The sequence below is a fragment of the Neurospora tetraspora genome (genome assembly GCF_033439725.1).
Source record: "Neurospora tetraspora strain CBS 560.94 chromosome Unknown B0H65scaffold_6, whole genome shotgun sequence".
Lineage (NCBI taxonomy): Eukaryota > Fungi > Ascomycota > Sordariomycetes > Sordariales > Sordariaceae > Neurospora > Neurospora tetraspora.
In genome coordinates, this window is record NW_026944388.1 from 1349873 (window position 1) to 1411503 (window position 61631).

General features: G+C 47.7%; 12 protein-coding genes across 12 annotated transcripts; 7 read left to right on the forward strand and 5 right to left on the reverse strand.

Moving 5' to 3' along the window:
• Positions 1–1924: 1924 nt before the first annotated feature.
• On the reverse strand, positions 1925–5398 carry B0H65DRAFT_430167 (P-loop containing nucleoside triphosphate hydrolase protein; the record flags this gene model as incomplete). The annotated part of the gene is made up of 4 exons (XM_062824864.1): positions 1925–2307; positions 2371–5152; positions 5232–5252; positions 5336–5398. 4 exons carry the CDS (start codon positions 5396–5398, stop codon positions 1925–1927), a joined length of 3249 nt encoding a protein of 1082 aa, XP_062679301.1.
• Positions 5399–6405: 1007 nt separating this feature from the next.
• On the forward strand, positions 6406–8009 carry B0H65DRAFT_431049 (translation initiation factor 3 complex subunit L; the record flags this gene model as incomplete). Its single annotated transcript, XM_062824923.1, has 3 exons — positions 6406–6708; positions 6807–7844; positions 7926–8009. 3 exons carry the CDS (start codon positions 6406–6408, stop codon positions 8007–8009), a joined length of 1425 nt encoding a protein of 474 aa, XP_062679302.1.
• Positions 8010–12350: 4341 nt separating this feature from the next.
• B0H65DRAFT_431582 (uncharacterized protein) lies at positions 12351–13126 on the forward strand (the record flags this gene model as incomplete). The annotated part of the gene is made up of 2 exons (XM_062824950.1): positions 12351–12799; positions 13036–13126. The coding sequence occupies 2 exons, from the start codon at positions 12351–12353 to the stop codon at positions 13124–13126; spliced, it is 540 nt and encodes a 179-aa protein (XP_062679303.1).
• A 793-nt stretch (positions 13127–13919) lies between these two features.
• B0H65DRAFT_510510 (uncharacterized protein) lies at positions 13920–15084 on the forward strand (the record flags this gene model as incomplete). The annotated part of the gene is made up of 2 exons (XM_062828405.1): positions 13920–14333; positions 14401–15084. The coding sequence occupies 2 exons, from the start codon at positions 13920–13922 to the stop codon at positions 15082–15084; spliced, it is 1098 nt and encodes a 365-aa protein (XP_062679304.1).
• An 815-nt stretch (positions 15085–15899) lies between these two features.
• B0H65DRAFT_472110 (Abscisic acid G-protein coupled receptor-domain-containing protein) lies at positions 15900–18427 on the forward strand. The gene has a single exon (XM_062827132.1). The coding sequence runs from the start codon at positions 16285–16287 to the stop codon at positions 18142–18144; it is 1860 nt and encodes a 619-aa protein (XP_062679305.1). The 5' UTR covers positions 15900–16284; the 3' UTR covers positions 18145–18427.
• Positions 18428–18736: 309 nt separating this feature from the next.
• On the reverse strand, positions 18737–20221 carry B0H65DRAFT_256769 (uncharacterized protein). Its single transcript, XM_062822562.1, has 2 exons — positions 20164–20221; positions 18737–20069 (listed from the first exon to the last, which is right to left on the reverse strand). Exon 2 carries the CDS (start codon positions 19813–19815, stop codon positions 19006–19008), a length of 810 nt encoding a protein of 269 aa, XP_062679306.1. The 5' UTR covers positions 19816–20069; positions 20164–20221; the 3' UTR covers positions 18737–19005.
• A 1235-nt stretch (positions 20222–21456) lies between these two features.
• On the reverse strand, positions 21457–24775 carry B0H65DRAFT_510513 (uncharacterized protein; the record flags this gene model as incomplete). The annotated part of the gene is made up of 6 exons (XM_062828406.1): positions 21457–21519; positions 21584–23194; positions 23253–23326; positions 23391–23796; positions 23842–24563; positions 24748–24775. The coding sequence occupies 6 exons, from the start codon at positions 24773–24775 to the stop codon at positions 21457–21459; spliced, it is 2904 nt and encodes a 967-aa protein (XP_062679307.1).
• A 7378-nt stretch (positions 24776–32153) lies between these two features.
• B0H65DRAFT_444374 (uncharacterized protein) lies at positions 32154–33673 on the forward strand (the record flags this gene model as incomplete). Its single annotated transcript, XM_062825681.1, has 4 exons — positions 32154–32213; positions 32495–32573; positions 32758–32811; positions 33201–33673. 4 exons carry the CDS (start codon positions 32154–32156, stop codon positions 33671–33673), a joined length of 666 nt encoding a protein of 221 aa, XP_062679308.1.
• A 32-nt stretch (positions 33674–33705) lies between these two features.
• On the forward strand, positions 33706–36350 carry B0H65DRAFT_256926 (pH-response regulator protein palH/rim-21). Its single transcript, XM_062822563.1, has one exon. The coding sequence runs from the start codon at positions 33962–33964 to the stop codon at positions 36224–36226; it is 2265 nt and encodes a 754-aa protein (XP_062679309.1). The 5' UTR covers positions 33706–33961; the 3' UTR covers positions 36227–36350.
• A 1585-nt stretch (positions 36351–37935) lies between these two features.
• B0H65DRAFT_431640 (TLC domain-containing protein) lies at positions 37936–39390 on the forward strand (the record flags this gene model as incomplete). The annotated part of the gene is made up of 3 exons (XM_062824955.1): positions 37936–38115; positions 38204–38935; positions 39007–39390. 3 exons carry the CDS (start codon positions 37936–37938, stop codon positions 39388–39390), a joined length of 1296 nt encoding a protein of 431 aa, XP_062679310.1.
• A 2168-nt stretch (positions 39391–41558) lies between these two features.
• On the reverse strand, positions 41559–42070 carry B0H65DRAFT_430835 (uncharacterized protein; the record flags this gene model as incomplete). The annotated part of the gene is made up of 2 exons (XM_062824903.1): positions 41559–41832; positions 42006–42070. The coding sequence occupies 2 exons, from the start codon at positions 42068–42070 to the stop codon at positions 41559–41561; spliced, it is 339 nt and encodes a 112-aa protein (XP_062679311.1).
• Positions 42071–43914: 1844 nt separating this feature from the next.
• B0H65DRAFT_256968 (uncharacterized protein) lies at positions 43915–47897 on the reverse strand. The gene is made up of 3 exons (XM_062822564.1): positions 47180–47897; positions 44924–47097; positions 43915–44867 (listed from the first exon to the last, which is right to left on the reverse strand). The coding sequence occupies exons 1-3, from the start codon at positions 47579–47581 to the stop codon at positions 44279–44281; spliced, it is 3165 nt and encodes a 1054-aa protein (XP_062679312.1). The 5' UTR covers positions 47582–47897; the 3' UTR covers positions 43915–44278.
• Between the last annotated feature and the right edge of the window lie 13734 nt (positions 47898–61631).

Consider the following 61631-nt stretch of genomic DNA (forward strand, 5'->3'; position numbering starts at 1 on the left):
CGCCTACATCTCAGCCGTCCATGCAATTCTGCAATTTCAGGTCTCCCATCTTACGCCGCACCTGTCTACAATATGCTACCTCGAGTCTACCTACCCCTCCAAGCGCTTCCCCTCCAACCAAAACACCCGTTGTGCCGTTCTGTCTTCCTCCAGCCTCCTCGATTCTTCAAACAAACCCCTCCCACCGAATCAGAGCTCATGAAACGCCATGTTGCATTTGTCCCGTCGTCCGCAAGCGTATCAAGCCACCAAAGTCATGCCCACCATCATGCCTGCATGTCATGCCATGCCATGCCAATGCCAATACCATGGCGAACCCAGGCAGACAGAAAGAAAGAAAGAAAGGGAAAAAGAAAAGAACAATGTTAGACCGAGCCGAGAGCCTTCTCATCGCCTTGTGAACCTCTTCGATAAGATGAAACAGCGCAGTCAGGTAGCAAGCCCTTTCATCTAACAGTTCAGTTTGTGGGAAAATTCGCCTATATAGGATTAGCGTATATGGTAAGTGGGTACCAATGTGCAATTTGGCTTATTAGCTGAGTGGCTCCTACCTTGGGTTCACAACCGCAACGTCATCTGTTCGATTCTGGTCGAGGGCAACTTTTCGGGGTTTTTCCCCAACTCTATGGGAGAGCTGTCCGGGCAGGTCCTGGGCACTCTCCCATGGTGAGTTCACCATAGCGTACCTATCCATAGCGAATATACTTATCCCCAGCGATCCTTATCCTCAGCGAACATTCTAACCTCTAGCGAACATTCTAACCTCTAGCGAATATACTAACCCATAGCGAGCATATCTATCCCAAGCGGGCATCTGGGTTTTCACCAAGCGGTTTCCCAGCGTAGTAAGTATTTTTTTTTTTTCGTTTTCGGTTTTGTTTTTGTTATTTTCAGGTTTGCCTGGGCACCCTCCCGCGGTTAACTTATCAGCTTATATTGGTGTGGCCATGCTGCGCCTTACCTTGCCAGACGGTTCCCAAAAAAAACAGTACACACTAGACCACTCTTTTTGGCTGAGCCTGTGTGTACTTTATTTTGGTCATTGTCTGCTTGCCTTGCCTTTTGCCCGGCTGCTCGGCTGCCCAGATGTTTGTTTGGTGAATGGTGTCTCGATCATGCATGCACTATAAAAGGAGACTAATGTAGAGAAAGCATGCAATGAGCTAGTGTAGTGAAATTTGCTTGGCTGACGTCGTCGACAACAACCATCCATTGCGCGGGGAAATATTCCATGAGAAAACCTAGGAATATTGTTCGATTGTCTCGAGAGGTAATTGAAAATTTGAACGTGAGACTTCTCGGGCCGAGTGTATGGATACCTAAAGTTACACATGCCAACTCATAGCTCGGCGAGCGGGCAAGATCGGGTTCAGGATGTTCTAGAACCTTTTTCCCCAAGTGGAAATGGAAGGCGAACGAGCATTCTCCTCGTGTTCTTTTCCCAGGCGATCGGCCGTTGTGGGAAAAGAAAGAAAAGATCAGAATTACTTGGTTTTCGAAGCAAGGAAGGAAAAGAAGGATCACTGGATTCCACTGATCAGCAGATTTGACAAAAGGAATGTTACATGGACCACAGTACACGTTTGTGTTCGAAGAGTCTCGCTCATTGATAGAGCTACCCATGCGCCAAATCGACCGTACTAAGGAATAAGAAGATATCCACCACGTCCTTGAAGATGCCACGAAAAGCTCATGGATTTGGAAGCTTCCTACAACTGAAATATGCCTATCACGAAGTAAGCCATGGATGGTCACACCAAGCAAGAAAGACGAAGAAACAATGCCCCTTCCGGCTTGTAAATAAACCAATGATGAATGACACATACATAGCCTTTACAACTCAAACATCCTTTCATACGCCATAGAGATGCCAACAACCTCCCTATCATTCGAGGCATGAACCTAAACACACAACAGCAACCCTCTACCGCTTCAAAGTCTTCTGCTTCTCCGCATTAGTAGCCACATTCCTTCCCTCCACCAACAATCCCTTCCTCCTGCGCACACTATCCATATACCTCTTGGCCACATTCTCCCTGTCGCCAAACTCGCCCAGATCTTCCAAGTCGTCCTCGGTGAAGGGCACCCAGAAGGGATCCTCGTCCAGAATCTCGTACCCGGTGAAAATCAGCTGCGGCTGCGCGGCGCCCGAGGTGCGCTTGCGCATGTCGTCGGCGAACCCGAACGACTCGGCCACGGGCAGTAGGGCCTGAATCGTGAAAAAGGGCGTGCCCTCGTTCATGGCTTCGGATTGCACGCGCCCCCGGCGGCGGGTGAGCACGTCGTAGACGCGGCCTAGGACTTCGGCTTTTGGGGGTTAGTATGAGTACATAGGGTGTGGAGGACTAAATGATGAAACAAAAGACTTACTGCTTGCTTGAATTTCGCACGAGTACATGGCCAACATCAACCTTGGCGACCAGTCCAAGAAACCCTTGTGGATCGACTGCTGCACCGTCTTGATGACCTCGCCCGTCAAGCGACCGATCCTGTCGCGGGCCGAGGAGGCCTCGTCGTCCTCCGTCTGCGCCACAAGGACCTCCTCCACGAAGACGGCGATGCCCTGCACGGGCTCGTTGCAGAGCGGCCCTTGCTGCGTGGCCAGCTGGAAGCCGTACATGATCTTATCGCTGAAGTGGGCTGGGTGCAGCTTCTCGTCGCCCGTGGGCGCCTGGTTGCGGATCTTGTCGGCCGAGAAGGCCTTGCTGAAGAGCTGGTCCTTGGTGGCGTCGACGAGGATGTTGGCGCCCGTTCTCTTGGGTCCGAAGGAGGCGATGCGGTCGATCACGTCCTTCCAGACCTCCTTGTCTTTGATGCCCTCGAGCTGAGCCTCGAGCTGCTTCTTGAGTTCCTCGGGCGTGAGGGTGGTGGTGGCTTGGGAGACTTCCTCGTCTTCTTCGATCTTGACGTCCGACGGGGTGCCGTTCTCCAAGGTGGCTTCCACAGAGGGCGACTCGGCGCCGTCCTCGACACCAGCCGCCTTACTATCTGTGTACAGCCGCTTGATGCCGGCGGCGTTCTTCAGGAGGAATTCAGTCACGGGGGCCGGAAGGGGCCTGACGCGCAGGGTTACCGTAACTTGCTTAGAGCTCGTGACGCCAACCACTACGCCGCGACCGAGCTCCTTGTTGACAGGAGGCCGCATCTCTTCGGCACGGACAATCGTCTCCCGGTACGGCACAATGGGCGCACCGGTCTGGATCTCGCACCGCGCAAACCGCTCACGCAGATCCGTCAGGCAGCGTTCAAGATGCAACTCACCGGCGGTGGAGAGGACGTGCTCGCCGCTGGAGAAGTGCTCATACTCAGCGCAGGGATCGCTCTGGACAAGGAGGTGAAGACCCTGAATCATCTTGTCCAGGTCATAGGGGTTGACAGGCTCAAGAGCGACACGGACAATGGGACGGCCAGCCAGGTTGGCGATACCAGCCAAGTTGACCGAGCCCTCGAGCTGGCTGCAGAGGGTTCCGGACTTGAGAAGGCCGCTGCCTTCCAGACCACGAATACCGAACACAACACCAGCTGGTACGGAGGGAAGCGCCTCGAGATTGCGACCCATGAGCATGTAGAGGGCGGTAACCGTCACCTTCTTCGGGACTGGTTGAGCGTAGGGGTCCGCGGGGGAGAACTTGGGAGGTAGGACGTAGATCTCGTCGCCAACGGACAGAGTGCCCGAGTAGATGCGGGCGAAACCGATGAGATGTTCCGCTTCGACCGGCTTCTCCTCGAGTTCCGGCACGGCGTTGTCGATCAGGGAAGTGCTGGTGAAGGCGTTGGCAAGATCGTTCATGTCGGGGTCACCATCAGCACCTCCTTGAGCACGGATGACTTCGGCACGCTTCTTTCTCGCCAGCTCGCGAGCCTCTTCGGGGCTGAGCGGTCCGCGGCGCTTGTTCTCCGGCAGTTCGCTCTCAGGTACGGATACCATCTTGCTGACGTATGCAACCATTGGCTCAGATGGACCCTTTTTGAATGAGACCATGGCATCTTTGACTTTGGGATCGATGTGGTCCGCACCAGGTACGCTTGCGAGAAGATCTGGGAGACGGTCTGCTTGAGCTGCTTTGGGCGAGGGCAATGACTCCACCACTGAGACGAGCAAAGCCGTAGAGAGAGGCAACCAGGAAGCAAATACCGTGTTAAGGAGGAGCTTGGGATCCCTGGAGCGGAGAATGTGAGGCGGAACAGTGAGGTTCAAAGACTTGGTGATCTTCTCCAGAAGAGCGGGATCGCCCTTGCCAGAGTCACCGCCAACGGTAGCTTGGTAAACAGCCCAAATAGGCTCCAACACCAACTGAACGAAGATGGGCTTCAGAGGCCTGCCCTTGAGATGCTTAGGTCCAAGTACCTTTTTGGTCTTGGGATCCATGTAGAAGTTGCCCCAGAGAACCTTTTCCAGCAAGCCGCGCTTGATACCGAGCTTCTTCTCGTACATGCCGGCAAACTGACGAACAGTAAAAGCCCAGCCATCGATGGCACTGCCGAAAATAACGTTGTTCTTCTCTGGTGCAAAGTAGAGCTCCTCGTCGTCCTTTTCCTGGAACTGAAGCTCACCGGAGTCGGGCTGGCCGGCAGCTATTTGAGCCTCCTTGGCCGCAGCAGCAGCCACTCTTTCCTCCATTCGGTCACGCCAGTTTAGATCCTCTTCCATGCGCTCACCTTGGAAGAAGCTTCCAAGAACAGCGTTAACTTGCTCGAGAATTTTGCTGAGGTGGATATAAGCCTCGCCCGGGGTCATCTTCAACTCGGTAACTAAACGGTCGATCTTGTTGATAACAAGAAGGGGCTTGAGCTTCTCGGTCCATGCTTGGCGCAAAACGGTTACTGTCTGACTGCAGACGCCTTCGACAGCATCAACCAAAACAACGGCACCATCACAAAGACGAGAAGCCGTGGACACTTCGCTGCTGAAATCGATATGTCCGGGAGAGTCGATCAGGTTGATTAGGTACTCCTTGGCCTCGGGAGTAGCATCAGGAGCCGACCTCCTCAGCATGGAGAAGTATAGTGAGATGGCCGAAGACTCCATGGTGATGCCTCTTTGCTGTTCATCTGGTCGGGAATCGAGATATCGAATCTTGCCGGCGAGTTTTGGCGAGATGATGCCATTGGTGGCGAGAAGGGCATCTGTGAGTGATGTTTTTCCATGGTCCTAGAAGATGAAGTGTAAGTCTTTGCAACGACAGAAACACGGACGCCAAATTTGTTGTCTGGGTAAAAGGAATACTTACAACGTGGGCCAGGATACAAATCTGTATATTATTTGGTTAGCTTGATGTCCTCGAAGTCTTGCTGGATCTTACATGGGATGCATATCACATGCAGCTTAACTTACATTCCTCACGTCGTCAGCATTTTGCTGGAGCTTGGCCAGCTTTTCTGGCTGGACGACAGGCATGATGATAATTCACAGTCGATAAACTTCTTTCGGGTGGATGGTATTTCTGTTTGGTGTCGGGCCTGCCGTGAAGTGCAGTCAGTGGTTTAGGTGTTGTGGTTTTATTGGGTGAGTCTGATAGAGGTGGTTGAAGTTATCGCTGATTAATATGGGTATGGGTAAAAAGATGGAGGCGTCTTGGAAGTCGATCTAGGCAACTTTTTTGGCGGGGCAACTTTGAGAAGTCAAGGGAAGAAAAAGCTGGAGCCGGACAACCTGGGAAGAGAACCTGAGCCAAGATGCACTTGTATTGAAGGAGGAGCATATATATTTTCTGCAAGGTTTGAAGCTACGCTTAACTCATGTCCGTAGTCCTTCAGCATGGGATGAAGCCGAGAAGTACATGACCATCCTTCTTCACGCCGATAATGCCCGTTGCGCGGTGCTTGACTTTAAAAGTTGACTTTGAAATGATTCATTCTGAATGCGAAGAAGGCAATTTGATGGCATCGGATTGGACATCAACCTTGATGGACTGGTTCCAGTTGCCCCTCAGTGCCTGCCACCTGTCTGACCTGCTATTCCACTTTGAGCTTGATAGTTGAATGAGATATTCCTCCACTCGAACGTCTATCATACAAGGCGAGTACTACCCCGATAAAAGCATGAGATTGGCGCTTCTTTGTTCGCCAGACAGCACCAGGCCAAACCCTAAAAGTGCATACACTCCGCTTTTGTGTCAAAAATCCCAACGGAAAAGGAAACAACCTAGCGCGGGCCCGCCCCTCACAATGCTAGCAAACTGGGTGAAAGAAGCCCACGGCGGGCCACACTGCAAAAAATTGAGCCCCGCCAAGCAAAGTCCTGTCGATTCGCTTCGGGCCACTCTTCGCGACCACAGACACCACCGACCTCACCCACACCACCAACCACTCCGGACCCCCGACCCCGTAGTGATCTCTTCTCGACCCGGACGCGACGTCGGATTATCCTTTCCCGAGTCCTCCTCTCTTCCATTATAGCCCATCATGAGCGCCTTCCAGCAAGCGCAAGCGCCCGCCCGCGCCATCGACCCCGATTCGGACGTCGAGGAGGAGGCCCTCGTCAACGACTACAAGGAGCAGGTCCAGTATGAGGAGGATGATGCCGAGTCCACCCAGCTCTCCCTCGCCGCCCAGACCGACGACATCCAGTCGCGCCTCGCCGCTGCCGCCCAGCCCCTCGACTACTCTGCCGGTCTTGAGGTCAAGTTCTCGAGCTACGATTCCTACTGCAGCTTGTTCCACTTCATTTTGAACTCCGAGGGCCCCGTCGACCTCGAGCCCCCCTCTGTTAGTCTACCTCCGCTTGCGTCATGATAATTGATACCCTGGGGTCATGGTTTCATGGGATAGCCATGTGCTGACACATGTTTTCTTCCTCTTATTAGTACTACTGGGCTTGGGATGTCATCGATGAGTTCATCTACCAGTTCAACTCGTTCTCTTCGTACAGAGCTCGTATCGCCCGCCAAGGTAACAATGAGGAGGAGATCACCATGCTCCGCGAGAACCCCAACACCTGGGGCTGCTACAGCGTCCTCAACGTCCTCTACTCCCTGATCCAGAAGTCGCAGATCACCGAGCAGTTGGCCGCCATGAAGCGCAACGAGGATCCCGCGGCCGTCGCCGGCGAGTATGGTTCCAAGAACCTCTACAAGATGCTTGGATACTTCTCCATCATCGGTCTGCTCCGCGTCCACACCCTTCTCGGTGACTTCAGCCTCGCCCTCAAGACCCTCGACGACATCGAGCTCAACAAGAAGGCCATGTTCGCCCGCGTCATGGCTGCCCATTTCACCACCTACTACTATGTCGGTTTCTCCTACATGATGATGCGCCGCTATGCCGATGCCATCCGCATGTTCAGCCACATCCTGGTCTACGTTTCTCGCACCAAGAACTTCCAGAAGAACGCCCAGTACGACTCCATCACCAAGAAGAACGACCAGATGTACGCCCTCATCGCCATCTGCGTTGCCTTCCAGCCCACCCGTCTGGATGACACCATCCACACCGCCCTCCGCGAGAAGTACGGCGACCAGCTCCTCAAGCTCCAGCGCGGTGGCCCCGAGGCCCTCCCCATCTACGAGGAGCTCTTCCGCACCGCCTGCCCCAAGTTCATCTCCCCCGTCCCCCCCAACTTCGACGAGCCCGAGGCCAACATCGACCCCATCGAGCACCACCTTTCCGTCTTCATGGACGAGGTCAAGACCAACATGTTCAACCCCACCATCAAGTCTTACCTCCGCCTCTACACCACCATGGACCTCAAGAAGCTCGCCGGTTTCCTCGAGGTCAAGCCTGAGGAGCTCCGTGGCTGGCTCATGGTCAACAAACAGCGCACCAAGCAGCTGCGCTGGACCGACGGTGGCCTTCTGGAGGGTGAGCTTGTTAACGTCAGCGATCTCGACTATGCTCTCCAGGGTGTAAGTAATCCCCGTGCTGGCGCGGTGAAAACCGTGTCAGAGACTGGCAAGTGTGAATTCAGTGCTAACAGTATTCTGCAGGACCTCATTCACATCTCCGAGGCCAAGGTCGGCCGTAAGTTGGTTGACTGGTACCTCCGCAACCTTTCGCGCACCTATGCTTGAATGGGTTTCTAAGCGCTGCTGGGACGGGAATGCGCTGCTGGGGCGGAGATTCGTCTCTTTCTCATCGTCTTTGTCATTTTTGTAATTGGCGGGAGTATCAGGGGCTACGCAGGTCTTTGTCAGCAGCATTTGCATTAGGCGTCAATGGGATTGGTCTATTCCAAGGAGAATCTCAGGGAGGGTGGGAGGTCGGCAAACACAAAAGCAATCCATCTGGCAACAAGAGGAGAGAATCAGGAACTGCCCATGGTAATGGGAGGGTGCTGTGCTGGGACCTGGCCCCAGGAAAAGGTACCGGTCCTGCCAAAAAGTCGAGACGGTATTTCCCCCAACATCGAACCAGGCTCTGTCCCCTAGGTTAGGGCCTGTGGAGAGTCAAAGATGGAACCGCATAGATACCGCAATCACCGCCGCGGCTGGCACGCCGCGTAGGTTAGCTCCTCTTGTTGCACCCACATCGGTCTATTGGGGGTGTTGATACGCAGTTTGGAAATGCGTACTTTACTACACTACCAGTTAGTACGTACGTTAACACAATGGGGTAGGAAAAACAAAGCGATATTTAGAAAGGGTTCACTTTTTTTTTTGCCAAGCGCGAGAGTTGTTCATGGCTGTTTTCTATACCATCTAGAGAGGTACCTTAGCTACAAAAGACCAGGAGAAGCGTCCGTTTGATCAGTTGTAACCTTACCATCTTTACATCTAACGTTGGATTGAAACATCCGGAGGAGAAAAACGTTCGTTTGACCAGTGCCGGAGGCCTCCGAGTAGAGTCCATGGTTGAGGGATCAAGAGGCTCTTTCAATGGCCAAGACAAGACCAAGAACAAGAAGACAGCCAAGTGATACGACATTGACAGCAGGGCTGAGATCGATAGTATGTATCTGCATATCCAAGACGGCAACCACGGCACCATTTGACAAGACGTAGGAAAAAAGATATCGCCAAGGCCGCAAAACCCGATGACACACCCACTGACCCGCCCAAGCTAACGCAACTTGACAGCCTCCGACGACACCCTTAACCGTCCATCGTACATTACAGCACATATCATGATCCATGGATGCTTGGCTTGCGTTTTGAACGACGGGAGGCCTCCCGGAGCCTCTCTGTTCGACTTTAATGAAGACGAGGTGGATACCTACTGGATCACAACTCTCGGTCCGACGTCTGGAAATTTTTACGATGATGAAGACGAAGAAGAAGAGGTCAACGTTGGGGTATAATACGAAGGTAGGTGAATGGTGTAGGTCGACTTTCTTAGGTTCGCTGTTCTGGCCAATTTTTACATGAATATACCCAGGCAGTCAAGAACTTGAAGAGCAGGAGTGTAGGCACTCTTGGTACTACTCTACCTCTAGGTGTGTATGTGATATATCATTGTCTGCCTTCTTGCTCGGCAGTTGTGGTGACAACGAGATATGGAAAGCGAGGAAGACTAAGCGTGCACGAAATCTTTGTGTAGGACCTCTTTGGGGCTGTTTATGGTGTTGCCCTATGTATGTGTCTCTTCTTCTTATGGGATAGGCTTAATGTGAGTACTCGGACGAGTGAGTAATCGATTTCTTTACATATGAGGAGTGTATTGAGTGTGTGTGGTTGGACTTTCTTCTGCGATCTTAATCTTGTACCGGTAGGAAACGTCCAGGCATCTATCGTGTAACATATCGATAGCCAAGCCAACTTGGCCGTGGTCTTTCTATCTGCATGTGAAATGGACCTTCTACGGTGAGATAGGTCAATTCTGTTGTACCACTTTCATCATCCAACTTCCCTGTATATCGAATACTTACTCATCTTCTCGGAATGAGACGTATGTACATAGTAGTTCAACTCAAAATGTAACATTCAATGCAGGACTCACCTTTTGATCTGCGGCGTTTGGTAGGATTCCGGCAGCGGCCGTCTTTGACAATCTTCACTGGACAATCCCCCTCCCATCTCCCATCGGGCACATCCTTCCGTGACATTCCTTCAGCATCCCAAAGCGTCGTTCCAGGTTCCAGGCCCCCCAATCACTCTATTGACAGGGCTTCCCCAGGCAAGGCTCCCTAATAAAGCCGGCCGGTGCATTGCTGCGGTTGACCGCTCGCTCAGCTTACTCACAGCAGACGGGCAGGACGGGCAGGGCGGGCAGCGATACCCCACTGATTAGCGACTTGGCGGACAGGTGTCAAAACCTCGTCGTTGCCCCTGTTGTAAGGGCTCTCAAGGGCCGTGCCAGGGTTTTTCTTTGTGACCATCTTGGGCCTGAACGACATTCGATGGGCTCGTGGAGGAGCGAGGAAGCCTGCTTGTAGGAGGGAAGAATGCTGTGTGTCACGATCCTATGTGAAATGTGTCTGTTGCTGTTGGCGAAGGGGTGTTCAGTCGGAATACAACCCACTCATGTTCCATGCGCATTTAGTGACCCTGTAGCCTAGGCGCCTGCCGGAGGAGGGTCGATAGCCTGGGGCCCTGGGCGAAGTGAATGAATACCTAAACCTTCCCTCGACCGTAAGACGGCCACCCATCTTGAGGTCACCGGTAACACCAGGGCGAGGCGGGCTATCACAGGTTCATGCCGTGGTTGGCAATGCCAAGCACTAGTTTCTTGAATCACAGAGAAAGCTTGACCTGTCGTGTCTCGCCGTACAAGCACACGGTAGCATTGGTTCTCTGTGAGTAAGCCGACGTCGTCGTTAAGACGTTCCCCGGACGGTAGAGCGAGCAGGGGGAGGAGTAAGAAAAAAGCTGTATGTCTGGACCGTGAGATCTGGGGAAAAAAGACCTCTTGTAAGTGAATCTCTTCGCTACAATGGTCGGCAATCGAAGCAAGTCAACACCCGACATCGAGACCACTGGCGGAAAGGAGAAAAAGACGGACTAAGAATTCCAGAAATCGTTAGCTTGGTAGGGCAGTGGGGAGGTTGCAATCGTACTGCTCAATACCGAGCACGAGGAAGCAATTTGGCGCAGACCGACTAAAAAAGGGAGCTATTCGGTAGTAGGAGTAGCGTAGGACCGGCCGTAGCCCGTAGGAAGCTGTCACCAGTCAACAGTCCACGGGCAGTCCATCCACAGGGCAGTTTGCTCCAGTCCGACAAAGCAGAGGATCCGTCATTCGTCATTCGCATTCGGTCAGTGTCCGCCGCCGGCTCGTTCCCCTGCAGAGTGGACGGTACCTGCCAGTCTTTACCCACCAAAGCCCACTCGAAAGGGTCGCCAAGACAAAAGGAGAAAAATCGAAGCATGTTAGCATGAGACAGCCGAACGGACTCCAGTCGCTCCAGTCACAAGGAGTCTGGGCCACTGGGGAAGCTCGACTCCAGCTTGGGCGGTGATATTTAAATCACTGGCGTTGCCAACCACGCTCGGGCTTGTCTCGCCCAAAGGCACGCTTCCGTTCCAGGTTTTCTCCCAGGGGCATTTTGCATAGAGAGAGGTAGCCTGACGTGTGTTGGTTTCTGAATCCGTCTCTGCCACAGTCTCGGGCCAGCAACAGAGCAACGCCAAGCAGCGGAATGCAGAGCCCTTGGTTCCCTTGAAAGCTTGGATTCGACAGATGACGCTATAGCCAGACACGCTCACACGGTACCTAATACATACATACACGCACGCATTCACACACATACCTACCTCTACATCTACCTACTTCTACACTTAACACCCCCCCGGCCGGCACTGGCACCTTCCACCTCCCATCCCGCCTTCGTCCCGTCTTTCACCTCTACCTCGAATCACCTCGACATCCAGGGAGCTATCTTTACTACTTATCAAGATAGCCGCAATCTACCTTACCACATACCTCATTACGGGCAGAGCTGGTCTGCTCGTACTACCTACCCCTGCGCATTCCATACCTAAAATCAGGCGAGATTCCATCCGATATCAGGACCTCCTCCGATCACCCACGTGGACGTGGGCACTTCGACTCATCTCCTCCTGCCGCGACGACTCTTCACATCTTTACAGCAACAGCCTTCAGCCTTGCCAACCATCCCCGCGCGCCACCCAGTCCAGGCAAACATTATCGTCAACACTTCCAGCACTTGCGGGTTTCACCTCAAATCCCAACCTTTCAGCTTCTCTCCCTTGTTCACGACACGGCCGTATATACTCGCTAGACCCAACGCTGACGGCGTTGTTTCCGACCCCTATCGCCTGGAAGCTGCGTGAACGGACCTTTCACGCCAGCTTCTCCCGAGCATCTCGCGATCCCCAATCCACCTCCGATGCTGGTTGAAGCCAGATAACCCTTGCTGGCCTCCCCCTCGAGGCCGATCAGTCGCCCGGATAATAGGCTTTGGACTCGTTATCCCTTGACCCATCATCGTGCCCCCAATCACCACCATCACCGCGATGGCAAAGAGCCTCCCCGACATGGTGGAGCTGATATCATCACCCTCGGCCGTGAAGAGCCCCGACTCGGATGTGTCACCTAGGACCCAGAACTCTTCGAAGCCCAGGGACTATTTCTCGCCGCAAGCAAAGGCGCATTCCAGCGACTCGGAAAACCAGACCCCCGCGGTCGATTACCGAGCAGCAACCACTTCTCCTACCAGCGGAACCAGCGCCTCCAGGCGCGCCAGCATCGTCTCCCCTCTTTCCCTGGCCGATAGCTTTCAGGATGAGTCTCGGCGGACGTCACAGAGCGGCGGAAGCAGCAGCGACCGCCCTCCTGTCGGATCTAGAAAATCCTCCGCCGTTTCCATATCCTTCCAGGCTCCGCGCCATCCCGCACTGCCGCAGGGCAAGCCCCGAAAGACCGACAACAGACGGCTGCGAGCGTCATCACCTTCCCCCGTGAGGTAAGTTCTTTCTCGGAAAGTTGTTTGTCTCTGGCCTTATATCCATCTGTATCACCCGCCCCGCCCAAACCCGTTCGATGTGCGGCCCCAGTGGTGCCTTTTTCTAACGGGGATAGCCTGTGCTTGACTCGTTCTCCATCCCTGGCGTGGTTTTAAGCTTTTTTCCCACGGTCCGTCGTGACGTCGTGGGCTTCCCCCATCTCGCGGACCCTGTCATGTCCTGCTCCCATTTTCAGCCATGATCAATCGGCACTCCAGCTGGCTGTGCTTCGCAAAGAGTCATATGTCGTGGCAGCATTGGATTATGTCACAAGCGCAACATGGTGAAGTCTCATGCGGTCGACATGTTTGCGCCGCATTTGGGATCGTCGTCTTGTTTGCGTCTGGGCTGAGGGAAACAGTGAGACCTCGAATCATGACGAGTGTGGTGCCACTGGAGAGCGCAGTGCGGGATTACATCAACCGCCCAGACAGCTGAGCAATGAACATCTCGCGGGAACTGGACCCGCATCACGCCAAAAAAAAGCTCAGGCTCAGGCCCGGCGGCCGTTCTGGCCTCCCTCCATCAGAAGACCCCATTCGCCCGCGGTCCGCTTAGCTTGCACCCCGCTACCCCACCGGGTTCTGCTCGGGCGCCGGTCGAGGTTACCGTTTCCAGCACCTCTACGGGTGCCAAGGGCAGCCAAAGGGGGCTCCCTCCGTGACCCCTCCTCTGGGCTCTTTGGGGGAGCTAGGGAGCTCTGGGCCGGGCGATGGGCGGTGTCTCGTGGGAATTTTGCGCTCATGCAGTACTCTGGTGGGGGATGACGGGCAAGTCGAGACCCTTCAAATCTGCACATCCACATGCGCATCCCGTCATGATGCTCTGTTCCCCTTTCGATCATCCACGCATTGCTCCCCGGCATCATTTTTGAACTTTTGATACCTCTATCTCAAGAAGTTCGGGATTTGTCCCAGCACATGGCCAAGCTGCTACATTACCCATCTGCAGTCGTTACTTCTTCTTCTCTGCTTCTTTTAATGCCATCACGCACAATTTGCTTCTAATTCCACTCGCAACACATCTCATCCCCTTACACTTCAGCTTGCCACCTGCAGAGTTGCCGTCGCTTTTGGTGTCATGTCGTCGCTAACAAAGAATTCCAATGCGGCCCCCAGGTTCCGACAACACGTTGGTTTTGACAACCTACCCGCCGGCGATTCGACCAAGAACAACACGTCCTCCTTCACACTCCATGTTAAACATCAGGGGTACCAGCCATCTCGAAGGTCTCGTACCTTTATGGTGGGCGTGGACGAGCATGCCTATTCCGATTATGCGCTGGTCTGGCTGCTAAACAACATGGTCGACGATGGAGACCAGGTAGTATGTGTGCGCGTCATTGAGAATCCAATCCGCCCAGGGGAGAAATCCTACCAGGAGGAAGCGAGGAAGCTGTTGCAAACCATTCAATCCAAGAACGAGCAGAATAGGGCTATCAGCATTATTCTCGAGTGGGCCGTTGGAAAACTGCATTCTACTTTCCAGAAATTGGTACGTCTTCTTTCTGACCACTGGCCCGGTCCGTCTTTCTTTTACTGACAGACGAGCATCAATGTAGCTTCATCTCCACCAACCCTCGATGCTCGTTGTCGGCACAAAGGGCAGGTCTCTTGGCGGAATCCAGGGCCTGATGAACACGCGCAACTCCTTCTCAAAATACTGCCTCCAGTACAGCCCTGTCCCCGTGGTCGTTGTTCGACCAGACGACAAGCGACTTAAAAAGAAGGAGAAACGTACCCACGATCCGAACCGACAGAGCTATGCTGCCATGCTGGCGTACAACGACGGAAAACACGAAGCCGACGGTGACGCAAGCAGTCTTTACGAGATGGAAAAGAATATTTCTCCGGACGAGGAGGCACACCGAGTGGCTGCCGCGATTGGGTTACCAGCAGCGTTCGATCCCACCATCAAACCGTACGAGCCTAACAAGCCTCGCTACCGACGAACATCTCCGCCCTCTGCTCCTTCTCCCACAGCAGCCGGGACAACCTTCGTTTCTCCGTCACAGACGGCGCAAGCGAACGAAAGTGGCGACGAAGATACGGGCGAGGAGGAAGATGAGTACGAGATTGAGGCGGTTTCGGGCGGCCAACTTCTAGCTGCAGATGAACGGAAGAAATTGGCACTTGAGAGAGAACAAAAGAAGCGACTCCACGCTATGGAAGTAGGAGAAGCCGCTGCCCTGCTCAAGTCAGGGCAGTCAGGGAAATCAAGGGATTCGGACGACGAGGATGAATGAGGAGGACGATACCCAGGGGCGAACAGGCGACAAGACCAAACAATGAGGACGGGTCTTTCGAACTGTGAAGGAAGCGACGGAGGATAACTGAGACACGAACAAGGGGAATCTTCCCAGATGATACCAGCCTAGTTTGCAGCGCTGCTGGATTTCGACCACGGTATTATTTCGGCGCCTGTCAGGCATTCAGCATAAATCAGCCAGTATCGTTATCATAGGCACTCGAGGTGCTCAGATGGCCCCTTTCACGGAGGTTTACAACAACAGTGAGCATGTGAAAAGGTCCTCTTTTCTATACCGGACCGTTAAGAGTCAGAGATATGTCCTTAGACTGCATGGAGCCGGAGTATAAGGAAAACGATAATGTCGAACTCTCGACCTGCTATTATTTTGGACCTGGAACAAGGTGTCTTTGGAATCGCAGTAGTTGTAATGGGCAGAGGCCACAGAGCTTTTGCCGAGTAATCATCAGCTTAGCCAAAATAAATCTCCACACAATATTCACCACTTGTTCCCTTCCGTGTAAAGAAACCTCTTACTCTTTGACCGTGATGATCTCCAACATGAAACTTGGATCCAATGTTAAGGAAAATGAGATCTGATCTTGATGTGGGGGCGGGCGCACCGCTCGTGGAGAGACTCCAATTGCCGTTCAACGGTGGGGGTGTGGGGAAAGATACAAGCTGTAAGCGGTGCCGTTTGCGGGCGTGCAAAGAACCGGCAAATAGGGGGTGCACCCCGCTGTCTCATTTTGAAGCCGGGGAAAACTGGGGTGGTGCCTGGCTGCGTTTTAGCGCATGTACCTTTCTGTAGGTAATTCGTCATCTATGGATCCCTTTTCAAACGTCACAGTAACTATCGACCAACCTCAACACAGCTGAGGCAACTGCTTATCCTAAACCAACCCGACGAGTAGCGAGACTCGAGGGACAAAACACCTATTCAACTCCGGCTTGGACCTCGACGACTAAATTGCAAAACAAGCTGAAACACACAAACACACGATGCCGACCGAGCCTGGCATCGACCTCTGGATCCGCTTTGCGACTACGGCTACTTACTCATAAAGGCGATCGAGAAACATCTGGCGACCGCAAGAGAGGAGGAAAATAACGAGAGGAAGTTTGCGACAAGCTCCAGGTTACATATCGGAGTTTAGCATCCCAACATCACCATCTATACATACCGACCGCAGTTCCAATGTCCTGCGGCGTCGACTCCTGCGGAGCGCCCATTCCGGCCTCGCCCATCAGCACCCTATTCTCCCTTTCGCCATTCATCGCTACCTTTGCCATTGTCAGCTCGGTAGTAGCCGGCAAGGTATTCCCGAAGCTCTCCCGCGTACAAGACGACCGTGATGATGGCGAAGGCCACTACCTGCCCCCGTCAGCACCTCCAAGTCTCCAACAAGCGCACGCCGAGCGCGGGGCCCGATCGATGCGCCGCCGAGTAGCCGCCATGACCTTCTCCGCTACCATAGGCCTGGCCGCCGTGCTCGGAGAGCTCATCCTGGCCGAGATCTCGGACCTCGTCAGTGCTCACGCCCGCGCTGTTGCCCTGCGGTTCACGGTGCCGACACTCCTCTTCATGCTCGTGGTCCTCATACCGTTCCTTGAGCTACAGTCTGTCGTTTCTAGCCTGGCAACCTTCCAGCGCACAGCAAAGGGGCGTGTACCACGTATCGCCTGGACCCTACAACTCCTCGGCTTCAGCGCCTGGCTCTTCCTCTTCTGGTCTCTAGGCAAGGCGGTGCCCCGTCCCGACGGGACCGAGTACCTGTGGGGGATAGCCAGCAGCGACGGGGCCGGGTTCGACAGCACCGCGCTGACCATCGGACGGGCCGAGGCCAAAGCCGAGTCGGTAGGCGACGTTCTCGTAGGCGGTAGGCTCGCCCGCGCGTGCCTGGAGCGCATCGGCGTGATCGGCATCCTGCTCATGGCTTTGCTCTCCGGCTTCGCCAGCGTCTCGAGCCCATGGCACACCTTCGCCGACAACCGGGCCTTCCGCAAGCGGCCCATCACCGACACAGACATTACGCGAAAACAAGCTGGGCTCGATGCCACGAGCGAGATGCTAGCCACCAAGCGACATCGTCTGCGCTCTCTCCAGGACAAACTAGCCCGGCGGGCCGAAGCTTCCAGCCACAACACTATGGGCAACGGCAACAGCAACAGCACTCTAGTCGGCAAAATGATCGGCTCCCTCAAGGGCATAGCCACCGGCTCCTCAGCAGAAGCAGCCGAGATCAAGTCCCTTCAAATGGAAATCTCCGGGCTCGAAACAATGGAATCCAACCTCTCCTCCTCGCTCTCCATTTTACGGTCTCGCCAAGCCGCCCACGCCCGCGACGGCACCCCTCTCGGCCGTCTTTTATCGCTACCCTCCTACATCTTCAGCCTCTACTGCATCTACCGCGTGCTAGCCACCACTCTCACCACTCTCCGCCGAAACCACTACTCCTTCCTCTCCCTCCTCTTCTTTTCCTCCTCCACCACTCCCTCAGGCTCTTTTACAGGCTCTACGGGAGGAGGAAGCACATTCTCCTCCACCGACCCCATAAACCGCTTCCTCTCCCTCCTCGCCAAGCACTGGGACCCCAAACTCGACCAGGTCGCCTGGGCGCGCCAAATCTCCTTTTTGCTCTCCGGAGTCATCCTGTTAGGATCCGCCAACTCGGTCATCGTCACCTTCCGCATCTTCGCCAAGTGGATGCCAGGTCTACTGTACCAAGCGCAGGCCAACCTGGCCCTGTTGACGGCCCAGATCGCGGCCACGTACGTGATCAGCTCGGCGCTGTTGTTGCGGAGTAATTTGCCGCGGGAGGTGGGGAGGAGTGTGGGGGATGCGCTGGAGAGCGCGTTGGAGCCGGGGTTTGTTGATCGCTGGTTTGAAAGTTGGTTTCTTTTTGCCAGCGCATTGACGGCGTTGGGGATTTGGGTGGGGAGCAAGATGGGTGCTGGGACGTATAATTCTCCAGGGGGAGGAGGGGGTTGGTCGGGGTTAGATGAGTGGGAGGAGTTTGGAGGGGAGGAGATGGGTGTTGGGGCTAAGAGGTCGTGATTATCATGTGCAGTGATGAAGTGTAATGGGTATATTTTCTATTGTTGTATGGGAGATAATGGTGTAAAAGGTACTCCGGGTCATTGGGGGGCGTTGGAGGAGTATTTTGACTGTATTCGTTTATTTGGTGTTGAAAGGATGGTTTATATACACTTCTGGTTGAGCGTACAGTCCAATACTGGTTTGTTTGTTAGCTCGAGACCTCTGGTCAACTTTCCTAGGCGTTTATATATCTATTTGATCCGTTTCGTTCCATAACCAAAGTGTAATTTTACCTTGCATATACTATTTTGGAAATTTGATGTGCTATATTGAATTTTATTAATGCCTTTCCGATCCGTACCTAGCTATTCATTTAATCTTTGTGGGGTTTGGGACAATTCTGGATAGATCTCGTCCAGTATACCAGGAGTACCAAGCTAACAAACAAACCAGCATTATATTGTATACCATGTATCGCTTGACTACGCTACCAAGTCGTAGTCCACAAGACAAGCACATCAACCTCACAAAAGCTACCGTTGATTTTCTTCCTTTGTTTCAAGTACTTACCTAATGTTGAGCGATCGTGCTATACTCTACCGCAAAATCTCCATTGTGTGTAAAAGGCGGCATATGCTACTTTTCGATACCTTCCTCCAACGAATACATTCTTCTTCCTTCAAAGGATAGAGTAGAAAGACCATCTTCTTGTTCTCGCCATGCTTCACTTGGTACATTCCGCTTACATCGCATAACCGTAAAGACTACACAACGTGGTCAACATTACACATTATCATCATTGCAGATAACACCTAATGCTTCACATCCTCAACTGAAATCCCAACCGATACCATCATTCCCATAACTCGCGGCCCTTATCTACAACAATAGATACAACGCCCCAAGGAACAGAGTGTTAAAGGCAGCTCTAAATCCCGACATGGAGAGCCTCTGCTGACCACTTATAACACCAAAAGGAAGGTCAAAAGGGCTCCCGCCGCCGCCCCTAATAGGAGGATTTCCGACAATGGTCTGGACCGAGCTTGTGATTGAAGATGTGCTGATCACGGCATCACTTGTTGTCCCTAGGGGTGATTCTGAGGTTGCTGAGACTGGTGTGGTCGTAGACACAGACTCCAACTCTGAGGTCACGGTCGGTTCGGGGGCATTGGGCGCTTTTCCACCCGCCGAGGGCGCAGGACCTTCAGACGTTGTTGACTCGACAGGCTTCTCGGTTGTCGATGTTCTCATGGTATGTGTTGGATAAGCCTTAGGTGTAGTTGTCATCTCTGGCTGAACCGAGGACAGTGTCAATGTTGTACCCTCGGATGTGAAAGAAGTGGGTATGGTCTGAGGCTCGTCCGGGCACAAGAAGTCGAGGAGCTGGTCTCCCAATGCCATTGCGAGAAGCGAGTTTGCCGGGGCGGTGTCGTCAGGGCAAGAGAGTTGGAGGAGATCCTCAATGCGGAGGACGCCCTGCGCACAACTCCTTGAGCACTTGTTTCCGTTGAAGTCATCCGAGTCGCAGCCTTGAAGTGGTCTTCTGTAGGTGAGCAGGCAGTTGCGAGAGATTGACAGGGAGGTGATGGGTTGGATGTCGTCGAGTGTTATAGCGGCAGAGGCCGTTATTAAGACCATGATGAACAGGGCAAGCCACTGCAGAGGCTTAGCAGCTCGTGGAGTTGCCATTGGTGACTGTGTTGCGTGGTGAGAGTTTCGAGCTGGTTGTTGTGTGACTGATCGTGGGAATGAACTGGTAGTGGGTAACGGCAAATGGATCGAGTTCAAGCTTCGCGTCCAGGCAATTGCGATTGCCAATTCGTCAGGGTTTTTTTTTCCTCAACTGGAGATTAGACTATAGGGCGACGAAGACTCGGTTGTGGCAGAATTTGAGGGCTGGGTGATGCAGAAGTCGAATGGGGTGCGAGTGATGCGATCAGTTCCTGGTGACATTTTGCCAATGGTTAGTATTCTCGGGTAATTGCTCCCGGTATCCAACCATAGCTGCACGGGAAAGCCTATGGGAGGAATACTCACCTGTCTACACGTCCTTTCTTTCCGTTCCTGACTCCCCTCAGTCAATATCCCGAGGAGGGAGATAATTCGTCACCGAGTGGTATGTCGCCGCAGGATCCGAGATTCGACAAGAATAGGGCAGCGGAAGAATTGGTAACCGGTGGCCTTTCGCCGTACAAAGTGTGTTTGTAAAGGAAATCCGAGTGGGAACCAGCCTGTCGGCTCAACTGATGTGACTGTGAGGCTAGTGCGGCGAGGTCATACGCAAGATAGGGATCAAAACCTTCGAGAGAACGGGCAGGTGATGATAAGGTTGGAAAGGCGAATGAGTGGAACAAACTGACGAAGATTCACTGAACGTCTGGCGAATCGTATGACGGCATGCGTTGTTTCAAGGGGACCGCATAATCAGAAGGAGATGGGAAGTAGCGGAGGAGGGAAGGAGGGAAAAGGAAAAGAGGTGAAAGCGCAAACGGAAAGTGCAAGCAGAAGAGATGGAAGGAGCTTCAATCTCAACTCGGCTCGACTCGGTATTTGTGTCATAACTTGATACTAACAGTCCAACTAAAAGCAAAAAAATCAGAAAGAGCATTGGGAACTCGGCTGGAGTGCACTCACGAGGACCTCTTGAGCTGTGAGCATAGGTTACCATTAGCCATTGGAATCTTCAACTACCTAGGTTGGGGATATATCACTTGGACTAGTAGATACAAAGCACCAAGGCTTGGTCATGCAGACTTGTGAATTTCACGAAGAATCCTGCTTCATGATCCACCGCCAGAGTTTACTTTTCAACTCCATCACGCATAACAAGCGCTTCATCCATCCAACAACATCTCAAACCATCACCGAAAGAAGAAGAAGGAGGAAGAGAAGGTGTACAGAACAAAGGAAATTCGCGTCAGTTTTGACATTCGATGGTAATAATGATACTGAGAAAGGTATATAAGGAATCGCAGATCCTCTGAACTCCCGCCGAGGTTGAAACTTTTTTCCGGTTGGGCACTTGTTGCAAGATGTCGCCCATTTCCTTTAATCGAACACAGATGATATCCACCTGACGTACCCATCAACCCTTCCCTGACGCCGTCTCTCAGACGCCTGGCCGAACGAGCTTGAGCAATTTCGAAATCCCACCGTTTATAAGTGGAAAGAAAATAGACAACATGACAAAGGAAAGGGAGAAAAGGGGAGCGAAAGAATCGAGCATACAGAGTCGTAAAAGCATGAGTCCCTCTCCAGTCACGCTCAAGGTAGGCAGGACGGCCTTCGCCGGGGTCTTTAAGGAACAATAACAAGAGCAGGATGAGAGGTTCAAACAGCGCCCCTCAACCTCTGCTTGCGAGCCAGCCAGTCACCGAGCATATTGTCAAGTTGCTGTATGAATGTCACATTAGAAACGGCACACTCTTGAAAAGGTCAGGTGAACATGTAAACTTACCGTCGTGATTTCCGCCAACTTGGCATTCTGCTCTTTGAACAAGGAGCCGGCAATTGGGTGATCTGGCCCAACAGGTTCAATATCCGACTTGTCATAGACCACAACAAGCATATCCCGAATCTCAGATCCCGAGTCGAAGAAGGCACGAAGACTGGCATCATTCCAGGTGGGCGTACTAGCCGAAACTGGTGAAGGAGGAGCAATGTCCTTATCATCCGCTCCATCATCTTCATGCTCAACCAATTCCGGTGACGGCGTAAGTCGTTCTGAGGATCGATCCTCTTGGCTGGATGAGTCAGCCATCAGAGGAGGTGTCGGCGAAGTCCGGTGATCAGCTTGAACAGGTGAAACATGTACAGGAGACTCGGACAAGCGCTCAGCGTGCTGCTGATGTGACGGCGCCACACTAGAAGCCGCAGGCTGTGCGGTAGCGAAAGGGTTGCGAGAAGCTGGTGCAGACCGCTCTTGCTGCCTCTGGGGTTCTTGGGCTGTTGCTGGTAGCTCTTGTGCAGGACCCGTGTTGTCATCTTCATCAGAATCGAAATCCATCTCTGAGCGGGGTTGAGGTTGGGTAAGCTGCTGAGCCCCGGCATCCCGAGATTGACCCACGCTCTCTTGCTTCCTGGAAGATTCTGGTGACTGTTCCCTATTCCCTCTTTGCTCTTGCGGGCTTCCTTCTGTCATATCGTTTGGTTCCGGTTCGACCAGGCGCATTGTAGAAGGAGGAGTGTTTGAGACATTGTTGATCCTTCCAGCAGACATGTAGTTTGACGCATCCATACTGGTATCCTTGAGTATTCCAGCAATGGGCTTCGCGTTGGTGGGTTGTGACTTTTGCAACTTGCTTGGATTTCGTTGCGGGGCTGGTGCACTCTCCGGCGATGACAGAATATTCCGCTCGTCCTCCTCATGTTCCCTTTCGTGGCCGTCGGCATCCTGGGGCGACTTTCCGTGGGTCTCATCATCTTCCTGTCCTTTCCTCTTGTCTTTTCGGGAGAAGAAGCTTCGAATTGCACTAGGCTTCTTTGAGTTCTCCTTCTCCTTCCTTTTCTTGTCATCTTTGCTGGTCGGGCTGTCTTTCTCGAGCTTATCCAAGCTTGGACGCTGCTTCGACTGGACTGAATCACTGGACGTCCTCGTGGCGGAATCGTCGCGGAGAAGATTAGGAGTAAGGGTGATCTTCTTGGTTTCAACATCGTCCTTGAAGAAGGAGTCCCGGACATTTCCGTCGCTGGACTTCTTAGGTCCTTCGCTCGGTTTCGACTCGAAGATTTCTTCGCTGTTTCGAATCCCAGATCGACCTGCGCTGTCTTCACCCGTTTTCGTTTGTAGTGGCCTGGGCTTTAGAGGTTCAACCTTTGCTGTCTCGTCCTCGGGGTCCGTGTCAGGTTCTATTTGCTGAACATTCGACTGCTGCGTTTTCTGTGCCTGTTGCTGCTGACCGAAATATTCTGCGTCTAGATCTTCTTCTTCCGTAGAGTAATCAATATCAGAGTAATCAACGTATGTAGGAGCAGCGAACTGGACGGTCTTTCGCTTCGTTCGTTTCATCGCAGACATTATGGCGTTTCGAGGCTTGTCAGCTTGATCCCCAAGCATAGTGGCGGATAGCTAGGCACTGTTAGCACATAGATTCTGGTTTGCGAAGACACTAGAGGGTTGGTCCTACGTCAATGTTTCGGTGTTTGTTCAAACGTGCCAATCTCTCTGTTGGCGTCTCGATATGTTCGGCGGGCAGGTAGCCTACAAAACAGATCAGATTAGACTATTTCAACCGAAGCTCGTTGACCACCCAGGGAAGACATACCGATGCTGCTGTCTTTCACGACGCGCACTAGCCACCAGTAGCTGTTGCTGTCGTCGAGCAAAACCATGGTGTCGCCTTTTGTCGCGTTGGCTTGCCCTTCGACAGTAGCGACAAAGGTGTGGAGGGCGTAAACAAACTCGAAATCGATGTCCTCTGTATCTTGTAAGCACTCTCCACCCCAGCCCGATTCGAGGAAGTCTGCATCGTGAACGCGTGAAAAGTCGCCATCATCATCTGTGTCGGACTCGTATGGTACCGTCAACCTAGGACTGTCGCTTTCCGACCCTGAACCTTTCACTGACGTTCGAATTGCTGCCGCTCCTGACGTATTCTCCGTTGACGCAACGGCGCTGAATTTGCTGCCATTCAGCCTAGACGAGTATTCCGAAAGCAACCAGCGGGAGTTCTAGTCCTCTTCTCGTGGCTCGGTCGTAGGCTCTTTGTCGCTTACACGCATCTCCTCCTCTAAAAAGGCGTACGCTTCGGCTCCTGGGGTCGGACCACCCGTTAGGTCGAAGTTCCCATACTTACCCTCATGATGATGATGGCGACGAAGGGTGCTGGGGGAGCTCTCGCCTATGGCTTGGGTCGCACGACCAGGAGATAAGTAGTCAGGACGGTTGAGGTACGGAGAAGAAGACCTCGGGTCGCTGACTGGAGACGAAGCCAACGAACTTTCGGGTGAGCCTCGTGGGAGGGTAAGACCGTCGCAACTGTGTGGCGGCAAGAGTGGAAGAGTAAAGGAGGACCCACCGTCTTCTATCGAAGGCGAGCTGGAGATCTTGTCCATTCCATCATCGTCGTCATCAATCTCGTTATCGCCGTCGAGGTCCCCATCATCAATGTCGGAATGCCCGCCATTCTGCGCAATGGCCAAGGCATCCTGGTGCGAGCGCGAAGCCATGTTGTTTCCACCGCCGTTATAGAGTTGATTTTGTAGGTTGTCGTGAGCCTGGCCAACGCCGGTTTCGTGATCGTGTGCGTAGTGATGGAGGCCACCAGCCTCGCCTCCGGACCAAGAGACTCGGGGGCTATGAATCGCTTCCTCAGCCGCCTCTGCTGCAACTTCACGAAGGGTCTCAGCCTGGTGCGGAGCCAGGGGTCCGTGGTTATATGTCGAGCTATGGTAGGCTTGAGTAGAGTGCGCGCCGCGGCCTTGGAGGTCGATCGTGTCTGGAGGGAATAGGAGAATTAGTGTCTAGAGAAGATGGATAAGGTATGTATGCAACCAAGAAGAGTGTAGGTCTGAGAAGAAACGCGAGGCCCTTGCAGCCACGAGAAGCCAGGGCCTGGCCAGTTTGCGACTAGCCCAGGGGACGGGGGTGTGTGTGAGCGAGATGAAGAGAACGGGGCATACCGGCACGAATAATCTCGGGTCTTGTCATGTTGATGCAAGCGGCTCTGTAACCGCCCCTTCAATAGTTGCACGTTGATTCTTGGCAAGCTCACAACAGTGGCTTGGGCCCGGGTGGCTCACGATATGAGACAGGGAGACTTGGGCAGTTACACCGTCAGTCTTGTTCGGTCATGAAGCAGCTAGTATCTCTAACGCTGGCCCTTGTAGCCCTATACGTCTAACGGCTGGCGAGTCTGGCGCGCGGTCCGCGTCAAGCGCCTGCAAACACACAAGGCTGTTGAATGATATACACGGGATGTTGTCACGGCTAGGACCTGGTTCCTCAAGTAGTCTACAAAGAATCGATGTGTAGGTTCTGCGCAATGGCTTGATGTCGAACGGATGGGAGCAGATGCTTCAAGCTTGGATTGATGATGTCGCAGCTTGTATCAAGACCGATGCGACGGATCGTTTCCTAAAAGGAGAGCCAGCGAGTGGATGGAATAGAGTGTCGAGAAATGAAGGACAAGGGTGACTGCTGAAACAAGTAAGATGACGGATACCTCTAGGCGACAGCCTCGAGCCTGACCGAGAAGCGAAAATGCGGAAAAGCGAACAACAATGGGTGTCGCACAGGTGGTCGGGTCGGTAAAAAGAGGGTCCTGGTCCTGGTGGAATGAAAGGAGGCGGGGATGAAAGAAGTATTGAATGATGGATGTGAAGTTGTTGTTGGATTGACAATTTCCAAGTTGCCCGTTGTTGTTGGAAAACTAGGACAAAATCGGATGCTCCTCTATCGATGTAAGGTACCCTGCTGTGCGGAGAGGATAACGAGATAAAAAGTGTCGATGGGTCGGGGATCTAACCTGACCGGGATAGTTGGGGTTGAGGAGTAAAATTAGCCAGGCTTTGGATGCAAAAACCGGTTGCGGCGTACGATGAAGATTTAGGCACCTCATGAGGAGGTGGCGATATATGACATCTATTATGGCTCCTGCTATATCGCTCTTTACTTCTAAAGGCAGAAGTTGATGATAATTGGGAAAGTACAAGGCTGTGTACCAGCGTGAGAATCAAAATAACTCCCGTTGCTGGGGCCACGCCGCGCCGGGGCAGGCACAGAGGGGGGCCCGACACCGCAAAGGCTAGCTGGCTAGACTCAAAATGCTCCCTGGCTAGACTAAGCCCACTTTTATCGCTAAGTAAGCCCAGCCAGCACACCACACTGTATACATCGCTACCCAACCGCTGCTACTATCGTATTGTCTATTAGCGATAGTTAGTCTTATATAATTAAATAAAGCTATCGCAATATCTTACTCCTAATATTAGGCGATTGTTTATAATAATTATCTTTCGTCTTTATTATTATTTAATATAATATCTTCGAATTCGTAGTATTACTATACCTCCTCGCCCGCCCGCCCGCCTGCCTAAGTAAGTCACTAGCCTAGTTAACTAAGATAATTAGCGCTAACGGGGTTTGAATAGAATTGCCAATTAAAATACCTTTAAATTCGTTTCGAATAATTACTCCTAAACAGAATACAATTCCCCTCGTCGAACTTTAATCGTTATCAATACGCCGTCCCCGCTATTATAAGCTTTCGAAGTCGTGTTCGCTATTATAATTACCGTCCTCTAATAAACATTATACTATTATTAAATAGAAATTTCTATTTACTTTTTCGAATTATAATAGGAAAGTTATTACGTTCGATATATTATAAAAGTACGCCGTATAATAAAGTTTTACAATTATATTACGAGTCAATATAAAACGTAGAAAGAAAGGAGAAGAAACCGTTGTTGTTTGTATCGATTATTATTATATATATAGCCGCGCTTATAGAGTCGGTACCGGGTAAAATATTCGAAATATTATATTAAAATACCTTAATTGCCTATATTATATAAAAATAATATTATAAGTAAAGTAAAGTAAATAGTAATTTATTAATGAAATTAAAAATAATTATAATTATAACTTTAATATTGCTAACTTCGTTAGTAATGCTATTTATCGATAATAAATTCGCTGTAATTATAAAGAGGCTATTAATATTATTATTGAAAGGTTGTTTAATATTGTTAGAATAACCGCTTATTAAATTGCCTATTATTTAAATAGTATTATAGATCCTAAAAACGAAAATTCGGTTATTATTTAATATACTAATTGTAATAATCTAACATTAAAATTACGTAGTCTTCGAATCCCTATTATAATAAAGGAAGTATTAAATATTTAATAACGTATCCGCTGTATAAAATATAATCCTTATTCTTCGATTAAAATATTTATCAACTTCTTAAAATAATATAAGAATTTTTACGGTATTAAATATTTTATTAAATATAACGGAGAACGTGTAATACGAATATTTTAGACTTTCGACTAATATATTAAAATATAAAAGAAAAATCCCTATATTTTACTAATTAATAATACGTATAAAGTAAATATTACCCTTATATTATTACCCTTATTAACTTTAATTATTCGGATTTGGAATTTTCTATGTATATTTAATATTTACTTCTAATACCTTTATTTAGGATCTTTTATTTATTAATAATAATTAACCCCTTTTTTTCTTTATAGGTTAACTGCTTTAACCTCCCCTTACTTAATATTATTAGTATTAATATACTAAGTTATAACTTTAACGTCGGCTTCAATCTTTCGAACGGAGAAAGATAAAAAGATTTTAAATAGTAGTTCAATTATTTAAAGAGGCTTTAAGAGGATTATAAAATTCCTAACCCTATGGTACTTATTACCTAATTTCGATAGAAGATTTAAGAAGGCCGCTATTATTATTTACTTAAAAATATTATACTAATTCTATATATAGTATATTAGAAAGAATGTAAATTACTATATTAAAAAAAAGTAGGTTTAATTACCTTTTAATAATAAGGGTAATAGTAGTGATAATGTTACTCCCGATATTAATTTTTTAAATTTCCCGCTAACAGTCCGGAATTTAAGTAATAACGGTCCTAATCCCCTATTGTATAAAGGCCCTATGGTAATTATCGATAATAAAGCCGATAATGAAATTAGCGATAATGAATATGCTAATAATAACTTAAAGGAAAATAACTTGAAAGAGGTTAATAATACTGCTACTACTAACCGCTTTATTTAATAATTTAATACTAAGTAAAGAATTTATAAAATAATTAAAGAATTAATAATTAAAGTTATTATTCTATATAGTCGTAAAGTGCTTACTTTTAACCCCTTTCGTCGATTTTACTGAAATTTATATAAAGGTTTCTAAAAGGCTTAGAAGTAAGTAATTTATATTAATAATAAAGGCTAGTTCAAACGGGTATAGTATTTAATAATTTATAAATTTAAATAATAAATTTATACGTATTAAACCTCCCCCTCCCTCCTTTCTATAATAAATAATATATTTTTTTCGCTTACCCTTTTTTTTTATTGCTAAACTAATTAATAACCTCTCTCGTCTTATTATAGCTCTCTTCGTTTACCTTCTTAAATATTACCTCCTATAAATCAACGAATTTAATAATTACGCTGTTTTAAAATATAGAAAGTTTAGTATTAAAGTAATTAATTGAATCGAATTTATATATAAAATTATTAAATGCTTCTTTAAGAACAGTTTCTCTTTTTTAGATTAATTGTACAAGTATATATAATTTACCTACCGCTTTTAAAAATAGGAATTTAAATCTAAATATATTATAGCGAAATAAATAGTTTTATATAAATATAAAAGGGTAGGAATATTCGATAATTTAATATTAAAAGTATGTAAACATATGATTTTTTAAAAGTTTAATTAATTAATTTCCTTTCTTTTTATATAAGTGGTACTATATACCCTTAAATTTATATAATACTAATACTACTATATATGACGATTAATTTAGAAATCTATATTAAAATATAAATTTCAATTGTAAGAAAGAATTTACTACGTAGTATAAACTACTTTATAAATATTTTATACTATACTTATCATAAATAAATCTCTTGTTAATACTTATTATAAAGGATATTAATACGTACTAATAATTAGGCAGTTCGATAATAGAAATTAAATATCGTATTTATATAATTTAAAACCTTATTACTTTATTTAACCGCTGACGAAAAGCGGCTATCTCCGATTTAAATTTTATAAATTATATATATAAAATATTAGGGCGAGATTTTATAAACCCGGAAGTTTATAAGCTACGCGAATTTGAAAATAATTAAATATTACCTGCTTAACTTATTTAATTTCAACCCTAAGCCGCCGCGTTTATTATAATTGCGCTTATTAATTATAATTAGTATAATAACCGCTGTATACTTTTTTATAACGAACCTCCTTGCCGGATAATATAACAAAATATTTAGAGAGGAAGGAGGATGCTAATTTATTAGAAATAATTTTGTATTAAAAGAAGAAGGATTTAAATAAATTAAATTATGTAAGAAGATTTAAATTATAGAAACTATAGTTTAATTTATATCAACGCCTTCTTTAATACCCCTGTAAGTAATTCTAATTCCTTTGCCCTCGCCTTTTTACCTCCTAATTCCCTCTTAACGATTAGCGCCCTCCCTATTTTCCTATCTTTAAATTTAGTAATAGCTGTTAATTTAGCTTATTAATTCTAACTAATTTAATTATAGAGTATTAGTATTTACTAAGCGGCCGTTAAAATCTCCAATCCTTAATTTAGGCAGTTATTAGAATTAATATAGGGATTAGGTATTAAATACGGTTAAATTAAGAGGTTATATACTTATACGGTTGGAAGTAAAGGAGGCTCTTATAATTCGTACTATAAATTATTGTACTAAATTAATTAATTCTATTATTATTTAGGTGCTTCTTAAAGACTTAAACTTTACTCTTCTTCTCTCTAATTAATTGTAATATAATTTATAAAGTTACGTTATATTAATAATATAATATAATTAGACCCTTATAATTATAGTACTACTTTTAATACTTATACGGAGTGAAAGATGAGCGTTAGGGGATTTGAGTAGGAGGGTAAATTTTTAACCGCTTTCTTAGTACTCTAGGTAGCATTTATATAGGGGGTATTAAAAGGAGCGGGGACACCTTTGAAGGACAACTTCCCCGGCTAAGTGGGTACGTATATTCTAAGTAATAAATATAGTAAGTGTAGTATATATAGTAATAAGAGTTAATATAGAGGATAGTAGTATTACTAATAATTATAATATTAATACCCTCCGTAATAGATAATTGATTGGATTGATAATTTTAAATAACTTTATATAAAAAAATGACGCTAACGACGTAGATTTGGTGATGCGCGGGTATCAATTATGTGGCCTCAGTTGTACGCGGTGTGCTGGCGCGGGCTGGGCTAGGCGGCTAGGCTTATTCAGCGATAAAAGTGAGCTTAGTCTAGCCAGGGAGCATTTTGAGTCTAGCCAGCTAGCCTTTGCGGCCCGACACGCAGGCTGCAGCGCAGCACGGACAGCTGGGAGGCCTGGAGTCGCTGCCGTGGGGACTTGGACCTGAAACAGCGCCTTTTCCGCCAGGGGCTTCCCGGTTCAAATAAGGTTGCCCTCCACTCGTGGGGTTCCATCGGACTGGGTCCCTCTTCGGTCCCGTCTGACGTCCCAAGCTCCCAACTCCCAAACATCGTGGCCGGGACGCCAACCAAGATCAGGTACGTCTCGCTACCATCCCCACTGAGAATCTTCTTTCACATGAAATCCCTCGCGGATGAAGTCTCGAATGCTTCATTATTTCTATTGATATCCCGTCTCTACTGGTGCTCATACCCTCCATGTGCTATAGGTTTTTATTTTTTATTTTTTTAGGTCGCTCCCATCAGCCATGGGCAAATCAGTGTTATCCTAGCCTGACTCCCTGACCTAGTTATAGGCCCGACACAAATACCGGCAGAAACCTTAGCAATGAGAAAAAGGAGAAAGAATGGTTAGAGGGATGGATCATCAGAATGCCTGTGGGTAAATTTATTCTAGCCTCCGGTCCCTTTTCCACCTCATTCATGCTCTGATATCCATCCTGAAGCTCATTGATTGCCCTTAGCCATAGGCTGGGCCAGCTGGCAATCTGCCCCGCAAGATGATTCGGATAGCTTCAATAACTTTGATATCTCTAGTTGCAGAACAAAACAATCTACCCAACGTGGATGGGTGATGCCTCTATCAGCAGCAGTCCTCCACACCTGGCAAAGCTTAGGCCCTTCATTTATTCCCGTGGAATTTAGACCTCTGCGTCAAACGGGAGAATCACCTATATCAGCTCTTTACTTTCAGGACTTGATGGATTTCACCATGCTTGAACCGCAATATCATCAGGCATGACAGAAAAGCCCTAAGCGGCCTTTCTACACTTTGACGTCAGGTTAGTTATCCCAACGACCTCTGCCCGCAACGGCCTGGCTTGTTCCTTGGCCCTGACTTTGAGAAGAATCGGCATTTTGGTGCCGACTGACTGGCAGCTTGCAACCTTGTTCCCGCCGGGACGGTGCGCTAGCTTCAACCCCGTGGCCCCGAACATTCCGGCCTGATGGTGACTGGCCGGACGGATGCCAAAACCCTTCTCCCACGAGGGACAAGCCTTCGCCAAGCAATCATGCCCCAAAGTCTCAACGGCGCTTGGCAGCTGGATGAGATGAAAGTTTTCTTTTCTTCTGATCTTCGACTTTAATTGGGGTCTTGTTCGGTCTATAGGTATTCCAGTGTTCACATATCAGAGCGGCAGATATATCCCAACACCAAGGTCGAGCCATGTGACAGTACGTGCGTTGTGTGTGGTCGGTCGAGGAACGAAAACAACCTCAGGAAAATAGAGGGATATTGTACAGTCATCTAGAGTGAGACCCAATGACTGAAATACCGTGGCTCCTTCTACAGTTCTGTGAAAGCGTATCTGATGATCATCGTTCCTTGCCAGCATCTCGCTGCCAGCGGTTCCACCTTGGGCACAAGTGGAAGGTCCAGAAAGCTGATCTCTCCCGGGAGCGGGGTAGAAATGCAAGCTGTTTCTAAAGCCTTCCCACATGGTTCATGTGAGTGTGTTGAGTTTGACAAAGGTGTGCTTGTTCGCATGGTGTGAGCTCGTGTGTGTGTGTCTTGTTGACGGGTCTGGATCCGCCCCGCAAATCGTGATCGCGGATCGAGTCCGATTAGAAACACAGTGTGAAGAACCAGAGTCGCTAAAGACGAGAATAGAAAGGAGGAGGACTGAGCTCTTCAGTTTGATTCTCTTCAACACCTTCACATCGATCGGCCTAGAAAGTACAGGTGCTGCAGTGTTTAGAGGCACTCAACGGACAGAAAGAAAGAAGCGGTACTCCAACTGTCCTCACATCCATCACGACAACTGATCATTGCATTTTGTTCCAGCGTTGACAAATCGTGGCAAGTCTGAGGTTTCGGCATGTTCCGTACCTCGACCACCAGTAGTGACTCTGCACTAGACAAGGTGTGGAAGACCAAGGTAAAGCGAAATCAATGCACACGTAGACCCATTTCAATGCGCACGTAGACCCCCCTACTTTTTGGGGGTGTTCAATATATTTGTATTAGCCGCGAATTGAAGTCATTTAGAGTCTCCAATCTAGTTAATTGGCTAAGGTACTATAAGGTTATCAGAGTTGTTCAAATTGGTATTGGTGTTGCCGTTTGTTGCCATCTTGACGAAGAATTGGATAAATAGGATGCGTTCTCGACAAACTGGACAAGGGAGAGCAGGTCTACGATCCATCTGAAGACCAATAGACTAAGAAGCGAAAGCGTCGCGGCGGATCACGGGGAAGTCGCAAACAACGCAATAACGATCCCGTTGAGAGTGATAGTGGTAGTTGTAGAGATAGCGATGACGATAGTAGCGACAACGATAGCGACAACGATAGCGACGGAGATGGCGATAGCTTCAATTGAAGCACGAAAGAGGGCGCGCTCGCGAATATACTTTGACTGGCGATGTGGTGAGGTTGACGGGCGCGGTTGGGAGCCAGAGATTGGCTATACACCCTAAAAAGTGGGGGGCCCTACGTGCGCATTGAAATGGGTCTACGTGTGCATTGATTCCGAAGGTAAAGTTAAGGAGACAACCTCCGGCCGGGAACTAGTCTAGATCTGGAACACTCACACTCTACTACTGTACCTCACTTCTCGACAGCAGATCGCACGTTCTGTCAAAACATGCCTCTTTGAGTTCCGAGTTGAATAGTGAATAGTGTATCCAGGACATGAGATCACATCCACTCCGAGGGCGTCATACATAGTAGACAAATCCACAGCCTGACAAAGGTGAAGCACGGGACTCACGATGCCGGCTCCAGTGAGTTGCGGATTCCGTTCAAGCTCTCACTTGATACATTCTAGGTTAGTTCACCTTCCTAGTGGCGGCCCCATCCACTGATTTGGGAACACTCTGCGGCGCTTCCCTGCAAGAGTGAGCCGAGATGGACAGTGCATCCAGGTTTGGAGCACGGTATCGGTATCCCCGCTTTACAGGACGGAGCGTTGGAGGGCTACATTCTGCGCCTACATCCTGAAGAAGGTGCCATTCCAACCGCAATTCCCCGTTCCTCATTGAATGCGAAGCGAAGAGAACCACAGAGCTCCAATCGCTGTCGAGGCACTGCAGACGACACCACCAATCTTTCGTATCCTGACCGGAAACGCTCACCTCGACAACCTCCTGTTCGCACATCCGGCCGAGCAGCATACGAACGTCAACCTTCAGCGCCAGAATTGATTTCCAGCGCCTCGATCCCTATTTTCTGGCAGTCCAGGCCACCTACGATCACGATTTCTCGGCGCCCAGCCTCTGGAAAGCTCAGGGCCTTCAGTAACACCTTCGCGCCCTACTTCGCTATCACGACATCATACTTGTCGCGAATAGCGATCGCATTACATGTTGGGAAAGTGATCGCGAACTATCCGAACTAAGAAAATAAAGCGGGGGAGATCGGAGAGGGGCATTTGTGAGGGCAATTGAACGACACCTTGAAGGACGCCAACTGGATTTCGGCAATAGGGCCACATTCGCGACATCAATCCCGACGACTGCGAACAACAAGCCTCGACGACAACCACGATTACGGCGCCGCGCGCGCGTCAGATGCGACACCGGAGAGAACATACTTCATGGCGATTGAGGCATAGATAGCAAGAGGCAGAAGGATTGCCAAAGCGCATTCCCAGCGGTCTTTTGCCGTCACTAGTGACCGATCCAGCATGAACTGCGCTTCTTTCAACCTCCCCGAAGGAGGCATTCTCCAACTCCCGAATGGCGAGATCATTACGCTTAGCGCTCCGGCCGCCTTCAAACCGCCATCCTGTGGCCTCGCTCTTCGTTCCGTTCCCAATATCATTGCTTCTGGTGGAGGCGTAGGGAGGACTGGAAGTGGCAGCATGGGACTGAAAGCAGATGACGACTCCCACTTTTCGGACTGGCGTGATCCGTTCTATGCGTCGACATTTCCGCAATGCTACGCTCTTGCGGCGACGACAATTATCGCATATACCTTGGTTATCATGCTCTTCATCACACCGAGGTCATTTCTCGATGGCGGAGTGGTTGTTCTGGGACGCAAGGGGTTCACAAACGGCGGCGGCGGCACCAGTATCGGCGGACGTCCTTGGTTGCAGAAAGTTGCAGCCCTCTCGGTCGCCATCTCACTGACCATCGCCAACGCAGCTACGTTTCGCGTCGCCGAACAACAGTATTCCTGGGGGGTCCAGAACGCCACACAACTACAAGAAGATGTCCTTGGTGGGGCCGAACTCAAAATCATCCGCATCATATCCGACACGTTTCTATGGCTCGCCCAAGCGCAAACTCTGATTCGTCTTTTCCCGCGTCAGAGAGAAAAGGTGATTATCAAATGGACGGCTTTTGCGCTCATCACGTTAGACGTCATTTTCCAATCACTCAACAGCTTCAAGTATGGTGGCTCCGACCTTACACGGCCCAAGTTCACCGAGGCTGTGCCGGCTCTCAGTTACCTGTTCGCCCTCGCCCTCGGAGTTCTCTATGCTGCTTGGGTGTTATACTACTCGGTTATGAAGAAGCGGTACGCGTTTTACCACCCCTTGATGAAGAACATGATCCTCGTGGCTGCCCTGTCCGTGGTCTCCATCCTCGTTCCTGTTGTGTTCTTCATCCTCGATATTTCGAAGCCTGATTTTGCGGGCTGGGGAGACTACGTCAGATGGGTGGGGGCTGCTGCAGCTAGTGTCATTGTCTGGGAATGGGTAGAGAGAATCGAAGCATTGGAAAGGGAAGAAAAGAAGGATGGAATATTGGGAAGAGAAGTCTTCGATGGGGACGAGATGCTCGAGGCATCACAGTCGGAACATGCCTGGCCAAAGAGGAGGAGAAAGGGTTCGGGCGGTTCAGATTCGCAAGATACGGAAAGTGGTGGAGGTGGAAAAGATGGCGGATCAAGCCTGTGGAGGTTCGGTGTTTGGCCGAAGATTAGCAACTTGACATTAAAGCACCGGAGCGAGCCCAGCTCCAAAACCGAGCCCAAGCAGGGAAGTTCGCCGGTGGCGGATACTACAAACGACGACGAGATCCCACGGTTCTTACCACCGCCGTTATGGCCCGCACGACCAACTCCGGCAGCCACACCAGTGAGCCGGACGGACACTACTAGTGCCGCGAGTACCATATACGCTGTCAGGTACAATACCATGACAGAACCGACATCGTATGGGACGCCACTACCGGCACACAATATGGGGCGTTTGTCGGGAAGCGAGAGTCGTGGTTCCAGTCGACATAGAGACTATGGGAGCACAAGTCCCGGCTCAGCGCCTACTCAGGATGCCCGCTCAACACAAAACTCCCACGTGGGGGTAGAAACGCCATCGGCAGGAAACAGGTGGCACGCACTTGCCCCAGCGATTTCGAGCCGGGATTTCGTGACGCGTTCGGAGCCACGAGGCAGTAAGATGCAGCGCGACGAGAATTCTCGCTGGGACCTCCGCGCTAGAGTCGACGAGTTCGCAGCAACCCAGGCAGAGAAGCTACGCGAGAAGTTCCGGCCGACGCTGGATACCAACAACTTGCCTGTAACCGTTATCCCTGCGCCGCCGCGCAGCGGCGCCGCACTCGCCCAGCTTCGTGAGGACGAAGAGCTCAATCTCTCATCAAGGGAGGGGACGGTCAGGGAAGAAAGCCGGAATAGCAACGCTTCGGGAACGGTGACTGCGGTAGAGGTGACCCATACCCCGACACAAACTACGTTTTCTCCTCCACCACGAGCGGCAAGCAGCGCCATGAGCACAGCGCAATTGTCACGGCCACGGCTCAGTCCAATCGTCACTCAGGGTTCTTTTACCAACAACCGGTATAACCACCTGCCTGTGACGGTGATACCAGCTCCACGGCGACAGGACTCAACCAGAGCACCATCGCAGCCGCAGTCACCGTCGTCAGTTGCTCTGGGTAAGCAACCGGCGAGAAGCAACTCGACAACGACACCGTCTCCTTGACACGGGCGGGTTGGCGCGCGTTTCCATCTAGGTATCCATGGGCGTTTTTTGGGATTGTTTCTATGTTAGTTTTCTATAGGAGATACCACTTGTTATTGCACTGTTTTGGCGTCTAGCGAGGATCAAAAAAAGGGCGTTCAGGTTGGGAGGTTTTGGGTGAGCTATCACGCTTTTATGCATTGTCATCACCATCACCCTCGGGATATTCGGGGCCCGCGGAAGAGGCACAGGGAGAGGATATATGCTGTTATATGTCTGAATGTACATTCATATGCAATCTTTCTGGGTGTTCATTATATATTTGGTTTCGCCTTGATGGCGTTTTTGAATACCAACCCTTTATGAAGGATGAATCAATTTCACAGGTATTAAACTGCCCTGTCAAGATCTGTCTCGTTTTCGTCTTACACTCATGCACCTGAGTGATGTCAAAGATAGAGTTGTTTAAGGCGGCCGGTGGCGAAGGTCTGACGTTGGTCGAAATCCCTGGTGAAGTGTGAACCCCTTTTCTGCTAACAAACCGCATGTACAGAATAATCATATCAGCAGGGTTCTGCGGACTCGGCAGCCCTTGGAGTTGCACTCTTCCATCGGGACCTGCAGAGACTCCCTTCCAGAGAGTGGTCCAGTCCAGCCTCGGCTCGCCCATGACAAAATTGATGACACCCAAGTCCAGAACCAGAAATCAACCAAAACACCACGAAAATGAATGCTTTTATTGTAAATTAATGCCCGGTTCAAGCGCCCTCTAGATCTATACAATCCTACTGTATTTGGGGTATTTGGTCAATCCATTTGTTAATGGTTTCTTGCTTCAATGCAGCCCAGCCTTCTCAAAACCCCTGATCATCCCCGTCGACACTCTCCAGTGTGCTTTCTGAATAGGCCAATGAATGTTTGTTTTGGCGAGACTAATAGCGAGTGAGCTTGGCGTTTTAACCTGATGGGGAAGGGACGAGAAAAATTGAGAGTTTTGCGACGAATGTTCACAGGATGACGGTGGAAACAAGGGTCCAATTAAGCGGTCTGTGGGGTCGGCCGCGGACGGAACACCCGAATGAAGCATTTTAGCGTCATGTCAGCCCCCTAGTCCTGCGTATAGTCCATCCTGGGCGCTGAGGACGAGGCGTGCTCCCTACCGCCTTTCCGTCCCGCGGCTGAGCGATACGTGAAGAGAGTCTCAGAGAGACCGAACGGGTGTAGCTCTGGACCCCCGGCCCCCCGTCTCAACTGTTGAGGCCACTCCCCCTCCAAAAGAAAAAGACCATCTTCCAACTCGGAATTGCCGCCTTGCTCTGTTTTCCAAACTTCTTCACAAGAAACTTTTTCTTTCTTTCACGGTGCTGTTTAGCCTTCAGTTGCTTGCAGCTTACCTGCTGTAGACCGCAGACGAGCAGCAGCAGCTTACTCTTATTCTTTGTTTTAATTCCCCCAAGTTTCACGGGATTCGGTCACGCCCCTCCTTTTTTGCTTACCTGCCGGTGGAACGAACACACGCGAACTCCTCCTCCTTCGGCGTTTTGTACGTGATTTGATTCGGCGCAAATCAAGAGACGGTCAGAGTCCGACTGTGGCTTTGAAGGAGAATCGAAAAGCAGTAACCACCTTTGGATACTTGGAATCCCTCGAGTCTTGCGCTTCTTCGTCTTCCATCCCGGAGGTTGTCCGACTGACCAGCCATCCACCACCACCACATCCCACCGCCCACCATGGCACCCTCGACAAAATCAGAACCGTTTCCAGAGCTCAGCTCGGCGGCAGACCGCCAATTACACTCTGAGGCTACCGCAGCCCGTCGCCGCAGAAAATCGAGCGGCCTTGGACAAGCCTTGCGCGTCGGTGACACTGGCGCACCCGCCTTGGCCACCAGTCTTGCCCTCTCACAGAAGGTAAGGACCACCCCATTATGAACACCAGGCCACAGACGGAGGGACAAACGGGCAACAAGAAGAGAAGCTGACCGCAGTTGTCATACAGGATTCCAAAGATTTCGCCGCGGCACCAGGCAAGAAATTCTCCAAGCGGCGCAAGGCGCGCTCCCTCCTACGCCGCGCCAAAAACTACGCCATCAAGCACACCTGGGCCTTGCCCTTGGCCATCCTGATGGCGTTCCTATCTCTCTTCGCCATCAACCCGACCGAGAGCAACCCGATCCACCACTTTATCTTCCTCTCATACAAGCTGCCAACCTCGAGCTCCGATGAGATCCCGCAATACGGCAAGGGTCTCTGGGATATTGCCTTGGTGTCCTTCTACACCGTCGTCCTCTCCTTCACCCGCGAGTTCATCATGCAGGAGGTTCTGCGCCCCATGGCGCGCTGGGCCGGCCTCAAGTCGCGCGGAAAGCAGGCTCGGTACATGGAGCAAATGTACACGGCCCTGTACTTTGGACTCATGGGACCCGTTGGTATGTACGTTATGAGCCGCACGCCCGTCTGGTACTTCAACACCGCGGGCATGTACGAGAACTTCCCGCACAAGACCCATGAGGCCTGTTTCAAGTTCTATTACCTCTTCCAGGCCGCCTACTGGGCGCAGCAGGCCATCGTGCTTCTCCTGGGAATGGAGAAGCCCCGGAAGGACTTCAAGGAGTTGGTTTGCCACCACATTGTCAGCTTGGCTTTGATCGGCTTGAGCTACCGCTTCCACTTCACCTACATCGGCCTTGCGGTCTACATCACCCACGATATTAGTGATTTCTTCTTGGCGGTAAGTCTTGGCCCAGCACCTCGTTGTGAGTCAGGGCGTGGCGCATTTGCTAACTTTGTACCGTTTACCAGACATCCAAGACACTCAACTACCTCGACCACGCGCTCACCGGCCCCTACTACTTCACCTTCATGTGCGTGTGGATCTATCTGCGCCACTACCTCAACTTGCGCATTTTATTGAGTCTGTTCACCGAGTTCAAGACCATCGGCCCTTACGAGCTCAACTGGGAGACTCAGCAGTACAAGTGCGACCTCTCCTTCGTCATCACGCTCACCCTGCTCGGCTCTCTCCAGGCGCTCAACCTCTTTTGGCTGTTCTTCATTATCCGCATCGCTTATCGCTTCGCTATCCATAAAGTTGCCAAGGATGACCGCAGCGATGATGAGTCGGAGTTGGAAGAGGACGTTCCTGAGGAGAAGTCTACTGCTGATAGCTCTACCACAAAGAGGTAGATTGGGGGAGAGTAGCATCGTTCTGTTGTCATTACCGCATGTATTAGAATCACTATAATGGGGGGTTTTTGGTGGTGATGTATGATGTGCATTTATATCTATCTACTTACACGACCTCGGGCGTATATTTACGTCTTTCTTCCATCACGTTTGTATATGAAAAAGAAGAGGTGGAAATGAAAACGACAAAGTATTTCTCTAACTGCATGGGAACAAATTACAATCATATGACTATCTGGGAAGGGTCTCGGAAAGGGTGGGACAGGAAAGGGAATAGAAAGGGGCGGGAGAGGAACGCATAAGGATACGTGCACATTTTCTGTGCGTCAAAAAAGTTAATACAAACGATTACTACTTTCATCATGCTCCCGTCCCCTGACAAGTGGCACTTCCTGAACACTGTTGTGCAAAGGACAAATAGGGGTAAGTAAACAAACTGGAAATGGGGATCATTCACCCAACACGAACGTAAGGGCTTATACAAATATCCACGCTCGACTGCTTGGTTTACGTAACGCATGGTGCTAATGCGGAGAGGTATTCGCAATTATACGGGCTTTCAAGAAAGCGATTACCACATGGCCAGTCATCGAAGTGATCCAAGACTGAGTGAGGTGACAAATACAATTCGATCCTGGTTGATTGATGACTTTGTTACCCTCAAGAACGTTGGTCCATGCGGACTGGACGCTTGGCCGTACGTATGGATATATACAGGCCCTTCTTACCGATTTTTAGGATATATTCACGTCTCTTGGTCCATGACGTTTACCTCCTTCAGCTTCGACTTCGACTTAGGCTAACAAGGTTGACTGACACAATGGTCAGTTGTCGACATAGGGACTTGTACATCTGACGCAAACGGGAAACGGTGAAGGGGAACGATGAGATGGGATCGAAACCTAACGGTGGTATATGCTATGATTCACCAAAGACAGTAAACCGCCCACCGAATGAACGACAAGCAAGAAAAGTAAATAGCACGTCAGTCTAAATTTTTGTCAACGAGAGCTATCAAAAAAACCAAGCCCGGTTTGGTATCCATCCGTCCATCAGCAGCCAACCCGGCACAACACAACACAACCGGACCGCCAGACCACCCACCCGCAACAACCAGATCCTGGACTGGAACTGGAACCAGAACAGTAAACAAGAACAACAGCAACAAACAACAGAAAAACATGTCCCCAATCCGCAACGGCTCCCCGCCCCCTCCCGGCTTTCTTCCTCCAGCAGCGGAAACAGGGGGCTTTACCATCAAGATCATCAAGAAGAGAACGCCCTCACCATCCAGATCCTCCTCGTCGTCTTTCTCGTCCTCATTGTCCACGTTGTCTTCGTCCATGCCGTGCACGTCTGATAGTCTTGGTAGTCCGGATCGTTCGGATCGTTCCTCAGTACGCTCGTCATCGTCAGGGGAAAATCCGTCATGGTGGACAAGGGCAAAGACAAAAACGAAGAAGAGGGACTCGAGTATGTTGAGGGATAACATTACAAGGTACAGGCCTGGAGGCGGAGGCGGAAGCGGAAGCGGAAGCGGAAGCACAACAAAGGCTACGGCAACGACGACAACAACGACAACGACAACGAGAAATCCTTATGACAGGTGGTCAGAGCAGTCACCGAGCTTGGAGGATATTTTGAGGGTGTTTCCGGGGAATGCGTTGGGGGTTGGTCAGGGGGCTGAGAGGTAGTGATCGCTGATCAGGGGGTGGGGACGGGAGGTGAGGTGGTGAAGGAGGTGGTAAAGGTGGTGAAAGGAGGAAAATATAGAAAGGGGAAATACAGCTAAAAGGGGCGAAACAACGAGTTGCCATGACGAGGGAAACCAGACGGAGGATAGCGGGCTGAAAAGGGCTTTATACGAGAGGGACATACAAAAGAGGACTCACTTGGTCCTAGGCCTACAACTGGGATGTTCAAGTACAAAGTATACAGGCACAACCGTTGGTGTTCTATGAAGACAGTCTGCGGTTGTAATATATTGATATTTTTCCGCTACTTTCTCTTTTCCCATCTTTCCTCACCCCATCTTCACTTCCCTTCGTTTCATCAAGTACCACGTCCCAATCCTAAACCCCCAGCCCCAGTTCTACGTACCTCTAAATCTGAACTCCCGTCCTACTCTATAGAACTTAATCCCTCCACCACCTATATGCTTGTCACCATCACTTACCGCCACCACTACCACCACCACCACCACCCCAAGACCAAGATTTCTTCTCTTTCGCCTCCGCCTCCTTCCTCTCATGCTCAATCGGCACTGCCATCAACTCAAAGTGCTTGCTATGGTCGATCAAGCTCGGTATGTTCTTCCACTCGCTGTACTCGAAGTGCTCTCTGGATTTGGATTCCCTCCCGGGTTTGACGGAGCTGTTTGGGAAGGGGGATTTGTATGGTGTGGTTGTGGTGGGGGGGTTGAATGTGGTGGTAGTGGACGCGCTGTTGTGGGAGAAGGTTCCTGCGGAGGAGGAGGATGCTATTTTGTGAAGGGTAATGGGGAAGTAGTGAGTACGGTGTTTTTGGTGCAAAGTTGAGGATATATGAAAGAGGAGAAGGAGGGAGTTGATAAAAGGGGCGGGAAGAAGGGAAGCGGCTGAAAAGGTGAACTTTACTTACAGCCTCCTGTAGTGGAGGAGGAAGTTGTGTTGTTGTTGGTTGTTGACTTGGAACTGGACATGGTGAGTGTAGTTGTCTCCAAAGGTTGTGGGTTGGTAAAAATGCTAGCCTGGTAGGGGGTCTTGTTTCCTGTGACGACGCCGATGGTATTGATAGTGACGGAGATCTTCTTCCTGGTATACTCAAGCGAGTTTGTCGACTGATGTCAAGGAAATTACCTTCCAATAGCATACCCATAGACGATTATATATCTCGAGGCTGGAACTTTCGAATGGTCAGTTTTCCTCCATGATTTCAGCGCAAAGAGATATCAGAACTCTGCGTTTGATGTTAGCCATCAAACCTCGATGTTGGGAAGTAAAGACTGCTTCATAAACACGACATTGGGACATGTGGAAGATGGATGACAGGCAAACTATCAACTCCGAAACACTCGACCTGTTGGATGACCAAGACTCGTTTTCTTTTCACAGAAAGTGGCCGTGAGAGACACCAAACCATGATTTCTCTATGCGTAGACCTTTGTGAGTTGCACCATACCAGGAGGTTTAGAAGCCATACTGGTCTTCTGAGCATGCCTGAATTAAATCATCGTGATGACACCTCGAGGCCCAACCTTCAGTAGATGTGTTCGTCTTCCGAAAAGTTGGTATGTTAAAACACACTGATTGCTGAAGTATACATCCGCCAGAAATTGCTCAGAAACCAGCTTGTTGGAGAGGCCTGAACGGGCGAGGTAAGGAGGACTCCGGACATACATGAAGTTAACGAGTCTTGAGTCGAGGCAAGAGCCACTCATAGAACTGCACCATGAGCCATCTGAGAGCGAACAGCACATTCCAAGTTTGTATCCGTCGGCCAAATTGTTCTTGCTGTTTCTGGCACATGGAAACCCATCAGTCCTTTCCATTTCTTTCTCTCCCCATGGCCGCTCCTTCTCCGACCCAAAGACACGGAGTACAGCACACGGCATTGATTGCTCTTCCCCTAATACATCCTCCTCACAACTCTCACTTCCAAGCACAATGAATTAAGGCATGACCCACCAGCAATCATGACACACACACACACCCTCTTCTGCAAACCAGTTCATCTTATTTTCAGCTACAAACGCACTACACGCTAAGCTCACTGGGTATTCACCTCTCTCTCTCAATCATTTCCCCTTTTATTTCGAGCCGAGTGAACCATCATCACTCAGCAGCCAGCACCAGACCCATTCCCCAACACCATCGCTCCGGGTATTTTGTTCCCCCACTCCCACCCCTCCCACACACACATGATAATGCAAATGGCCGCCCTTTAAAAGACAATGAATGACAACTCACTCATATACTAAGCATTGCTCGCGCGCTCGCTCGGTAAACGTCGCTCGCTTGCTCGCGCATGCTTAGTGACCAGGGACAGATAGACTGAAGAGGGAAACAGGAGACAAAGTCTCGCTCATATCGAACAGACACACAGGGAAAATACGAGGAAATAGAACAGATGTAAGGGCAGGATGGAGAGGGAGATGTTGTCATCAATGAGCCATCAGCCATCGACCGGATGAATTAGTGTCTCTGAGTGTTTTGGAAAACCCCATCACAAACCGGCAACTCCTTCTTTTCCCAAGGGCTGTAAGGTCGCGACTCGAAATCACTTAACAAACCACTTATATGGTAATAGATAACCCCGGGTATTTGTTGTCCCCCCATGCATACCCTCTATTCACCGTTTCTCCCCCGTCTGCCCAGTCCTATGCCGGGCCGTAAAAAGCCAAGTATGAAAAGGCAAACCAGAGTGTAACACACCATGACACACGGCTCCCGATGCACGAAAAAATGGAAGCGACATGCCAATAGAATGAGGAAAGGGCGTATATCACTGGGCCTAAAGGTGCCCCCAACAAGTTCAAGTAAATGGACAAAAAGTCCCATATTGCATTAAAGGAATACCCACCAACGCCAGCCATGCTTGGGAATCTTATCTCGTGGTTCTCGTCTCTCGTTAAGCGGCGTGTTTGAATAAGAAAAGGAAAACAGGAAGAGACTTTATAGACAGGAGGAAATGTGAAAGGGGTAATTATTACGGCCCCGCCACGGGACCAGTTGATGCTTCGCTGAGAACGAAAACGAAACCAAAACATGCAATATGTCCAGCATGGTTTCGACGAGCGAGGTTGACTCAGCTTGTCGCCCCATGGTGACCAGGTATTAGGTGTGGCTGTGTCGCGGATGTATAGACTCGCTAAACACTGATGCATCGTTAAGTGGGTCGTTAGGAGGCCTCATGTACTGGCTCGTACCCTAGGTGGCAAAGAGTAACTTGAAGACAGCCTCGAACGCGAGGCATATGAGGCGGATAGCGGTTGACCATTGTCTCTGCGTCCAGCAATTGGTTGTATCGCCGCTGTTCGCGGGTCGTAGGCACTGTTGTGATTGTCCTCCTCATGGGAATCATCGCTAGCTTCGTCATGCAGAGTTCCCTCTGATCCACTGACTGAAGCGCTGCTGTCATCATCCGAGTTCGAGCTAGTACCCCTGTGAGAAGTGGTGTCTGACTCGTTGTCCGGCGTTGAGGTACCGACGGTTGGGCTTTTCAGCCCCGTCTGCAGAATAGCGGATGAGACCATGCTGTCGTAACCATCCGAGTGATCGTCGTCTCGTGAGAGGTTGGCTCGACTCAACAATTTCTGAGCCTTCAGAGTGGCTTTTAGAGCGTGCTCTGCCGCGCGCTCAGCACGGCAATGCTTCTCCCACATGGAAGCATAGCGGCCGCCCAGAGCCAGGAGCTCTTGATGCGTGCCTTTTTCGACCATGGTGCCAGCGTGAAGGACGATGATTTGATCCGCGTGTGTGATAGTTGACAACCGATGCCTGTTTATATCTCGTTAGCAAAAGATCAAGTGATGATCACGACAGGGGCCACTTACGCAATGATCAGGAGCGTACGGCCCTCGCCGAAATTGCCGCTGATTAGCTTGGACTGGATCTTCTGCTCCGTCTCACCATCCAAGGCCGAAGTGGCCTCGTCCAACATGATGATTTGGGGGTTCTTCAAGATTGTGCGCGCGATAGCGACACGTTGCTTCTCACCGCCGCTCAAGCGAAGGCCACGCTCGCCAACTTTGGTGGCGTAGCCGTCTGGGAAACTCAGGATGCGGTCGTGAATAGCAGCGGCCCGGCAAGCATCATACACATCTTCCTCTGTTGCGTTTGGGTTCGCATATTTCAGGTTGTACATGAGGGTTTCGTTGAACAAGATAGTATCTTGCGGAACGACGCCGATGAATCGGCGGACGGAGTCGATGGTCAAGTCTTTTACGTCATGGCCGTCCATCTGGATGCTTCCCTCCTGGCAGTTGTAATACCGGAACATCAGGCGGAACACGGTGGACTTTCCGCCTCCAGACTCGCCGACAAATGCGGTAGTAGTTCCGGGCTTGCACTCGAAAGACAAGTCATGTAGAGCAGGCCTGCGCTTGTCGTACGAGAACCCGACGTTGTTCCATTTCAGATGGCCGCTGCAGTGCGTCAAGTCCAGGACGTCAGGGCCGTCGATGACGGAAGGCTGGATTTTGAAGAGTTCGAGGAGTCTCTCTCCAGAGATCATGGCTTGCTGGATGGTCCGGTAGAAAGTACCAAAGAAGTTGAGTGGTCCTTGTAGCTGGCCGAGATAAGTGATCAACGACACAAACTCACCAAGGGTCCGTGTGCCTTGGCTGACCTGATACGCGCAGGTCATCATGATGACAAGAAAGCCGCACATGAAAACCATGGACTGGCACATGTTCATGTGATTCATGCCAAAGGTCACCTTGGCTTCGGCTGCCTGGTAGTTGAGGATCGCATTGCGGTAGCGCGCAAACTCGTACTTCTCGGCGTTGAAGTATTTAACCGTTTCGTAAGACGTGATCGAATCGTTCTTGACAGCCTCTTCCTCTCTATCCGCATTGACCATATCGCGTCGCTGGTCAGCCCTGGTTGCCGCCATGCGGATCGTCAAAAACAAATAGTAAAAGGTGATAACCGAGACGAACAAGGCGTACATGGGCCCGAACTTGACATAGAAGAAGATGATGGCTATGAAAAGGTCGATAAGCATGGGAACCACTTGGAAAGTTGTCTGCTCCAGGAACTGGTTGATAGAGGCTCCCTTGTTGAGGGCCGAAAGAACCTCTCCAGTGCGTTTGCCAAGGTGGAAATCCAGTGACAAGGAATGCACATGCTCAAATGCAGCTGTCGTCAATGCTCGGTAGGTATGCTGCGATACGGGGATCCAGAGGATCGACCTAAGAGATCCAAGCAATCCAGAAGGCCCTTGAAGCAGCTTGTATAGTACCAGGAGTCCAACCTGCATCCACGGCATTGTGAAAACACCATCCTTCGGCTCTAGTGCGTCTGTAACCCTGCCCATCTGAGCCGGGACCGCAATGTTGACAAAGCGCTGGAGGAGAACCAAAACAAAGCACACGAGTATGATACCCTGGAGCTTTAGAGAATTTGCTGGCCAAAGATATGGGAAGAAGACCGAATAACCGCGGCAGTATTCGAACCAGGTCTTGTGAGGAAGTTTCTGAGGTCGGTAGAATGCCGCTTCCGCATCACGCTGTTGACAACCCGCTTCCCCGGCGCCATTTCCGCTCGCAAATCCAGAGTCGGTCCGTGGAAGTCTGCGATCATTGCATCTGTTGGAGTCGGTATGATAATTTGGGTGATTTCCGTTAAGCAGAGGACTTGACTCGTCACTGTCGGAGTGGCTTGCTTCTTCGTCGTATCGCTGTTTCTCCTTGATACACTTCCTGGTCGTAAGAGCCGCATAGGTGAACACCATAATCGTTATGATTAGAATACGGACGGCACCAATGCTGAGATCCACGAGGTCCCAACCGTCCGGGCCATTGGTGAGTTTCGGTATCGGGTCCTGAGCGCCAAGGGTGGAGTAGTGACTCCCGGTAACAATGAGGGCGAATGATAATAGGACGACAATTTCGCCGCCGAGGCCGAGAACCCATGTGATGAAGTGGACGATATTCGGGCTGTTTTCCCAGTCAAACAAAGTGATGAGAACGTATACGTAGAAGAAAGCCGACCCAGCAACGTAGACCTTTAAGCGGAGTTGTAAGTAAATCAAGCCAATAGTTTGACGGCCCATTAGGACCAAATACTTGGAAGTGGGAAAGACTTACGATGCGCTGTTCATCGCACCACCAATCGCCCACCTCCCCTTTCACTCCGCGAGCTGACAAGGCACGAAGGGCGATAGCAGCACCGTTGGCAACAAATGATAATACAAGGCCAGCCGAGAGGTACTGAAACACGGTCTTGGCCACGTCGCCGTTGTGAACAAAGGGTGCTTGAGTGTCGTGGTGCTCGCGCCTTCTCTTGGTAAAGGGCAGAGGTTTGCCGCCGGGGCCCTTGACGGTTGGGGCAACCACTTCCTCCTCGGTCTTGGAAGTTACAATGCTATGGATGCCGGCTGAGATGATGAAGGCGAATAATAGAACGACTGGATAGCATAGCTGAGAGTTCCTAAAGACGACTTCGGCGAGGCTGGGCTGAAAGCCTCGTCCATCCTTGAGTGCGTCCATATTGGGCCTGCACAAGACTGAGGGTTAGAAGAGGGTCGGTGGGGTGGTCGAGTAAGAGGAGTTGGGAGGAGGTGAGATAGAAATAAAGGATGAGGTTGAGAAGAAGAGATGTAGTAGCCAAGGTGGGGAGGCAAGGAGTACCTCTTTTGGAGGTCAGGGGATGGAAAGGCAGAGCAGGTGAATGGTCAGAAGGTGGCACTGCATGCTAGCTCGACGAGCCCAGGCAATGCTTGACGGGAGCTAACATACAGGAAGAGGCAGGATTTAGAGAGGAGAGGAGAAGACGACGAGGCAGAGGCAAGGCCGCCAGAGCATGACCCTCGGGACCCTCAAGATTTCCTTGGCGATTTTGAGTGGTGGTCGGTCGGGTTTAAGTGGACGTTGCGGTCGAGGTTCCGGCTGCGCGCAGTGGCGGCAAACTGCAACCGAACTGGCAAACTGAATGTGGACGGCGGCAGAAGAAGCGAGCGTATGTTTTGAATAGAGAGGCCGAGCCTGAAGAAGGCCAAGGAGACCCGAGAGATAGGCAGATGGTAACGTTAGGGTAGGAGAAGTATGAAGCTGCAGACGGCTGCCGGGGTGATGGCGTAGCAGGGTCGGCGGGAGTGTATATTAGAGACGGGACGATGTAGATGAGATGCCGTACTCGCCCACTATCGCGCTGCGTGTGCGCGTGCGTGTCTCTGGGTGAACCCTCGAGGCCGCTTCTGTCCCGCTGCTGTACGCTTTTGGGTCGATGGGTTGTCGTCGGATGGTGCGTCACGGTTCAAGGTTCCCGTCGACTTGAGCACCGAGACCGAGTCCAGTAAAAGTACTGTAGAGAAGTACCTCGATCGAGTCGGCGGCCTATAGATGGTGGGGCAGCGCCACAGGCGGGAGCAGGTGACGGTGTTCCAGGTTGGTGGTGCGGCTTTTGCCACTTGAAGGATCTGGGGCCGATCCGAGTCAAGAGATGTCGTTGCTGCTGATGAGGTCCAGCTGAGAGGCAACCGCCTGGTTTGAACTTGATATTCGAAGCCCTGGGGCCGCTTGAACCGTCGATAACCTGGAAGCCTGTGGATTTCTAAGCGGCGTCCGAGTCCACTTCCACTTGATGGTCAGGGCAGGTGCGACTGAGTAGTGCACGGTAAGAGTGGTGCTCTATCGGCTGTATCGTGGCTGCCAAAAAGAGAAGCTCGAGAGGCCAGGATTCGTAGATCCGGACGGGATGCAAGCCTACCGTACAAGAGGTAGTTGTACTGTACCAAGTACCCGAAGCACAAGATGCACAGCGGAGATCAAGGACAGGTAAGGCAGCCCTATGGAGATGATGGCGAAGGACCCGGGGGGAGGGGACGGGGAGGGGAGGAGAGGGTAAAACCAGAACGAAAACGAGCGTGGTGAGATGGAAAATGGAAGTTGTAAAAGAGGTGAGGTTGTTTGGGGAGAGATGGAAAATAGAAAGCCGCAACAGCTTTCAGACGAAAGAAGACACGGGACGGCAGACGGATGCCATGCCATGCACCACCTCACAAACGGGACGACGGAGGGGTCGAGGTCCTTCTTGGGTTGAACTAGGTAGATGAGGATCCTCGTCCCAGCGAGGTCTCGAAGCCCGGCCGGTGCATGGAGGCCCTGAGGTATGTACCTTACCTACCGTAGAGGTAAGGTACAATACAGCTGAAGGCGCCGGGCCGGAGCTGTCGTCTTGAGGAGGACCCGTACAATGGAACCTCCCCGCCATTGAACATGACCCGACGACCAGATACAGAATCAGAGGTGCCACTGGTTGGCTATTAGACGCCCGATAGTGCACACCCTTTGTTCTTTGCACCATTACCACAATAAAAGGCACAGGTGGTTTGTCGTTTGCGATACTTCGTTGCGACTCGCTTTCATTGTCGTTGGAGAGAAGCTGTGCGACTCTGGCCATGTTAGTGACATTCCACAGTGGTTGTCTCCGGCTGCAAGTGCTGGGCTTGTCCCCGGAGACAAGTGGAGGGCTTCTCCACACACACACACCCACAGCAACATCGCCTTCAAGCTAAAGCGAAGTGCCTGCAAAGATCAGCCAATGAAACCCGTCAAAGCGGCCCTGACAAGGGCGAGGGCAATGGGGAGGTTGGCCCAGGCCCGCGGCTGGCTCCTCCGAAAAGTCGGAGTCCAAGAGTGTCTTTCTGGCTGGATCAAGACATCATGCTCGACTTCCATTGTCACTCTTTGTTTCGCAGCATCGAAATCTGGGGCTTGTGTCACGGATATAAAACCTGAATATCAGTACGACATATCATACGTCCGGGCCCATGGAGATGATGCTGTAGTAAGCGGACCTGTAGTGCACTCGGTACCTTGCAGAGCTTTACAGGTACCTGATGTCCTGATCAATCCCCACAATCTCGTCCCCGGTGCACATGTCTCATGTCATGATCGCCTGGCATGGAATATCAATAGCTCTTCCAATAAGTATGTGCCTGCACCTTGCGTGTGTCATGACCATTGTTGGTTTTTCTTCTTTTTTGACCATGAAACCATACTGTGTCCATTCTGTCCTGATCACGAATGACAGACAGTCGAGGTGGTGGTGTGCCAGTATGGAAACCAGCTTGACAAGGTGGAAGTCCAACATTCAGAGGCTCCACTGGCCTTGGAACATTTGAGTGGTCATCTTCGTATGTTTAGTTGGAATGAAACACCGCATCGTGATTGGTTATTTGGTTGGCCCTCGAGCTGCATCACTGCACCAGTTCCCGCCCATATGGGATCGATGTAACCGCTGTTTCCTATTGTCCTCCCACATGGGAGAAGATCCGAGTGTTGGAGTAGCTGACAAAGGTAGTTATTCTCGTACAGCGCAGAATAGTGGACATACATGTGGATAGAGTAGGATATTCTCGTACACTACAATTTTGAGTCTGTAAGCTCATGGCTGGAGAGGTAAAAGCCAAGAGATCTGAGAGCATCTTTGGGTGTCGCATGAAACCATGGACCTGTGGACGACCCGGCGAGCAATGCCCTTCGTCCGGCGATGCACCAGAGGCATTTTTTTCTTCAGTTCTATTCCTTGTCTGCAGGTCCTCTCATCCTCGGTCTGTAGCTCCTCGGGCTCCCGCGGTCTGCCTTTGATGATAAGTGGACAGGGTCTCACTTCGACCACTTCCACATGGGCGACGGGGCTGGCCGGGGAGATGGCCGGGGAGATGGCCGGGGAGATGGCCGGGGAGATGGCCGGGGAGATGGCCGGGGAGATGGCCGGGGAGATGGCCGGGGACACGTATGGGGTTGACGGGACGAGTTGCTGCCCGGGATTGCAGATGCCCATGGAAGTTTTCATGGAAGCGAAATTCTCCCCATAGAAGCCCTGCCCTACCCGGGGCAGTAGCACCATAACGGGACGGTGATGACCGGCGTAAGGATGGACTATGTGGTCATCAATCTCACCATGCTGGTCGTCCGGGAGTTACTGCAGTAAAGGGAAAGGATTGGGCCGTGATGGAACCGTGATGGAACCGTGGTCGAAGGAGCGGACTCGGGCCTTTCCTTCCTTGCCCTGCCCAAAATGACGATGTGAAACTGACCGACAGATTGGAGTTGCACTCCCGTCATCGCCGGTCTGGAAACCCCAGGCGTTCTCGGGGAATCAGGGCAGCGTGCCTGGATGTGTTACGTGCCTCGATTTTGCCGGGCCCGGCCTGCCCGGTAGTGCGCCTGGTGGTGCGGGTCCGTTTCGATAGCCTTTTGAAGATCGGAGCGAGACGAGGTTCGAGGTTCAAGTTGCCAAGGCTATCCGGCCCAGCCCGACGGGACGGCAGGTCGGACAGTGGAGGATCGATGCGACATTCGCGTTTCGATGAGAGCTCGGCTGTAACACTGGTAAAGTCTATTTGGTGAATTAAGAGCCGAAGTATGATGCTTGGTATCCTAAATGGCTCGGACGGAGGCAGAAAATTCTTCTTTTTGTTTACGTTACGGAAAGAAGCCCGGAGGTTAAGGTCAAGGTAGTTTGAAGTCAGGACCGACCTACCGAGAGTAGCTCCGTACCGGTACCGAACGGCAGGCTCAAGTAGAGGTACCGTCCCGATGTCCACCCACCACTGCGGTGCATCACATCACTTTTAGCACCATCTTGGTCATTGCGTCTTCATGTACTTTGAAACTTGGACTATTCCGGTGGGTCACGAAACCCGCAACGATTCCTTACAATAGGACATCAGGGTAGCTGACGATAACCGCGGTAAAGCAAAAAAGAAAAAAGAATAAAACAACAAGGAAAGATGAAAAAAGGACAAAAGGTAAAGAAAATACATTAACTGTGTGCGTCTCGTGCCCCACCGTGCTGTCCAAAGCCTGCCATGATTGGTCCAGAATGCCCACACCACCACCATCGATTTCTCATTCCTCAATCGACTTCTCCCACTGGCTTCACACCTTTGTGAACTTGGCCGTTTTGACCAACAAGGTACAACACCAAACCAAGCTAACCACGCAATACACCCTTTCTATCACCGCTCCTTCACCGCCTTGCCGCTGTTTCAGGTGATGAGACCGCGACCTGCTTGATGCATGTATGCCACATCGGACCGCATACAGCGGGACTACACTAGGCACGACTAGCTGAGCTCCGCTACCACAATGCTAGCTTCTGGAACATCGACAACTCTTTGCGAGACAAATTGGACAATACAAAGACAAAACGACGCAGAAGCAGGACTGCCTTACTGCCTAGCTTGGGCTCAGAACATGAACTCGCTGGCATAAAAACGACATCTAGATTTGCTTTCGCGGAAACTGTCGCCTTTTTGTCGTGCGTAACGCGCGTGCGCACTATATCGAGATAGCATGTGGTGCTATGTGACCACCGACTGTCTGGGAAGAGCATGGTAGTTCGACTGGGTGTGAAATGCTTCTGCCCGTTCGTCCGTGTGCTACAACAGCAAACTGGGAAGACGAGGGCATGAGAGTATCCGGACGGCGGGACAAACGGGAGAAGACGGGAGAAGTGACTGGGACTTCCGCCGATAGAGCCGTACGGGCCGGTCACCGGGAGATCCATGTGCTTTCCTCGTTTGACACACGGCATGAAGCTCCCGGAAGCTCTTTCCCGGCACGGCTGCCACCGTCTTGATTGTTCTTTCTTAGCCGGTGCGGGACAAGAGTCAAGCTCTTGCCAAAGCTCCTCATATCAAGACACTGGCAAACTGGAAGGAACTACGGGTTGGTGTGTGCCAAGGAGGAAAGAGGGCTTCACTCGACTTTCGCAAAATTTGACGTGATCTCTTTCAACTTCCTCGCTAAGTTATGCCGTGAGTTCCTCGAGTGTCATCTTCTCAGACTCCTTGACTGACTACTGTGCGGCTCCGAGATGTATCCCATCAGTAACACTGGCCTGGAATTTTCTATGAATTAACGAAGCCTAAGGCCAAGGAGGGAAAGGTGAGAAAGGAAACCCAGGCCCACTACCTACTACTAGCAGTACAAGGAGAAGATGGACCTCGACGGCGGCAGGAAAAAACCTCGCATCATGGAATCATGGCCGAGCGATGATTTTCTCATGCGGCCAGGCCTAGCAACCAACTAAAATGGGCCGTCATCGTTGTCCTGTTCATACCCAATACCCAAGGCCTGCTGCCAGGAAATCCAGGGCAAAATGCAGTGTATAATGCTCACACATGCTGACTGTCCGTCTTCCGGTCCGCCGTCAGAAAATCCGTTTAGAAATCAACGTGTTTCGAAACCCAACCACCTTGGCGTCGTGGAATGCAGAAACTACGTCGAAATAATACTTTTCCATCGCTACCTTCTCTGCCTTCGCCGACTCGCCTAAATCCCGAACCCCTGGGCGGCATGGCACTAACGTAGGTCAAACCAGACTAAACGCTGCGCAGTATTATTAGCCTCTCCGGAGGATCCCCATCTTTCCCAACATACGGATGAAAAGGGGAAGAAAAATTTTAACTCCGAATCCGCCATAACACTCAACTGACCCTCAACTGTTGAGAAGCTCCGAGAAAGAAATCTTTCATATGCCTTGACTTCAAAGAGCTTCTTCACCGACAAAACACGATTATGCATAGCGACGCAGGGCTAAAGCAACCGGTCAGGGTGTGGACCCCGGAATGGGATCCTCAGTCGACACCCTCCCAAGTCGAAGCTGTGGGAGACTATTCAGATGGGCTTCCATTCTCGTCTCTTGACCAAAAAAACACGCTATCAGATCCCCGGTTATCGCCCTGTCTGGGAATCAAATATTAGGGCTATATAAAAGGGACGTACCTTTTTGCAGGTCTACCACAGAATTTGGAGCATTTATAACGGGCCTCGAAACGCCGACGCCGCCGATGCGGCGTAGTACCACCGTATTAAAGAAAAAAAAAAAAAAAGAGAAAAATTGGTTAAGATTTTTTTAGGTTCTTCAATAATATTAAGGCACCGTAGCGTATTATATTAGGGGAAGATATCGGGCAAGACTATTACAATACTACGCTATATTACTATAACTTAGTATATTACAATACAAATTAAATAGTAAATAAAGAAGCCTTTTTTAAAGTAATTATTATTCTGTATTTGAAATTTGGTATTATTTTGCTTTAATTATTAATATTATAATATTACGGATTACCAAATATTATACAATTAGCATAGTAGTAGTAGTAAAATATTTTAATTAAAAAAAAATTTAAATATACGGATATTAAATAAACTAACCTACTAAAAATTTAAATACGTAAACTATTTTTTTATAAAACAATATCAAACTAAACTAACGGTCAATACTATTAATACTATTACTACTACTACTATTACTACTACTATTATTACTATAATAAATTTTATTACTAATTACGATTAAACCTTCTTCTTATAGCTAATAAACGTTAATACTTTTTCTAAAGATTTTATTAATAAAATTCTATTTATTAGGGTATTACCTCAATTTATAATAAATATAGGGTAGATACTAGCTGACGAAAACGACTTTATTGGGGGTAATAATACCGAATTTACAAAAATAATAGGTATTTATAATAAACATAATTTTAAAAATAATAGTTAAAGGATTAAAGGGTAATTAAATACTATATTCGAAAATACCGCCCTTTAAGAGTAAGAAGATGCCGCCTACTAGGAGTAAAAAATTCTATTTGAAAACGGTTAAAACCGGAACCCTTATAATATATAAAAAAAAGAAATACTAATTTAATTATTATTTTAAAAGCTTTTACGCCCGCTACGTTCGCCGTATTCACTATACCCGCCGAATTTACCGCTCCCGCCGAACTTATTATACCCGCTAAATTTACTACTCTTATTATCACGGGGCGAGGTACTGTTGGGGGTAGGGTAAGATATGCGTTATTATGCGGAGGAGAGGAAAGGGAGGTGTGCGTAGAGGACTAGCTATATAGGCGAGAGCCCTGGCAGGCTAGTCCATATACGCGTACATGTACAACTGTACGTAACTACTATACTCTAAATATAATACATAAGGTAATTAGTATATTGCGAGAATATTATAAGCTAACCCTGTGATACTATCCGCCCTTAAAAGAAGTTCTAATAGCTTTGAATTTATATATATATATAATAATATTCTAAATTATTTATTTTAAACTCTTTTCGTAATCCTCCAATATTTTATTGTAGTCTACAAATTCCGTTTTTAATATACGATTAAATTAAATATTTATTAAATATTTCGCTATCTTTATACATACTATTTCTAGTCCTTGTTCTTCGTATATTGTGAGTTTGTTTTCTAGCCTTATTGTGATTATAATTATATTGGGTAACGGTTAAGTAGTATCGATGACGGTAGTAGCGGTATCGGTTTATTAAATAATGCGGGTAGACTGGCGTTTCGGGGGTACTGAAGGTATAGGAGCAGTAGCTGGTATTGGAGCGGTGGCCGGTATTGGAGCGGTGGCCGGTATTAAAGTACGACCAGTTAATATAACTTTTATATTTGGCAGTATAGGTTTATTGGAGAATTTGTTATAGAAGCGTTGGAGTATTTCCTTATAGTTAATAACGTTGTTTTTGGGTTCTTAAGTCGATTAGTAGTCGCTTTTCTATTCGATGCGGTAGTACTAGTAATAATTACCGCCGAATTAAATATAATTAATAAACTTTTCGAAATCTTATTCTTCCTATTCTTTGTAATTATTTATTTTAATTATTACGCGCCCGTTATTTACCTTTATATTAAACGGTATATTTTAGCGGGGAGGGCCTCTGCTGATTTAGGGCTATATTATAAAGACGTAGAATATTAGTAAGTACTTTCTATTAATTGGGAATATAAAGTAAATTATATAATTTTGTATTTGGGTAATACGGAAGGGGCCTTCCTATTACGGGTAGAGTTTAAAATATAATCGATTATTAGCGAGGTTTATTATATTTAATAAGATTATATTATTGGGATAATATTTAGGAAAGTTAATATATTTTTTATTAGCGTTATTTTTATATTATTTTTGGGTCCGGCGGGTTTATTAGATAACGAAATCCTAAATTTGTTGGAAAGGGCCTGTTAATTTAGATATTTATAGTATTTTTTAAATTAAGTTAGGGAGAGGTTTGGGAGTAGCAGAATACAAGGTTCGGTATTTATATATAGGTAGTAGCTATAGTTAGCGAAGAAGGGGGAAATATTTATAGACGACGATATAACGTTATTTTTAATAAATTTCGCGATTAGTAATTATTTTGCTTAATCGGTTTGTATTTAATTAATATAAAATTATAAAAAATATTTTATTTCTATATTAATACGTTTCATTTAGGCGTTAATTTATAGGCAGAAAGTTAAAGTTAATTTATAGATAATTAATAGCTTTTTATAAAAGGTAGCCTAAAAGCGTAATATAAATTAGATACTTCTATTAGATAGGATATTATTTAATAAATTGTAAATCAAATAAATATAATTAATAAAGCAGTTTATTAATTCCTCCGCTTTTAAAATTACTATAGGTATATAATATTATATTTTAATTAATTAGTCGATAATAACGGCGATATATTTAAAAACTTAGCTAAAATAGGTACTGTTTAATAGTAGAATAATATAATTAATAAATACGTCTTTTTATAGTATTAGAGAAACGGTTACGAGTTTAAAATATTTAGTTAAATTCTATTTTAACGATTTTATTTTTGCGTAAAGGAAGTAATTTTTATAAAAAGTCTTTACGTTATTATATATCCCCTCTTAATAGAATTTGTATTATAGGAATTTATATATAATATTAAGACTAGGGTAGCCTGCGCTAGGAGAATTATATTAGCGGTTGATTAGTTAGAATTAGAGCTCTTTATTATAAGGGTCGATAATTACCCTATCCCGCTATTTTATAATATTGTTTACGGTATAATATTTCGAAAAAGCGTAGTAAAAAACCTTTTTAATAATTAGTAATTACTAGCGTTATATTTCGTCTATTAAATAAAAGACGAATTCTTATAAGAAGATAGATATTTTATAGTTAATATGGATTAAATCGGTAATAAATTTATTATTAAAATTATTTATTCTTAGTAAATGAAGGGAGAAACCCACTGCGGGGTCCTTTTTAAAAAGATAATTGTTTTCGAATTATATAGGGTTTAAAAGTAGCCGCTTTTTAATTATGAATCTATTATCCTCTATATCGTTTAAGCAGTTATTCGGCTTATAATTTAGTACGTCCGGATAGAAGTTCTTAGAACTTAGCATATATTTAATTAAGCAATTGAAATAGGATAGGAATTAGGACTATTATATATAGTACTAAATAAATTATTTATTAGTTATAAAAGTCTATAGATTTTTATAGTCCGTTAAAATATTGAAAGGTTATTAAGCGCCCTCGAATTTTAGCCTCTACTCCTCTAGCGCCTTAATAATAGTGAGGAATTCTTTATTATAGACGTCGTAGTTGTATTTTTAAATTATATACTTTACTAAGAAGTAAGTTACTAAGTATAGTACGTTATGATCCCTATATTAAAATAGGGTGCCGCCTGTAATTTAGTTAAATATGTCCGTTTCGATTATTATTTTCTTAGTTTAGTCGTAAATTTTTAATACGGGACCTTTAGTAAAGGCCGTCTTTAATATTTCGAAAGCGAATTGGTAATTGTTATTCTAAGTTTAAATAGTATTTTTTTTTTAGCAAGTTCGTATAGTGGTGTAATTATAATAGAGAAATTTCGTATAAATTGTCGGTAGAAGTTTGCGAACTTTAGGAAAGACTATAAGGATTTTTTTAAATTTTAGAGCCGCTTATCTAATAACGGTTTTAATTTTTTTTAAATTTATTTTAATATTTCCCAGGGTGATAATTAGGCTTAAGTATTTTATTCGTACGGTATAGAATTCGTATTTATTAATATCGACGTTGAGACCCGCCTAAATTAAGCGGTCGAAGATATTATTAATATATTATTTATAGTTTTTAATATTATCGGAATAAATAAAGACGTTATCGACGTAAGCGGTTGCATAGACGTCGATAATATTATGTAAAATATCGTTAATATAATTCTAAAAAGTACCTAACGCGTTTTATATATTAAATAGTATAATTAAGGATTTAAAAAGACTAAATCGTATAATAAAAGCGGTTAGTTATTCGTAACTTTATTTAACGCGAATACGGTTAAAAGTAATAATAACGTCGAATTTAGTAAAAAATTTAACCCGGTAAATAGTATTAAGGGTCTTTTTAATTAGTAGTAAAGGGTAATAGGACTTTACGGTTATATTATTAATATTTCTATAATTAATATAAATATAGACTCCGCCTTTTAATTTTTTAACGATTAGGATTAAGGAAGAGACTTCGGATTGAAATAGCTAAATAAATTTTTTAATTAAATTATTGTTAATTTACTTTTTAATAACGTTTAATTCGTTGGAGTTAAATAGGCGGCCTCGAACTGTTAGTAGGGTAATTCCCGGGCGGAATTCGATTTTAAAATTATAGGATTGCGTCGGGGGTAATATTTTAGCGCCCTCTTATTTAAATGTATTAATATAATGCTAATATTGAGAGGGGAGTTTTAATTTAATTTGGTTGTTGGTCTTTAGCGGTTTATTAGCTTTTTCGTAGAATTTCGTTACATTTTCGGATATAATTTTATTTAGAGATACGCTATTTATTACAAAGTATTTATTAATAATAGCCTTATAATATAGGAAATTTTCCTTTATCCCCGAAAATAGTACCGAATTAGTAGTTTTTATAGCGTAGAGGGTTTCCCTATCCCCAATTCCAATTAGGCCATCGATTTATTTATAAAAATTACTACTAAATAAATGTTTATACTTTCCTCTTCTTCCTATTAATATTTTTATTATTATTTTTTTAATTAATCCGTTGTTAATATATTTAGCATTTAGCATACTTCCTTCTTCCTCTATTTTATCCTTTTCTTTTATTCTTTTAATATCCTCCGCTATTTAGGCCCTTATTATATAAATTATTTGGAATTTATATTTTTTAACTATTTAATTGAAGGTTATTATTAATAATTCCCAAATATCGTTAAGGTTAATAGTATTACGGGGTATATTATAAATATAGACCGGTATACGGTAATCGGCGTTATTGGTACGGATATTTCCAATTACCCGGTAGGGAGCTAGAAAAACGCGGGGAACTATAAAGCTGAATACAATTAAAAGTATTAAAATTTACTTTAGTCCCCTAAGGGTCTTGCTAATAGGTATAATACTTAAATAATTAACTATTCGGTATTTAAAGCGGTTGAACCTTTAGCGAGTGGCTCTCCTATAATTATAAAAATAGAAATATAGTACGCAATATCGGTTTAGGGACCGTACGTATAATTAAATTTAAATTCCCTTTCGAGGGTAGGCTCCCTTTCGTCCGGAACTTCTTTATAGGAGGCCTTCTTATAAACGGGAGCTAGGTAGGTACTTAATACATTAAATAAAGGAATAGTATAGTTGCTCCTAAATTTTAAAGGGGTGTAGCATATATAATTGGGGGCGCGTTTTAGGAAGTAGCCTCTTAATTTATATATTAGGGTAAATTATAAGGAGTCGTGAGGCTAGGAGATGCCTAGGGCGTAGTGAATGAGTTAGGAGTAGTTAAGAATGATTGGGTTGTTGTTTGTTAAGTTGTAGATTAATAAATTAATAATTTCGTAATAGAGTCCCGCCTATATTATTAATTTAGAGAAATAGGTAATATTACCTTTGGTTAGGCCTTTATTAGCAAAGTAGAGGATTTTTAGCGTCCTTAATTTATAATAGGGAAATTAATAATAGTAAATAAAGCGTTTATCAATAAAATTAAAAGCGGTATAATTGCTATCGATTAGGGTAAAGTAATATAATTTATGCGATTTATTAAATAAATAAATAGAGAGATTTAATAAATTAAAGTATTTATAATAGTTATTTATAGAAAATCTATATATTTCGATTATATTTAGTTATATAGGGATATTTTCCTTTTCTTCTCTTAATTCTATAAATTTATATTTCTAATTACGATTTAGTTTAGAAGCTATATACTTTTCTACTAGCCGACGACACTGTTCTTATTACTTTAAATAGGGTTAATGAAATTGGGTTAGTAAGTGGAGATTGGATAGGCGGAGGCCAGGGTATTCTAATAGTCCTAAGTAATTATAGAGGCTATATTTATAATATTAATTTAATAACTTTTAATTGGACGGTATTAATTGTACTATTATTAATTATAGCTGTATTAGCCCTATTAGGGAGCGGCGTTACCTCTTCTACTGCCGTCTCAATTGTTTTTATTTTTTCTACGACCTCCACCTCTATTACGGGGTAGGCGGACTTCTTTTTTAAAATTAATATTAGTACTGTATGTAGCCGAAAAATAACCCTAATAGCTGTAGCGGGTATAAGCGTTTATTTATATATAGTAATCGAAAACCTTTTAGGAGATTATATTGCGTAGGGTAATATCGGTAGTAAATATTTTATTAATATTAACATTTATAGCGGTACTCTTTAATTAATGGGCTTATTTGTAGCGGAAGTAGAAGTAGTTTTCGATTTATAGAAAGGGTTAGCGAAGTTATTATAATAAATATGATCTTCGAAGTTCTAAGCGAAGCTCCGGGCAATTTTAAACTACTTTATATAATTATCGTTGGCGGGCTAGGGGTATTAAAGAGTGAAAGCGGCCTAGACCTCCTTAGTAATTTTATTATAAAAGTAATAAATTTTTATAATATTATCGAACTTATAATAATCGACGAGTAAAGTAAATTAGTCTTCGAAGGTTTGCTAACGTATATTTTTAATTATATTTAATTTATTTACTTCGCAGCGAATATAAATAATAAAATCGATATTATTATATTTAGTATTGAATTTAGCGAAGAGGTTTATTATAGTCTTCTATTTCTACTTAGTATTATTAGTAGCATATTCGAAAATTATAATTAAATCCGACTCGATAATAGAGAAGGGCATACTCTTTAGGGATTTAATAATATATAAAAAAACGTTTGACTTTAAGCGCGAAGTAAGCGGCTTTATTAATTTAATATGGTTTAATCTTTATATACTAAGTTCGGTAGCGCTCTACGTATTCTAAAGGGATATTACCCTTAACTTTAAATAATAGAACGTACGAACAGGACAATACTAACTGTCTGCTATTAGTAATTATAATCGATATATTAGAATTACTCGAAGGGTTAGGTTTATTTAGGACGAGGATTTAGGCCGGATTATAAGTAAGGTTAATAGTATTAGTTTATTTAAATCGATCGTAGAAATTATTAATAGTTTTAATATATTTTTCGTATTATTTTTGGAAAGCGAGGTTAATATTAGTTTTAAAGTCGGCGAATAATTATTTTAATACAGTGATTTCCTTATATAGTTTATTAGTTTCAAATTTATATTAGAAGGTTATAATACTTAAATTATTATTAAATTTAGTAACCTCTTTCTAAAATTCTTCCAAATTTTCCTCCGTTCTCTAGGCACGATCGCGGGCTTCGATAATATTATTATAAATTAAACAATTTAAGGCAATAATTATATTGCGGAAAACAGGGATAATTACGAAGG

Excerpts from the sequence above, each read along its gene's own strand:
- B0H65DRAFT_256769 (XM_062822562.1), bottom strand. The coding sequence starts at position 19,815 with ATGGCAACTCCACGAGCTGCTAAGCCTCTGCAGTGGCTTGCCCTGTTC.
- B0H65DRAFT_256926 (XM_062822563.1), top strand. The coding sequence starts at position 33,962 with ATGAACTGCGCTTCTTTCAACCTCCCCGAAGGAGGCATTCTCCAACTC.
- B0H65DRAFT_472110 (XM_062827132.1), top strand. The coding sequence starts at position 16,285 with ATGTCCTGCGGCGTCGACTCCTGCGGAGCGCCCATTCCGGCCTCGCCC.
- B0H65DRAFT_256968 (XM_062822564.1), bottom strand. The coding sequence starts at position 47,581 with ATGGACGCACTCAAGGATGGACGAGGCTTTCAGCCCAGCCTCGCCGAA. Across the intron at positions 47,098-47,179 it reads GGTGCGATGAACAGCGCATC|GTCTACGTTGCTGGGTCGGC; the intron begins GTAAGTCTTTCC and ends CTCCGCTTAAAG. Across the intron at positions 44,868-44,923 it reads CGTACGCTCCTGATCATTGC|GCATCGGTTGTCAACTATCA; the intron begins GTAAGTGGCCCC and ends AGATATAAACAG.